The following is a 67215-nucleotide window of genomic DNA, read 5'->3' as shown; positions in this document are numbered from 1 at the left end:
AGCTTCTGTGGTGGCAACATCATCAATCACTACATGTGTGACATACCTCCTCTCCTGAAGCTCTCCTGCACAAGCACCTCCATCAATGAGCTGGTGGTTTTCATTGTGGTGGGTGTCAATGTAATAGTGCCTAGTCTTACCATCTTTATTTCTTACACCTTGATTTTGTCCAATATTTCTGGCATCCATTCCACAGAGGGCAGGTCCAAAGCATTCAGCACCTGCAGCTCTCATATTATTGCTGTTTCTCTTTTCTTTGGAGCAGCCGCATTCATGTACCTTACACCATCTCCTACTGGGTCTCTAGATCAAGATAAAGTATCCACAGTTTTTTATACCATTGTGGGACCAATGATAAATCCTTTAATCTACAGTTTGAGGAACAAAGATGTCCATATTGCACTGAGAAAGACTTTGAAGAAAAGGGTGCACTTCTAAATAGAAGCTGTATTTGTTAAATATGTCAAATCTTATGTTGGGCAAATGATATTTAAAACTATGGAGCAAGCTGGAGGTGTAGCACAGACATACAGTGCTTTCCAAGCAGGCATGAGGCCCAGGAATTGATCCCCAGCACTGAAAAACAGCCTCAGTTGCAGTTACAACCATCCAAGGAACTAAGGAAAGTATAGTAAGAAATCAAAATAAATGCAAGTGATTTAATATTACACAAAATTAAATTAATTGTAGAAATCATTTCAGAAGTGAAGACAATATATTCCAGAAGCTTAGTCTATCATCCTTTCAGAGAGTAGAGAGACCAGTTAATTCTGTCATTTTCCAGAAATTATTTATATGTACATATATATGTATATGTATGTAAATATATTTGTTACAGAGCTGAGAATTGAACCCCCACTTTTTGTGCAAGTTGAATTCCAGTGAGCCTTACCCCCAGACCTAGAAATTATAAAATTTTAAGTACAAAAAGTTGGACTATAATAAGCCAGAAATGGAAAAATTGTCAAGCTTTTTAAATTTAAGTCTTTTTGCTTTGTTGTCCAACAAACCTAGTCTGTTGTCCATGCTAGGCAAGAGGCTCTTCTGGTGAGCCATGCTCCCAGCACTTTTGTGAGATTTTTTGATAGGGTCTCATCTAGAATTCCTGCATAGATATGACATGGAGAATATGATTTTCAAAGTCTTAGAGTCAGTAACTCTAAGATAGATAAAACTCTATCAAGTGTTCTAGGAGATACGTTTTGGGAAATACCTTTGTTTCTATAAAGGGGAGAAAAACAGATCTCTGGTCAGTTCCCTTTAGCCTCAAGGGAATGTGGTATAGTGAGGCCAAAGATTTTCTTGTGATCCTACTTCCTAAGGACAGGAAATGAAGGAGCCACTCAGAGAAGCCAGAAAAAAGGACCCTCCACTGGATTCACCCCTAAGACTTCAGGGCAGAAATGTGGGTAGGAGGACACACTATTATCTTCTTTCACAAGCAGTTTGCTGCTGCAAATGTTCACCAACTCCCAGTAGAGGAATTTTTGTTCTTTATTCAAGTAAATTTTAATGAATTCTCAATTCATTAACAGGTCTTTCCCTTTAACATTTTCACTCTCATTTTGTCTCAGAGTTTTATATGGTACAGATGATGTAGTTTATTTAATTGGCAGGTATAAACTGAGAATATATGCTGTTTTAGACACAAAAGCATCCAGGATCTGTTTTAAATATAAAAAAAGACTGGTGAGGAAGAAAGAAAGTACCTGTGCTCTCAGAGTGCTCATTTTCTAGGGTGAGTGCACTTGAGATGCAGGTGGGCCGGAGGGAAAGGTAGCTGATAAGCAAAAATATTTACACACATGTGAATATATCAGAAAATGCTACACAAAGTCTCAAATTAAGATGATGGTACAGAAAGTCACTGTGTTTTACTTTGGAATGGGTGGTTATGAGGGGATTTTTCTGAGGAGGTGGCATATGAGCAGAGACAGCACTGACAGAGGAAGACAGTCACCTGTAGACCATTTTCCTCACAGGAAAGAGGTGGGTCACAGTCCCTGAGGCCATAAAAATCTTGATGATTATGAGGGACAGAAAACAGACCAGCATGTCTGTGGTGTAGTTGAGGTGTGTGTGGTACATAGTTAATTAGGAAATAGGTCGATGGATTAGGGGTTTGTGAGGGAAAAAAGTGGATGCTGTTAAAGCACAATAAAATTTATGTGTTATTAATCACACAAAAGAATTAGCTCTCTTTCTCCTCCTCTGTTTTGAAGCTTTGTCTATGTAGTTTCAACTGATCTGAAAAAATGTTAAGGGTTCCATGAATAATTTGTAGTGAAATTCATGAAGTGCTATACCTAGGATTTTCAAACTACTCATAAAACCCCTTGGGTCTTATTAGCAGGTGGCTCTTTTGGCAACAGTAGAAGCTATTTATCACCTTGTAGGGGGAATGTTATTTAACAACAAATTGCCAGGTTGTTCAGGAGGGAAGATGATTTTTTCCTAGTTTTGCTAACCTGAAAGATGAGTCAGAGGTTCTGGATGTCAAGTGAAACAGGAACAAGAATTCTGTGGAAGAGCCCTGGGTCCTGTTTTTTCCTCCTCTTGGTACAAATGTCACAAAGTGGAAGGATCACTGGAATTGGTACCATGTGATCTGATTTGGCTCCAGATTCTTGCAATTTTTGTGTTTATGTTCTCTCAGTCTTGGTGTCTGCATGGAGAACATTTCAAAGTTTGTGGTGCAGCTGAAATGAAGTGGCACATATTTAAAAAGTGCTGTCTATGGTCAGTGTAATGATATTCAAGGGTCAGATCATATTCAGGGATACTAAGATGCAAATGTATTTTCACATAACTTCCTTAAAATCAACATGCATATTACACTCAAAGACATCTCACTGTTGGCGTGCTGGCAGTTCTGAGTGTTTTGTATATACATGTATATTTTCTTTAAATATGAGTTTAATTTTATTTTTTTATAGGTACAACTTCAATTAAAGGTATTATATTATGCTAAAGTTATCACACACACATAAGACTATGGAGAAATGAAAATTTCTAATAATTAAGGAAATAACTTTTTTTCCTTCTCTTCTTTCTTGCACACTGGGCTTAAGACTCAGGGCTTTTTCAGGCTAGGCAAGCTCTCTACTTCTGCGTTTTAATCCCAGCTGGAAATATACCTTAATAAAAGAATAATAACAGTTTTATTTATTCATCAATTCATTCATTCATTGTGAAACAATTCTTGAAAAAGCAAAATATTGGCAATTTGCTAAATGTATGTCATCATTTCAGAGACATGTGAAAAAATGCCTTGCATTATTAAGAGTCATATAATCGGAAGCAGGATAACACAGGACTATCTATAAATGTTAAAAAGAAGTATCTTTATTAAATATGAAATGGACATTCTAAGTAGCACGTGCCTTCATGCCAATGTATGTTTGACAACCTCTTACTCTCAGAAAATCAAAACATGATATCACGTCCATCAAGTTTTGATGCTGATATTTCAGTGAAATTCCACATTATCTTGACCTTGTTTAGTGAACACTGGTTGTCACTGGCTTACTTGTGTTCCTGCAAAATGAGGTGTTGGTGTTCATTCCTCTAGTACACTATTCTTTGTTGATACTTACATAACTGGGTCTTTAATGTGATTATTTAAATGAACCTTTTGGGTGCACCCTAATCTTATCTGACTGGTGTCCTTATACGAAGAGGAAATTTGGATGCATGGACACCAAGAAAATGCACATACACAGCAGAAAAATCTGGTGAGGACACAGGAAAAGGGCAGACATCTTGAAGCCAAGCAGCGAAACCTCAGAAGATAACAAATCTGCTGATAACCAGGCTGAGAACTTTTAGCCTCCAGAGCTGTGAATAAATAAGTTTCTGCCTTTTAAGTTACCCTGTCTGTGGTATTTTGTTATGGTAGACCTAGCAAACTAATACAAGAGTAAAATATAACTTTCTCCTTTAAAAAGTATACTGAGAAAAACAAAACAGTGAAACAAGGAAAAAGATAAAACAGACCAAAACATTGAAAGTACTAGATTTTATGCAAAGAACGAGAATTCTCATTCTCCTCCTCCTCCTCCTCCTCCTCCTCCTCCTCCTCCTCCTCCTCCTCCTCCTCCTCCTCCTCCTCCTTCTTCTTCTTCTTTAATTGAGCTTCTGGGGAGTCAAAGATAGTCACTTTAGATTCCATTCATGGTCACTAAATACATTACCCTAAGAGGCAAGTTGATGCAAACCAAGTGTGATAATAGTTAATTTGAGCTACAAAGTGTCTTGCCACACAAGGCAACACCGATTCTAGTTGCCTAAAATAAATTCTCCCAAAACGAAATCCAAAGAATCTACATTTTAATATATTAAAAAAATAAAACAGACAATAAAATTACAGCAAACTGGTTGTTACAATTGCATTGATGTACATAAATAGCATAGGATAAGGATTGGTCATTTATCAATTATGCTATTCATTTCAGGTAAGAATTGCCATAAGCTGGAAATGTTTTATTAGGATTACTTATTATCTTCATGGCATCAGGATGTCTGTAGAAATATGCTTTGCAAGGTTATGATGACCTCAGTCACCGTGGTCTCATGACTTGTGTTTCCCTGGAGGTAAAGAGTTTTGTGACGCCATCCTTTTGACATTAGTGTCCTTGCTCAATGTATTCGATGGTACTAATCGAATCAAGTAATTAGTATTTCCATCACTTTAAATATTTACCATTTTTCATTGTTAGGTACCTTTAAATTCTCTCTTTTAGTAAGAAAGAGAATTTTTTTTTTCAGGAGTCAAGTCTTCCTACCTGAGGGGAATTTATCCCCTTGGAAGATCAGGTCAATTAGAAAATCCTCAAACTCCTTAAAATAAAAGAATCCTGACACTTTTACTGAGGTTTTAATCTACACACAGTTTTTTTTAAAGATATGAATTATTTTGAGTTTTTTTTATAACTTATATATTAAATGTGAGAAAAAGACTAAGAAATGCTGCTCAGTATACTAATATCCCATGTGGAAGTGCATGATAAGCTCCCCAGGTGACCTTGCTGGCCTAGTGTGGCATGGGCAGCAGTGCACCTCAGTTCAGCTCCCTGCTTGGCCTCACTGATGTGCCACTGGCAGGGAAAGTGGAGTACCGTCGAGCATCGCCCTGTTCAACTTTGTTGCTCATGGGTGAGGGAGGAAGTTTGGATTTTTCTTGGCCCCAGTGAGGGCAATGGATTTCCACCTACTGCCTCCAGACACGGGGCAAAGCTCAGCCTCCACATGGCCCTGCTGATATCACCCATGAGGGAATCAGAGAACCCCCTGCTACCGTGAAGCAGGAAGTAGAACTTTAGCTCTCCACTTAGCCTGATGACATGGGGGAGAGGCAGCATTTTCTTTAGTTTTGGCTGTTGTAAGTAGGTATTATATTAAAAAATATATTTTATATTTGTTTCTGACTGCTGCCAGCATGTGTGGTGAGTAGGGGATTATGTACAAAACTCAGGCTAAGTTAAATTAATGTGTAATTTATCCTGTGGATGTTTCTATCTCCAGGGAGCATCTATGGAGCCTCCTGGTCTCCCAGGAATGTGTGGATGACAGGTTCTTTCCACTCTGTGCTGTGCATTCCTGCAGGGTCTAGAGCATACTTGCTCTAAGCATAACTACAACTGCAAGCTAGTGGAGTCACTGACCATCTCTCCTTGCCTGTCACTAAGAGTAACACACAGCTACAGTACATGAGGTGTGTGTTGCATCTGCTCAGTGTTGGGGTCAGACTTCTGTGCAGGATGGTTGCTAATCCTTATCTGCACCCACCTTTGCATGATTTTTGCATCAACCACATTGATGGGGGGAGAGAGAGAGAGAGAGGTGATTGATTAGAGGGTTATGCAAAAATGCAAAGGTTCCCATTGTTTTTACACATATTTCGTACTGAAATTCCTTTTCTTTAGTGATTTGCTTATGACAGATAATTATGTTGTGTACTTTCACAAAAAGTAATGGTGGTACATATTCTGTGTTCACCATGTCTTTGACAGATTGTGAGACCTATGCAAATCTGAAGGTGACAGTCTTTAATCTTGGGGGGAAAAGAAAGAGACTCACTTGACTTAAGAACATCTGAGGGGAATCAGACTCCACTGTGATCTTTCACCCCTTCCCTGAAACATTTTCCACAACAAAACCAGATTTAGTTTTGTGTCAAGACAGATACTTAGTGTGTGTCTGTGTTTGTGTGTGTGTGTGTGTTTCAGGGGTGGGTACTGGGGCTTGAACCCAGGAGTGCTCTACTACTAAGCCACATCTATGGCCCTTTTTACTCTTTATTTTGAGACAGGGTCTCACTAAATTGCCCAGGATTACCTTGAATTTGCCATCTTCCTGCTTGAGACTCCCAAGTAACTCAGATTACAGGTATGCACTAGCATGGCCATCTAGTTTTAATTCTGATATATCTTGAATATTATACAATTATTTTGTTTTAAAAAACCCCTTATTTATATTTATTGTACTTAATCGAATGAATTAATAATTGATCCAGAGTGAGATTGTAGAGCAGATTAATAAAGTGGTGGTTTCTGAACTCCTAATAAAGAAAGCTGTGACCATCAGAAAGCAGCACACATTCAAAAATAGCAAGTTCCATTGGATTAACTTCATCTACTTGTTAGTGTTACTATCAGGGATGTGCACCTGGTTAAGGCATTAGTTAAAGTATTATTGTTATTATTAGTAGTAAGAGTATTTTGGTACTGAGCATTGAACCTAGGGGTGCTTTACCACTGAGATACATCCCCAGTCCTTTTTATTTTTTAAGATTTGAAAAAGGGTCTCCATAAGTTGCTGAGGCTGTCCTTAAATTTTCCATCCTCCTGCATCAGCCTCTGAAGTAGCTTAGATTACATGCATAAGCCACTGTATCCAGTTTCTAGTATACTTTAAATTGCTAAAGAAGGCTGAATAAACTTGGTTTGTCAAAAATGGAATACTACCCAATAGTTAAAGGAAAAATTGTTGATACGCCAACAATTTGGATGGACCTAGAAAGAGTTATGGTTAGAAAAAAAAACTCAGAGGTGACACATTGTGTAGGTTTATACATCATTTACAGAATGAAAGAGATGGAGAACAAGTTTGTTGTTGCCAGGGGACAGAGATGAAAATGGGAGGGTTTGGGTGGAACAATACAAAGGTAGTGCCAGGAAGTTCAATTATTGTGGTGGAACATTTATGAATCTTGGTCATGGTGATGTTTGCTCTAAGTACATAGGACTGAATCACATAGAAAAGTAGGTTCCATATATGCATACAAGTGCAGGTTGAGTTTCTGAAAGCCAAATGAGTTATGCGGGGTAATTACCATTATTATGCAAATGTCACTTTCTTAATTTTGTTTTTGTTCTTCAGTGGTGGAAAATATCAATATGGGAAGAATTTGGGTGACGAATTCAAGGGAACTTAGTATCACTTTTGCAATTTTCTGTGAATTTATAGCTATTTTAAAATAAAAATCTTAAAAAGTAGATACTCTCTCACAAGCACAAGCACATATTCATGTATACAGAGAAATTCTAAAGTCATATTTTCTTGAAATGTCAGCCAATGAATAGTGATTTTTTTCTTATTTTGTTTTGTTTTGATTTTTGCAGTGCTGTCAGCCTCATGAATGCTAGGCATGCACTCTACCGCTGAGCTACATCCCAGCCCACAGATTTGATTGCAATCTGTTAAACACAAAGACTTATTGCATCGGAATACTCAAGATAATTACATTTTCATGAAATAAAGGATCACTCTTACATTACATAACTTTTTTCTTAAAATACCTGAAATCAAAGTACATTTTTTCTTTGTATCTCTAAAATATGTATAGTTACTAATCACTTAAAAAGATTCAAATTATTAAAAATGAGCAAAAAAATTTACAAAATTCTACATACTTTTTACTAAAATTGATGTATTACCTAGGATTATAATCAGTGAATATTAATTATATTTACATCTTTATGAATGAGACCAGAGGCTTCTATAATATGCCTGGGGACTGTAGAATCCTTAGTGGGTAGTTCACATCTACTCTCATGAATTAGGGTGTAAACAGAGACACCATTAGTTCCTCCCCTCCTAGTTCATCACCAAGAGGAGGTCCCAGGAGACACTCCAGGAATTCTAATCAAGTCCATAGATTAATAAGCCTTAGCAATGGCCATGTATATGACATAGTGGCCTTGGTGTCAAGTCTATGGCTTACCTTCACATCCTCTGGACAAATTTATAGCTAGAAATTTGATTTTACTTCAGAATTAGTCCCAGAACACTCAGATTAGGAGATCTGTTCTCTGACAGTTTTGCCAGTCAAGTAGGAAGGATCTGTGACTGCATCTGATCGGCTCTGATAACCTGGAAGCTAGTTCCTCCTCCAGAACAGTGGAGGTGAAACATGAATAAATAACTTCCATTGAGTTCTCTGAGTGGCGGGTGGGTGAGTTAACTTGGTCTCTGTCTCTCTCACTCTCCATGTGTGAAAAAATGTGAAGAACTATGCTTTTAAATAACAGCTCAGCAGCTCAGAGCTCTGACTCTAGTTCCTTTTCTTGTCTCATCTTAACCTCTAGGTTGGCTTCTGCCTCAATCGGGCCAGAAGACAGACCAGCAGCTCCAGGTGATACACAAGAAACATAGCAATACCACAGGGAGGAGACATTTGTCTTTTTAAAAAGTGTTAATGTGTGCTAAGCATTTAAGAGTTTAAGCGTCTTAAGAGTAGAGTTTGACATTTTTTTCAAATTTTACAATTAATATAACAAGCATCTGAATATTTTCTTTTATGCCATCATAAAAATACCATTGAAAGCATATTTACCATTCTTTCTTCTTCCTCTAACTAGGGAGGAATAGAGGAAAATGTGTAGAAACACCCAGATTTATGGTTAAATATAAACCTTACTTATGAAAGAACTCCTCATCTTTTATCAATTTTTTACTTTATATATCCTTGTAATAAGATACATGTAATCTATTCAGATAGGAGGGACTCCCTTCTAGGAAGAATATTGGTATGGTCTCTGCCTTCGAGGAATCATATCTTTTTTTTTACTAGTCATTGCAAGGGAACTGAGATGTCTAGTAGAATAAAGGAAATATAAGTAGTAAGTAAAAATTGAAGGGCCAGATGAAGTAGAGGTAGAGCTGACACAGGCGTCTCCACTACCTAAGCTCCTTAGCAAGCTGTAGTTCCATCAGTCTAACTCTTTATTATTTAGTAAGGACAGGAGCCATAGTTTGCCACATTTCACTCATAGACAAAAGACAGAAGGGGAACATGTAGCAGTAAGCATTTGGATGCTACAAACAAAGGAGAACTTTCTTCAGGTTAGCTACAAGTCTCCCTTATTGTAAATATGAGTTTAGAAACAAAGAGCTGTGTCCTCTATTAATGAAGATTTGTTGTGTTCTCCCAGACTCTCAACAAAGAGAATGCTGACCCGAAATGACTCCCTGGTGACTGAGTTTGTTCTGGCTGGATTAACAGATCTTCAGGAGCTTCAGCTTCCCCTCTTTCACCTGTTCCTAATGATCTACATTGTCACCATCCTGGGCAACTTTGGCTTGCTCACACTTATTGGTCTCAACTCTCACTTGCACACCCCTATGTACTACTTCCTCTTCAACCTGTCCTTCATTGATCTCTGTTACTCTTCGGTTTTCAGCCCCAAAATGTTGATGAACTTTGTCTCCAAGAGGAATGCCATCTCCTATGTGGGGTGCATGACTCAGCTGTTCTTCTTTCTCTTTTTTGTCATCTCCGAGTGCTACATGTTGACCTCAATGGCCTATGATCGTTATGTGGCCATCTGTAACCCATTGCTGTATAGGGTCACCATGTCCCAGCAGGTCTGTTCTGCATTGTCTCTTGGTGCCTATGTGATGGGATTTGTTGGAGCCACTGCCCACATGGGCTGCATGCTTAGACTGACCTTCTGCAATGCCAGTGTCATCAACCATTACTTGTGTGACATACTCCCCCTCCTCCAACTTTCTTGCACCAGCACCTATGTCAATGAAGTAGTCGTTCTTGTTGTGGTGGGCATTAATATCACAGTCCCCAGCTTTACCATATTGACTTCTTACATTTTCATTCTTACCAGCATTCTTCACATCAAATCCACTCATGGAAGATCAAAAGCCTTCAGTACCTGCAGCTCTCACATCATTGCTATTTCTCTCTTTTTTGGATCAGCTGCATTCATGTATCTTAAATATTCTTCTGGGTCTATGGACCAGGGAAAAATATTTTCTGTTTTCTACACTAATGTGGTTCCCATGCTCAATCCTCTCATATACAGTTTGAGGAACAAGGATGTCAAAATTGCACTGAGGAATGCTGGGATTAAAATTCAGAGCAGAGGCTTATTATTCTAATTAGAAGCAATAATCATGTCCATAAATTGAAAGGCATTAAGTTTTTATTGGTGACTTCTGTTGATAGTCTTATGCGTGGTTCAGTAGAGTTGTCTTACCACCTCTCTTACAGCTAATCTAATCTCATTTTTCTTTATCTCTGGCACTTTTCACAATTTTCAAAATAACTAAAGGCATGGTCTTAAAGCAACATATGCACTGAAGTTTTTCATTATTCTTTTATACCCTTTCTGTCTCCTGAGCTATTCCTTATCTTGGAAAAATATGGTGAATTTTTGTATCACAAAATGCTCAGAAACATGGCTTCCTGTCTCAACAATTGTGGGAGGCCATCCTCGCATGTGATTTGAGTTACCTCCCTGGCCGGGTGAGAGGCGCTTAGATGCAACTGTGTCAGAGCCTTTCTCACCCTGTCCCAGGTACAAGGGTTTGTCCGTGTGGAGGCGTGCCTGGCCACTGACCTGAAGACTCAATAGCTGGCTCTGACCTTGGGATGCTGCCCCCCTGGACCTTCATTGGATGGGATTTTCCCTTGAATTTTTTGTTCCCCAGCTCACTCCCTGACGTGCTCTCCCTCTCTTGCTAGTCTCTTCTGTAAACCTCATCACAGCATTAGGTGGCTGGAGAGGGAACCTAGGAGAAGCCGTCTCCGGAGCTGGGAATTAAAGGTAATGAGAGTATGTCTCTTTAATTTTAAAACTCACTAGTAAATTTCTATGCTTCGAACCTTCTTTTAGGAAGCTCACGGCCTGGTCGCGAGGCAGAAACAATGAAGTGCCAAATTTTTCAGAGTCTTTTTCATTATTATGAATATTGTTACTGCTATAGGTAACATGATTTGATAAATGTCTTCATTATGCGCTGTGTAAAGTTTAAAGCAGAATAAGATCCCTTTGATTTTGGCTGTTTCTATTTTTCTCACCCTCCTTCCTTAATCCTTCTGATTTTTTCATTGTCTTTGATAAATGGCACAAAATTTGTAGCATATGCTATCTGCTTCTGAGAACCTTTAGCAGTTCAATGCATTAAATATTGAAAAGTTAATGTTTAACTTCAGGTTTTGTTGCCTGAAACAGCTATAACAGAGGATCAGAGCGAAATAATAAAAGTGTGTTTCTGTGTCCCAACAATGGGGTATGTTGGATCACCTCATAAAATTTATATTAATACCACATGAAATAGTAAATGCATTGAAAGAGAGCTTGTGGTTCTTATTGTAAATGTTTTTTTTTTCACTTGGTGGGAACAGAATAGACATTAAGTTAATAAAAGTATTTTAGCCATAGTTTACTTATGCAGTGAGTTTTATCATGAAAATTAATTGTATGTGAATGATAATAATCCATATTTCTACAAATATTTCTTTAGCTTATTTAAACTTTTTATCATGAATAAGACATATGGCACTTTTAACATGGAATCCATTATATAGTTTCTCTATTCCTGAAATGCTTTTTCCATCTGTATATTCAGAATGTGTGATATACTTTATATTAAGAAATAGCTGTTAACGGAAATGTCTTATTTAGATAATAAATTTACTATTTAATTAATTATTAATAAAATGTAATGAATGATGATATTAATAAATTAAAAACACTTTAGTGTTTCTTTTTTGGAAGTGAACTGTCATTGCCTTAAATAATTCTAAAAGAAGGCATGCAAATGGCCTGCACGTGCACATATGCTTAACTTGCAGCACCTGGTTAGTTGTGTAGACAGTATCTGGATAGCGTTCTCTAACCCACCATGCAATCTGCCCTTACTGCGTTGCCTAGGCATTGCCAGTAGAGTGTCTAGAGCACTTGTCAGGCCTCACATCTGGTCTCCTCCGTTGGGAACATCTATTACAGAATGCCAAGCATCAAATCTAGGTCACCTTCAAACCTACTTCAATCCAAGCAGTAATCCTGTGGAGTTCCTCTTATATTCTAGTATCTAGTTCTCCTTTCTTTTCTATTTTTCTCACTAGACCTGGGAATGGTAGTGTTTTTCCTCTAATCTATAAATCTTTATATTTTTACATTGTTAACATTTTGTTCTTTGTCCCTTGTAATATTGGCACAACTAATACTCTGTCTTAATATCCTCTGTTGAAATTGCATAACATTCTATTTATTCTCATTTTATTATTTGATTGAATTATTTCTGATACAGGGAACACACTTTATTCAATTTTGATAAACAATGTCCTCATGAGACATGATATAATCAAGTCTGATTGACACAGGCCAAATCCATGACAAGGATTCGTTTAAAATAGTCATTTGGGGCTGGGGTTGTAGCTCAGTGGAAGAGCTCTTGCCTAGTCATTGTGAGTCACTAGGTTCAATCCTCAGCACCACATAAAAATAAATCAATACAAAAAAGTATTGTGTCCATCTTAACTAAAAATTGAAAAAGAAAAGAAATAGTCATTTTTCTGTATTCTTTACAGCCACCTAGGGATTCTGTTATTCCTCTCTTTACTACCTGGGAGAGATCATCTGATATTAAAACCAAGCAGAACCAAGCAGAATAAATAGTGGAAAGAGAGACCTTCCCGTCTTCAACAAATCAATTATGTCCTTGAAATAGAACATGAACATGATGATGATGGATGATCTCAAGATTTTTTGTGATGATCTCAGGTTTTGTATCATGGTTAGAAGATAATCTTTCAGTAGGGGAGGGAGTCAGAAGCTCTTGAAAATTTTATTTAAGAAGATAAAATTGAATACCCATGACTGAATGTACTAAGGAAAGATTTACAAAAAATTGGGAAGTTGGAAATACATCAGAACAATACAGGGAACAGTATGAAAACCAACAAGAAAGGGGGTTATGGAAATGAAAAAATGAAAGAATACAATTAGTTGTGGACATCTTTTTAAATAGTCTTCATAATAACAGAAATATTGACATAACTCAATTTATAATGATAATCATATAGTTAGTTATTAAATTGGGAACAGGAAGAACAAGGGTGTGTATATGCAGTGGTGGTGGTGAATAGTTACAAATGTCAAATGAGAATCTGCAATAGGTGTCCAGGCTAAAAAACTTTTAGAGTAAGGAACAAATCTTTACTCCTCACACTTCAGATAGAGCCCTAATATCCAGAGTATATAAAGAACTCAAAAAATTAAGCAATAAGAGAACAGATAACCCAATCAACAAATGGGCCAAGGACCTGAACAGACACTTCTCAGAGGAGGACATACAATCAATCAACAAGTACATGAAAAAATGCTCACCATCTCTAGCAGTCAGAGAAATGCAAATCAAAACCACCCTAAGATACCATCTCACTCCAGTAAGATTGGCAGCCATTATGAAGTCAAACAACAACAAATCCTGGCGAGGATGTGGGGAAAAGGGTACTCTTGTACATTGCTGGTGGGACTGCAAATTGGTGCAGCCAATTTGGAAAGCAGTATGGAGATTCCTGGGAAAGCTGGGAATGGAACCACCATTTGACCCAGCTATTGCCCTTCTCAGACTATTCCCAGAAGACCTTAAAAGAGTGTACTACAGGGACACAGCCACATCAATGTTTATAGCAGCACAATTCACAATAGCTAGTCTGAGGAGCCAACCTAGATGTCCTTCAATGGATGAATGGATTAAAAAATGTGGCATTTATACACAATGGAATACTACTCAACACTAAAAAAATAATAAGATCATGGCATTTGCAGGGAAATGGATGGCATTAGAGCAGATTATGCTAAGTGAAGCTAGCCAATCCCTAAAATCAAATGCCAAATGTCTTATTTGATATAAGGAGAGCAACTAAAAACAGAGCAGGGAGGAAGAGCATGAGAAAAAGATTAACATTAAACAGGGATGAGAGGTGGGAGGGAAAGGGAGAGAGAAGGGAAATTGCATGGAAATGGAAGGTGACCCTCATTGTTATACAAAATTACATATAAGAGGATGTGAGGGGAAAGGGAAAAAAATCAAGGGAGAGAAATGAATTACAGTAGATGGGGTAGAGAGAGAAGATGGGAGGGGAGGGGAGGGGGGATAGTAGAGGATAGGAAAGATAGCAGAATACAACAGTCACTAATATGGCATCATGTAAAAACGTGGATGTGTAACGGATGTGATTCTGCAATCTGTATTTGGGGTAAAAATGGGAGTTCATAACCCACTTGAATCAAATGTATGAAATATGATATGTCAAGAGCTTTGTAATGTTTTGAACAACCAATAAAAAAAAGAGAAAAAATCATTTGACAAGGGAAACTTCAGAAACTAGGACCCATAAACCAGGGAAACCTCTCCATTCTTATGGCTGGGTTTGGTGCAGAAAGGAAAGTTCTATAGAAATGTTATTGGACAAAAGTGCAGGAGCTAATGTAATATCTGAAAGGGGAAAACCAGCAAGTACTGTCTTCTGATTCTTCCTAAAGTCTCTGTGTGGTATTCCTTCTTCCTGGGATAGTCAGAACCCCTTCTAGGGTGAGGCTCTTATGATCATGTCTCATACAAGAAACATCTGAGAATTTCTTCATGACCAGCTATTACTCAGAAAGTAAGGGGGAAGTATTCTATGATTTAGGACTGACTTTGAGGAAAAATGGTTCCATTTTTCTATAACCCTCCTTGAGGAAGGGAAATTTTTTTAATGGCCTGCACTGTGGGAGAAGGAGAATAGGAGGGAGAAGCACATCACAAGTTCAGAAAAAGACTTTGTTCTGAGTCCTTCCAATGTCCTTCAGTTAAAGTACTCAGCATGCCAATGTGCCATATATTGGCACACCTTTTTCTAAGCAGCAGTACATCCCAAGGAATCTATCACTGGAGAAATTACTGTTGGTCACAAGTGGTGAGTAGGTTTGGGTAGGGAGGACAGTACAAGCATTTAAAGGGCAGGGACTAGGGATGCCGTACATTCTATATTACCCAGGATAGCCCTACAACAAGACTCAGCTCACCCAAATTTTAATGGTGCCAAAGTGGAGAATCTGTGATTCATATGAAGAAGCAAATTGAAGAAGGGAAGGGGTACTAATTTCTATCAGGCTGTTTTTACCTGGCAGGCACAGTTTTAATACTTTATGTGAATCATCTTACTTAATTCCCACAACATGATGGAATTGCATTTTTAATGTGATTCCAATTTTATAATAATAATTATTATATTTTGTTATGTGGCTCAAGTTGAGGTCCTTCTGTATCTTAGGCAAAAAGCTATTCAAGAGACATACACCTAGCTATTTTTGATGACATTCCTTTCATAGAGGTAAACACACACACACACACACACAAATGTAAAACCTTGGTGCTGCAGAACATGCCTATAATTACAGCTCCTCAAAAGTCACAAGGGAAACTTAGTGAAACCCTGTCTCAGCACCAAAATGAGGACCCACACGGGAGTCTAGGCCCAGGTTAGGCCCAGGACAGCCCTGATGACCAGCAGACCTACCCAGGATCCCAGGATTGCCCCTGCTGAACAGTGCAGGGGGCCCAGGCCCAGGTCAGGACCAGAACCACTACACTGACTCACCTGGGAGCCCAGGCCTAGCCTACCTCTATCTTGACACTGAAGCCATCATCATAGCTCTGTCCAAGCAGTAGCCTTCACCTTGCAACAACAGACAGAGCCTGGAGGCAGCTGTTTCTATGAACAGGCAACCCAAACCCATTTTAAGTCCTGCCCTTTCAGCCCTATCTCTGAAAGTGGTTGCATCCATCTTGGGACACCCTCACTGCTATCTTGAGTTACTGCTGCTATTGCTGCCACCACTTTTAGTTGCAGTAGCATCCAAAGTGAGACACCAGTGGGGACTGGAAGCCCAACACCAAGGTGAGGTACAGGTAATCTTCAGGGGCATTACAAGATTATAGGGTAGAAACTATAATACCTTAGATATGAACTGCAAGAAAGGAAGACACATAAACAACATGAAAAAACAAGGGAAGAAAGTGCCCCAAACAAACCAAGATGCTACAATACTAGAATTCATGCACAGCACAGTTGATGAAATGTCAGAGAAGGAGTTCAGAATATACATAATTAGAATGATCTGTGAACTAAATAATGACCTAAATGAGCAAATGCAGGCAAAAATTGATCACTCCAACAAAGAGATAAGGGAACAAGTACAGGTAGCAAAATATCACTTCAAGAAAAAGATAGAGATTCTGAAAAAAAAAATCCTTGAAATAAAGGAAATCCTTGAAATGAAGGAAATGATAAACCAAATAAATAAAAAACTCAATAGAAAGCATTACCAACAGCATAGATCACTTAGAAGACAGAATATCAGGTAAGGAAGACAAAATATACAATCTTGAAAATAAAGTTGACCAAATAGTGATGGTAAGAAACCATAAATAGAACATCCAGTAATTATGGGATAGCATCAAAAGACCAAATCTAAGATTTATTGGGATAGAGGAGGGCACAAGGATTCAAACCAAAGGAATGCACAATCTCTTCAATGAAATAATATCAGAAAATTTCCCAAACATACAGAATGAATTGGAAGATCAAATACAAGAGGCTTACAGGACACCAAATGTACAAAATTACAACAGATCTACACCAAGGCACATTATAATGAAAATGCCTAGCATACAGAATAAGGACAGAATCTTAAAGGCCACAAGAGAGAGGAATCAGATCACATAAAGGGGGAGACCAATTTGGATCTCAGCAGATTTTTCAATCCAGACCCTCAAAGCCAGGAGACCCTGGAACAACATATACCAAGCTCTGAAAGAAAATGGATGCCAACCAAGAATATTATAGCCAGCAAAATTAAGCTTCAGATTTGATGATGAAATAAAAACTTTTCATAATAAAAAAGTTAAGAATTTACAGTGAGAAAGCCTGCATTACAGAGCATTCTCAGCAAAATGTTGCATGAGGAGGAAATGAAAAACAACAATGAAAATCAGCAAAGGGATGAACTACACTAAAGGAAAGGCCAATGAAAGGAGCAAATTTTTGCCACACACACGTCAGATAGAGCAGTAATCTCCGGGATATATAAAGAACTTAAAACTTAACACCCCCAAAACAAATAATGCAATCAATAAATGGGCTAAGGAGCTGAACAGACACTTCTCAGAAGAAGATACACATTTAATCAACAAATATATGAAAATTGTCCAACATCTCTAGTCATTAGGGAAATGAAAATCAAAACTATTCTAAGATTTCATCTCACACCAGTCAGAATGGCAATTATCAAGAATATAAGCAACAATAAGTGTTGGTAAGGATTTGTAGGGGGAAAAGGCACATGCATACATTGCTGGTGGGACTGCAAATTGGTGCAACCAAGCTGGAAAATAGTATGGAGATTTCTTAAAAAACTTGGAATGAAACCACCATTTGACCCAGCTATCCCACTCCTTGGTCTATACTTAAAGGAGTTAAAATCAGCATGCTATAGTAACACAGCCACATCAATGTTTATAACAGCTCAATTCACAATAGCTAGATTGTGGAAGCAATCCAGAGGTCCTTCAATAGATGAATGGATAAAAAAAGACTGTGGTATACATACATAATGGAATATACTCAGCATTTAAAGAGAATAAAATTATGGCATTTGCAGGTAAGTGGATGGAGTTGGAGAATATCATGCTAAGCAAAGTAAGTCAATCCCCAAAAAACCAAAGGCCAAATGTTCTCTCTGATAAGTGGATGCTTATCCATAATGGGGGGCGTGGGAAAAATGGAGGAAAATTCATTGGGCAAAGGGGAAGTAGAGGGGGTAGGGGAGTGGGGGCAGGAAAGATGGTTGAATGAGATGGACATTATTACCCTAGGTACATATATAACTGCACATACTGTGCGACTTTACATTGTGTATAACCAGAGAAATGAAAAGTTGTGCTACAATTGTGTACAATGAATCAAATTGCATTCTGCTGTAATATATATCTAATTAGAACAAACAAACAAAAAAGCAAGTAAATAAATAAAAATGAAAAAGGGGTATGGGGGCTGTCTGGCACAGTTACTCATGCTTGTAATCCCAATGATTTGAGAGGCTGAGGCAGGAGATTCACAAGTTCAAGGCCAGCCTCAGCAATTTAGTGAGATCCTCAGCAACTTAACCAGACTCTTGTCTCAAGATAAAAATTAAAGAGGGCTGGTGGGTTTAGCTCAGTGGTGCAGTGCCTCTGGGTTCAATCTCTAGTAACTGAAATACAAATATGTAAATGAAAAATGTTCACTGAAGTGATGATACATGCTCACAGTCTAACAGGAACATGAACAAGCTGGATTTAAACTCATACTGTCTTGAGTCTTCAATTCTTGCAATCTCTTTGCTGCAATTCTGTTTGATCGAATTAAACATACAATTTAATGTTTCTTAATGAAATCCAGGGGGTTGTTAGGAACATGCTAGGAAAGGAAAGTGACTCTGCCCTGGACTTCCCTCTGAGGGCATTAGGAGAAGATCAACAATAGGGGCTTTGTAATTCCTTTGTAATTCACTCTGGTGATCAGGAATTTCTGGTGGGAAATTATACACTGAGTAGAAGATTAAATCCCCAAAGGTCCAATGCTAGGTCTATTATACAAGATGTAAACATGGACTCAGTAATTTCAACTCTCAAGGGGGCTCATCCAACTTGAGAACAAATTAAAAAGGAGAACATAATTTTCATATCTAAGTGGCATGAAATATTCTCATTTACATTTTGGAGGCTCACGTAAAGTTATTGTTTTCCTTCGTCCAAACGAAGAGAACTTTCAGGAGATATTTTTCAAATAGAAATCCAGGCACATTCTTGAGAGTTTCTCTTCTAGCATGTGAGAGACAGATCTGACTTGATTGCTATTACCTCCCTTATCATGAGAAACTTTGTCTCATAGAACACTGGGGTGAAGGTCCTTGATGTCCAGCAGGAGTGAGACCTCCAGGGGAACTGGGTGAGCATTGAATCATTTTTGTCTTGATAATTTCTTTTTTAAGCCCAAAGTTATATAAACCATGGGTGTGGAGACCACCACTTATTTGTTATTCATTTCGGTCCTAATCTTTAGTGAAGACTGAGGAGAAGGGAGGAAATAATGTTCAAGACACTGGGAGGTCAACTATTCTCCTTGAATAGGGACATCTTGTGGGAGAAGCAGGAGGGAAATGGCTACTTCTCGAGGATCATCATAGGAAGTCTTGCTCTTTGGAGGCCTTTTTGTGTGTCTTTGGACAATCTTGAGCTTGGAAACCAGCAGCTCCTGGGGTCAAAGACTTGGGGTTCATTCTTAATGTCATCTTCTATTCCTGCTTCTATAGATCCTACCTCTGAAGTCAGTGGCTTTAGAGAATGACTCCTCTGTGTCAGAGTTTATTCTTATGACTCCACAGACCAACCTGAGCTGCAGCTGCCCCTGTTTTTCTTGTTCTTGGTGAACTATGCAGTCACTGTGGTGGGAAATTTAAGTTTAATCAACCTAATTTGCCTGAATTCACACCTTCACACACCCCTGTACTTTTTCCTCTTCAATCTTTCCTTCACTGATTTCTGTTTTGCATCTGTATTTATTCCCAAAATATTGATGTTTTTTTCCCCCGAGAAGAACATCATCTCCTTTACAGGATGCATGATTCACATATTTTTCTTCTGCTTTTTGATCAACTCAGAGTGTTATTTGCTAACAGCTGTGGATATGATTGCTATGTGGCCTTCTGTAAGCCTCTGCTATACAGAGACATCATGTCACCTACGGTCTGTTCTCTGAAGATGTTGGGTTTTTACTTAATGGGGTTTGCAGGTGCCATGGTCCACAAAGGATGTATAGTCAGACTCAGGGTTTGTGATTTTAACATTATTAACTACTACCTTTGTGAGATCTTCCCCCTCCTTCAACGTTCTGCAGCCGCACCCACATCAATGAGCTTGTGAATTCTGTTTTTGAGGGGTCAGTGTCATTGTATCTAGCCCCATTATCTTAATTTCTTATGCTTTGATTCTCTATAATACCATTCATATGTCCTCAGCTTAGGGTTCATCCAAGGCCAAGAGTACCTGTGGTTCTCACATAGTAACTGCCTATTTTATGGATTTGGGCTGTTCACTCATATTAAACCATCATCTCCTGGGTCTGTGGATGAAGGGAATTTTTTCTTTCTTTTTTAAATTAATTAAAAAAAAAAAATAAATGACAGGGCTGGGGATGTGGCTCAAGCGGTAGCGCGCTCGCCTGGCATGCGTGCGGCCCGGGTTCGATCCTCAGCACCACATACAAACAAAGATGTGTGTCCACCAAAAACAAAAAAATAAATATTAAAAAATTCTCTATCTCTCTCTCTCTTAAATAAATAAATAAATGACAGTGGAATGCATTACAATTCTTATTACACATATACAGCACAATTTTTGATATCTCTGGTTGTATACAAAGTATGCTGACACCAATTCATGTCTTCATACATGTACTTTGGATAATGATGTCCACTACATTCCACCACCCTTGCTAACCCCCTGCCCCCTCCCTTTCCCTTCCACCTCTCTGCCCTATCTAGAGTTTGTCTGTTCCTCCCATACTTCCCCTCCATACCCCACTATGAATCAGCCTCCTTATATCAGAGAAAACATTTGACATTTGTTTTTTTGGGGGGATTGGCTAATTTCACTTAGCATTATCTTCTCTAACTTCATCCATTTACCTACAAATGCCATGATTTTATTCTCTTTTATTGCTGAATAAAACTCCATTGTGTATATATGCCACATTTTTTTCATCCATTCATCTACTGAAGGGCATCTAGGTTGGTTCCACAGTTTAGCTATTGTGAATTGTGCTGCTATACATTGATGTGCCTGTGTCTCTGAGTATAATGATTTAAAGTCCTTTGGGTATAGACCGAGGAGAGGGATAGCTGGATCAAACGGCCGCTCCATTCCCAGATTTCCAAGGAGTCTCCATACTGCTTTCCATATTGGTTGCACCAATTTGCAATCTCACCAGCAATTTGTGAGTGATTTATTTCATTTGTTGCATATGAATTTCCAGTTTTCCCAGCATCATTTGTTGAAGAGGCTATCTTTTCTCCAGTGCATGTTTTTGGCACCTTTGTCTAATATAAGATAATTGTAATTTTGGGGGTTAGTCTCTGTGTCCTCTATTCTGTACCATTGGTCTACCAGTCTGTTTTGGTGCCAATACCATGCTGTTTTTGTTACTATTGCTCTGCAGCATAGTTTAAGATCTGGTATAGTGATGCCACCTGCTTCACTCTTCCTGCTAAGGATTGCTTAACTATTCTGGGTCTCTTATTTTTCCAGATGTATTTCATGATTACTTTTTCTATTTCTATTAGGAATGTCATTGGGATTTTGATTGGAATTGCATTAAATCTGTATAGTGCTTTTGGTAGTATGATCATTTTGATAATTTTAATTCTGCCTATCCAAAAGCAAGGTAGATTTTTCCATCTAAAAAGGTCTTCTTTGATTTCTTTCTTTAGGATTCTGTAGTTTTTGTTGTATAGATCTTTTACCTCTTTCATTAAGTTGATTCCCAAGTATTTTATTTTTTGAGGCTATTGTAAATGGGGTGGTTTTTCTCATTTCCTTCCCAGAGGATTTGTCACTGATATACATAAATGCTTTTGATTTATGGGTGTTGATTTTATAACCTGTTACTTTGCTAAATTTATTTACCAATTCTAGAAGTTTTCTGATGGAGCTTTTTGAGTCTTCTAGGTATAGAATCATATCATCAGCAAACAGTTCTAATTTAAGTTCACCTTTTCCTATACATATCCCTTTGATTTCTTCTGTCTGTCTAATTGCTCTGGCCAGTGTTTCAAGAACTATGTTGAATAGAAGTGGTGAAAGAGGGCATCCCTGTCTTGTTCCAGTTTTTTAGAGGGAATACCTTTAATTTTTCTCCATTTAGAATGATGTTGGCCTGGGGCTTAGCGTAGACAGCCTTGACAATATTGAAATATGTTCCTGTTATCCCTAGTTTTTCTGTATTTTGTCAAATGCTTTTTCTGCATCTATTGAGATGATCATGTGATTCTTATCTTTTAGTCTATTGATGTGCCTGGTTTTGGGATCAGGGTGGCCTTATAGAATGAGTTTGGAAGTGCTGATCATTGGCCTCATAGAATGAGTTTGGAAGTGCTGCCTATTTTTCTACTTCCTGAAATAAACTGAAGAGTATTAGTATTATTTCTTCTTTAAAGGTCTTGTAGAACTCAGCTGTGTATCCATTCGGTCCTGGGCTTTTCTTGGTTGGTAAGCTTCTGATGGCGTCTTCTATTTTATCACTTGATATTGGTCTGTTTAAATTGTGTATATCATTCTGATTCAATCTGGGTGAATTGTATGACTTAAGAAATTTGTCAATGCTTTTAATGTCTCTCTTTTATTGGAGTAAATTTTCAAAATAATTTCTCATTTTCCTTTATATTTCTATAGTGTCCGTTGTGATATTACTTTTTTCATCATGTATGCTGGTAATTTGAGTTTTCTCTCTCTTTCTCTTCATTAGCATAGCTAAGGTCAATTTTATTTATTTTTTTAAAGAACAACTTTTTGTTTTATCAATTTTTTCAATTGTTTCTTTTGTTTTGATTTCATTGATTTCAGCTCTAATTTTAATTATTTCTTGCCTTTTACTGCTTTTCCTGCTAATTTGTTCTCCTTTTTCTAGGGCTTTGAGATGTAATGTGAGGTCATTTATTTCTTGGCCTTTCTTCTTTTAAGGAATGAACTTCATGCAATGAACTTTACTTTTAGTACTGATTTCATAGTGTCTCAGAGATTTTGATATATTGTGTCTATGTTCCTATTTAACTCTAAGAATTTTTAAATCTCCTCCTTGATGCCTTCTGCAACCCATTACTGTTCATTCAGTAGCATATTGTTTGGTCTCCAGGTGTTGGAAAAATTTTATTTTTTGTTTTGTTGTTTATTTTCAATTTCATTCCATTATGATCTGATAAAATGCATAGTAGTATCCCTACTTTTTTGTGGCATAGTATATGGTCTATTTAAGAGAAGGATCTCTGCGCTGCTGAGAAGAAAGTGTATCTGCCTGATGCAGGTTGATATATTCTATACATATCAGTTAAGTCTAAGTTATTGACTGTATTATTGAGTACTATATTTTCTTTATTCAACTTTAGTTTGGAGGATCTATCCAGTGGTGAGAGAGAGGTGTTAAAGTCACCCAAGATTATTATGTTGTGGTCAACTTAACTCTTGGACTTGAGAAGAATTTGTTTGAAATATATAGCTGCACCATTGTTTGAGGCACATATATTTATGATTGTTATGTCTTGTTGGTGTATGATTCCCTTGGGCAGTATGTAATGTTCATCTTTATCCCTTTTGATTAACTTTGGCTTGAAGTCTACTTTATTTGATATGAGGATGGAAACCCCTGCTTGCTTCTGCAGTCCATGTGAGTGGCATGATTTTTCCTAACCTTTCACCTTCAGTCTGTGTATGTCTTTTTCTATTAGATGAGTCTCCTGGAGGTAGCATATTGTTGGGTCTTTTTTAAAAAATCCAGTCTTATAGCCTATGTCAGAAACTAAGGCATCCCCAGTGGTTCTTCTCTGTTTGGATTCTCTTCAGGGTTCTCTTCAGAGCAAATTTGACTTCCTTGTTCTGAGGCTATAAATGAGGGAATTTAACAAGGGAACCCCCAAAATGAAAAACACTGAGAAATATTTCCCCTTGTCCACAGACCCAGAAGATGATGGTTTGACATACATGAGCAGTGCAGACCCATAGATGAAACCAACAGTTACTATGTGAGAACCACAGGTGCTCATGGCCTTGGATAACCCCTTAGCTGAGGACATATGAATGATGTTATAAAGAATCAAAGTATATGAGATTAAGATAATGAAGCTATGTATCCTCCAAAGCATCACTTCACCTAAATGAGAATCTATTTTCTGCCCCTTGGTTCTGGGAAACTTTATTAGTAGCACAGAGAATTCTGCTGTCCTTTGTGATTTCCTCAGTTGGATGAGCCACTTGAGAGAAGAAATTACTGAGATTCTATTTACACCCTGAATAACAGAACATTGGATATTTTGAGAATCAAAGTTCTACTCAACTTATAATTTCCTACCAGAAATTCCTGATATCTAGGGCAAAGTACTGGGTGACTCCAAGAGGCCCTCTCCTTGTCATACCTTGCTCAGCTCTTCAAGAAGAAGGTCCAAGGCATAGTACTTGCTATTTCTATTCCTTTCTACAAGCCTCTGGGATTGTGTTAATAACCATTGGGTAATAACTTTAACACTCAACATGCTTGGGCAATTCACCTTAATAAAGAGATGTTGCAGCAGAGGCTGAAAGAATAAAAGTAGGCTTTCAAGTCTGCATGAGTTTAAATAGACTTTTCAACTCAATGACTCTAAAAATTTTCACAAGTGATAAAACTTCACTGATTCTTGTTTATATTTGTTTCTACATATACATGTGCATATCTACAAAATGAGGCTCATAAATGACCTATCTAATTGAGTTGTGGGAATTAAGTTACATGACCATATCAGACCCATGTCTACATGTAAAAAATGACTGATAGATGATATTACTTTTAATCCCTTCCCTTGTTCTACATAAATATTCATTATAAATTAGGGTTTCTCAACCCTGACACTGTTGACTGATGAGGTGGGTTTTTGTTGTGGGGCTAATTTTGTATAGTGTAGAATGCACAGAATTCCTGGCTACTGCCCATTAGATGATAGTACTATCCTGTCCAAACTCCCACATAAAAACTCTTTAAAGAAATAACTAGTTGTGATCATCAAAATTTTCCAAAGACATTGTGAAATGACCCCTTGATAATTTTGGAACTCAGAGAATTATTTCCAATATACAGCACTTTGGCATATTGGGTATTTGAACTGAAGGACATTGGAAGGGCTCAGAAAGAAGTCTCTTCCTGACTGTCTCCCATCTTTCTTCCTTCTGTTCCCCTTGATTCCCCAAAACAGACCACAGAAACTAAGAATTCCTCTTCTTAAATGCATGCCATTGAAACGAGGTCCCCTCTTTCTCAAAGCCAATCATGAGACTTAGAAACATATTAAAACCTTTTCTCATCCTTCTGTATAAAAGCTGGACACAAAGAAATCCCCTGATCTTTCTGGTCAGATAGTAGATCATAAGACTTTCATTCTAAAAGACATTCTCTCTCTCATAGCCAAGAGGAAGGAATGCCACATAGTGAAGCAAAGAAGAAACGGCACAGACAAGATGTGTGAGTTTCCTTTTTCAACCCAGTATATTAGATGGTATATTTTTGTCCAATCTCATTCATTTTACATGATTGCCCATTTAAAAAAATTATGTATTCTAATTTGTTATACATGACAGCAGAATGCATTTCAATTCATTGTACACATATAGAACACAATTTTTCATGTCTCTGGTTGTTTATAAAATAGAGTCACACCATTCGTGTATTCATACAGATAATTATCTCCATCTCATTCCACCATCTTTCTTACCCTCACACCCACTCCCTTCCTCTCCTTCCCCTTTGCTCTATCTAAAGTTTGTCTATTCTTAACATGCTCCCCTGACATCGCCATTATGAATCACCATCCACGTATCAGAGAGAATATTCAGCCTTTAGTTTTGGTGGATTGGCTTATTCACTTAGCATTATATTCTCCAACTCCATCCATTTACCTGCAAATTCTATGGTTTTATTCTCTTTTAATGCTGAGTAATATTCCATTGTGTATATATACTACAGTTTCTTTATCCATTCATCTGCTGAAGGACATCTAGGTTGATTCTACAATTTAGCTATTGTATATTGTGCTGCTATAAACATTGATGTGGTTGTGTCCCTGTAGCATGCTGTTTTTAAATCTTTTGCATATAAACCAAGGAGTGGGATAGCTGGGTCAAATGGTGGCTCCATTCAAAAATTTCTAAGGAATCTCCATACTGCTTTCCAGAGTGGTTGCACCAATTTGCAATCCCACCAGCAATGTAAGAGTGTGCCTTTTTTCTCCACATCCTCTCCAACACTTACTGTTCTTTGTATTCTTGATAGCTGCTATTCTGACTGGAGTGAGATGAAATTTTAGAGTAGTTTTGATTTGCATTTCTCTAATTGCTAGAGATGTTGAACATTTTTTTTTCATATATTTGTTGATTAATTATATATCATCTTCTGAGAAGTGTCTGTTCAGGTCCTTGGCCCATTTATCAATTGGGTTATTTTTTTGGGGGGTGATGAGTTTTTGAGTTCTTTATATACTCTAGAGATTAGTGCTCTATCTGATGGGTGAGGGGTACAAATTTGCTCCCACTTCTGTACACTCTCTATTTACCTCACAGATTGTTTCTTTTGCTGAGAAGAAACTTTAGTTTGAATCCATCCCATTTATTGATTCTTGATTTTAATTTTTGCACTATAGGAGTCTTATTAAGGAACTCAGGACCTAATTTGATATGAGGGAGATTTGGGCCTACTTTTTCTTCTCTTCAGTGCAGGGTCTATGGTTTAATTCCTAGGTCCTTGATCCACTTTGAGTTGAGTTTTGTGCATAATGAGAGATAGGGGCTTAATTTTATTTTGTTGTATATGGATTTCCAGTTTTCCCAGCACCATTTGTTTAAAAGGATTTCTTTTCTCCAATATATGTTTTTGGCACCTTTGTCTAATATAGGATAACTGTATTTATGTGGGTTTGTCTATGTGACCTCTATTTTGCACTATTGGTTTACAAGTCTATACTATGCCATTTTTGTTTCTATAGATTTGCAGTGTAATTTAAGTTCTGGTATAGTGTTGCCACCTGCTTCACTCTTTTTGCTAAGAATTGCTTTAGCTATTCTGGGTCTCAGGTTTCCAGATAAATTTCCTGACTACTTTTTCTATTTCTATGAGAAATGTCATTGGGATTTTGATTGGAATTGCATTAAATCTGTATAGTGTTTTGGTAGTATGGTTACTGCCCATTTTCCCTCAAACATAACTATAAAAATAGAACTTTTCCCTGTTCTTTGGGCAATGGCTGTTGGTCCTGTATTTGACTAAATAAATTTGTTAATATTTTCTTTTGTTAATATGTATTTTATTGTAAGAGTGTTGGTCATGACCTCTATGATGAGAAAGAAAACAATCACACTTTTCCATCCCTACAATGACAAATTTCCCTTTTTGAGAATCACTAGTCTATCTGTACAGTCTGGATGCCTGCTATATCTACCTTACACATAGTTCTTTTCAATACCTACTTATGTGCCTTTAGCTCATTTTATCCAAGCTGATTATTCAAAGAAAATCTTCTAAAATTCCTGAAGAATATAATCCTAGGCTTCAACATTGTGCGACCTGAGTGAAGGAAAAAGACTAATGGTTCTAATATTCATGAGTCAAAACTTCTACCTTCTTGCTTTGTTTTAAATATAATAAATAATTTTTACATGAATATATGGTCTTCTGGTAGAGAAACTCTGTTTTACTTCTTTAATTAATAAAATTTAGTCTTTTACTGAATGTAAATAAAGGTAGACATTGGCTACATGAGGAGGTTAAGGGATCTGATGATATAATTTCTTCTAAAAAAAAGAATTTCCCACCTTCATTTCTTTCAAAGATACCTCATGCCAGGGAGTTCTGAGAATATGATCGAGGGTACAGTGTAAATCAGAAGTTTCCTTGGTTTTCCATTTCTATCTTAGCATCAGGAGTTGTGAGAATGCCAAACCAAATATTGTTCACTCATTTACTTTATAACTTCTTGAATTTGGAAATTGTGAATCTCTATGGATTTTTTTTTGTTATTATTGTTGTTCTTTGTTTTTTACTTGTGAGTTACTGACATTTTTAATCACTTTTTGCCATGTTAATGAATTTGAAGGGGAATAAAGACAACATGTCTACATTAATTACTCCACCTTTAATCAGAGTCCTTTGGCTATATCACCAGGACAACTTTGAGCACAAGAAACACACTATAACCTGGACACCAATGCTTAAATCTCCCATGTCTCAAACACCTCTGATCTACTCAGAGCAGAAGGTACATGTGGCCTAAAACCCATAGTCTCTTTTGATTTCAGAGTTTTAATTCTTTATTTTATCCAATAACTTTTTTTTTCGTTGTTTTGATCAGGAAGTCACTGTGAAAACAAACTGAGTGACACATAAGCCTTGCCCTGGGGCCCCTCAATCTGACAAGAAAGATGGTCATGGTGCTAAACTCTTTATATACCATCCTTCATCTCGTGCTTACAGTTACCCTCTGAGTCAACCATCCCTGTCTCACACATAAGGAACCCAGAGATGGGAGGTATTAACTCATTGTTCCAAGTTATATTTAGACCCAAATATCTAAAATTGTTTTCTTTAACCACTATACTATGCAGTACTGTGTTATACAGCACAGAAAAAACAAGTTTGTACCATGTGCATTCAGGGATCTTTCAATTTAAATAATGAATCTAAGTCAAACTTGCTTATACAAAGCAGCCTATGCCAAAAAGGTGTGGGCAACTGATAAATCAAGGATGTAAATGGCAGGGTAGAGTCATGTCATCAGCCTGGCTCTCTCTTCACACTTTTTTCCTGTTTGGTCCTGCTTGGTTTTAATTTCAGTTGAGCTTTACCATGTGGTAAAAAGAGAACCAATAAATCCCTACATGTAATTGTAACTTCAGGGGAAAAAAGGAGTGGGGAGAGAGAGAGGGAGAGAGAAATGACTTTAAAAATATTTTTTTTGGCAGAAACAAACTATTATCAATTTACTATGTTTAATGACTCCTTGTCATCATGGTTTTGGCATGAACTAATTGGACAGGATTATATTATGTGATGTGGGAAGACAGTCTATTTGTATAAAGTATGTTTCCTGTATCAGACAAGGTCAAGTTAAAAAAAGAAGCAAGTTATACATTTCCAAACAAAGGAAATTACAATACAGAGATAGTTATATAAATATTGCAAGGAAAAAAGAAAGAGGTTAATAATGAGAAAATGCAAATATATTTAATCTAGAGAAAAATAGCTATTATTCCAGGACTGGTGCAAATAGAAAAGAAAGCATGATCAGATTCTAGAATCTAAGAAAAGAAGTTTGATAGATTGGTTCTTGAACTACTGAAGGCTGGAGGTGTGCTAGAGCTGGTGCTTGAACTACTGAAGGAGAGGCACCACCCAGAGGTTGCTGAGATGACCACGGATACTGGCATAAAAAGACACAGAGAGATGGAATGGAAATTAATCCAGAAATCAATCCATATTCATATAGTCAACTGAGTTTTGACAAAGTCACCAGGAACATATAGAGGAGAAAAGACAGTCTCTTCAACAAATGGTGCTGGCAAAATTGGATATACTTATGCAAAAGAATGAAAATAGATTCTTTTCTCACATCATGCACAAAAACAAACTCAAAGACCTAACTACAAAACCTGAAAATAGAAAATTACTGCAAGAAAATATAAGGAGAATCCTTCAAGAATTTTGTGTATGCATTGATATTTTTATACAAAAGATACAAAGTAACAAAAGTGAAAAATAGACAAATGAGGAATATTACCAAACTAAGAAGCTTCTACACAGCAAGGGAAATAACCAACAGAATTAAGAAACAATCTACAGAATGGAAGAAAAAATGTTGCAAGAATGAGATCTCAAAATTCTTTAGCCCAGGGCAAATAGAAGCCATAAGATATCGTCACCTAGGTCATACTAGCATAGCACAATAGGTCTGAGGACTCCCTGATCCATAAAGATAATAAGTAACCTCAGGACAGATGTTTCTTCTTATCTCAATTCTTACCCAGAACATATAACATATATTACCAGTTATCAATAAATGCCCTGAGTTATTATTGGTGACTGATGCAATTGCAACAACAAATTTGCTGTAACCTGCTTCTTCTTCATTTTGTTGTTGTTGTTGTTTTAATCTGTAAAACAACAAATTTGGTGACACAAACAAATGCCCAAAGTGACTGTCCTTGCTTCCCAAGAACTCTCTCTGGACTTAGCTGTTGGATTGAACCCACTGTGTTCTCTAGCTCCAGTGGCTCAATACAGGACCGCGGGTAGAAGACTTCTCTTGGGACACAAAGTCTCCCAGATCCTTATTTAAAATATTAAATTATCAATTATTGAACATAAGTTTAATCTTTATATTCTTTAATATTTTGTTTATATGATTTTTAATTGTGAAGTATATTGGGTGCATTTCCACATTCAAGATTTATGTAATGAAAAAGCACATCTTTCTAGAAATTATAAATTTGTGTTCATCTACAAGGCATTGATTCATAATTTCTAAGGATTTTATGTGTTAAATAAAACTAAAACTAAGAAGGGAAATAATTCCTTTTTGAGTAAATGGAGATGTATTTGATCAAATTATATGTATGAAGATTTATTTTTTAAAGAATTAAAATAAAATTTAAAAAAGCAATTTTTGTTTGAGAAAGAATCTGTTTTAGTCAAAATGATTAGAGAAAGAAAGATAGAATAAAATGAAGTTTAAGCAAATTGTAGTTAGAGCAAGTTGTAAGTATTTTTTTTTTTTGTCAATAGACCTTTATTTTATTTACTTTTATGTGGTGCTGAGGATCAAACCCAGTGCCTCACACGTGCTAGGCAAGTGTTCTACCACTGAGCCACAACTCCAGCTCCAAGTTGTAGGTTTTTGGAAGCTGAATCTTATGAAAGCAATTTTATGTGTCATCAAGTTGGCCAAAAATCATACGGCATTATATATATAGATTAAGTTTTGTATCAAAAATATACTAATATAAATCTAAAATATAATCTTCTGTATTAAAAATGATGAGGGTTTCCAAGTGTATTTATTTATCCATAATAGAAAATACTGAATTCTTTTTCATTTTTTAGGTAACTTACCTAGGACAGAAAGATTCTTTGTTTTAGCAAGATAATTTTTGTGCCATCTTTTATTAAGTTCTGATTCCTTAAGAAAAGTGAATTTTTTCAATCTTGAAAGAAGTGTTTTTGTAAAACTGAATAATCTAATTTGCTCTTACAATTTTTTTCATTTTGACTAAATAGATAACCAAGATCATTCTAGAATAAGTATCCTAATCTTCTTGATATTTTTAACATGCTTCCAAAAATTAAATTCTAAAATTAAGTTCTTTGACCTAGAACTAGATTTGGGTTGTCCAAAGGCCTATGGAACTATGAAGAAATATTAGACTTATGCTTATATAATTTATTATAAATATGTGTCCCAAAAATGTATGAGATTCCTAAAAATCAGATGCAACTTGATGTGGTGAGCTAGCCACGGTCTGTGTGTGAGCTATGAGTATTTGAGCTCATGAGGGGACTGGACTGACGTTGCTGCTCTGACTGGACTGTGTGACATATGTGTCCTTTTCCCTCGCTCTGTCTTAGATCCCATATAGCACCTGAGATGGGTGTGGCCTTCTAAGATTTCAGTCAATCTGCTGACTGCAAGACATCACCAAGCAATCTCCTGAAACCCAATCCCTTCCCTTATTTGGGTGGAACTCTCTCAAATGTCTTCCCCTCAATAAATAGGATGGTTTCAGGTGTGCTCCCTCTCTCTCTCTTTATTTTTTGTATGCTTCTCTTTCATCCCTTTTGGGAGCTGGGGCAGCAAAGTTGTCACTGAACCCCAAGAAAAAGGTACTTTCTGTGTCTCTGTGTCTGTGTGATTATTTAGTGCCAGCCCAATTCACCTGGAGTGACCCTGACTGATTTTGTCTCGTGTTGTGGCATCTTGATATGTTATCAGTCATATTTCTAGTGATAAAACTATTGGATTCTACAGGAATAACTAAATTTCAATGTCAATTTTGAATAGTCATCAGATATCAACCATGGGTATTTTAAATTTTGCCCATAGATAAGTTGCTTTACCTAAATTAACATGAATTTCAGAACTGACTATCTGGAAACCATGTCTTTAAGAAGTTTCATGGAATAATTCTGCAAATCCATGTTTCTGATAACTTTAAAATCATGCCATTGGACTGTAAAAGGATATTCAGAACTCTGATGAAAATAACCTGGCTTTGTGAAATTGTTCACCTAAATCAGGAGAACAAGAATTACTCAAAAAGAGACAAGAGAGTTTATGAACTGAAAGAATTGGAGGCATAGTGGTGGGGTACCCGCAGTCTTGTGATCTTTTGTTTATAATTGTATTCATTAACTCAAATTCACAAACGTGAAATTGGACTATGCTCTCCACTATTATTGAAAAAATTTAAAAAAGACTACTTTCCCTCACTCTTTAAATTCCTGAGAAGGATATTTATTCAAATCAAGCCTAATTTTCAGCAAGTCCTAAGAGTAACACCAGTGCCTCCCTTAAACTCAGTACACATCTCTCACCATACCACGTGGTACTATAACAGTATTCCAGGTTAAGGGTACTCTTGTGATCAGTATTTCAAACTGTTATTTTCAAATTTGTTCTTCTGGAAATATAGTTCAGTGTGAAGTACCCCTGTGTTCAATCCCCAATGCAGAAATGAAATAGAAAATGAAATGAAATGCAATAACAAAATTATACCCACTGCTCTTTTCACCATATCCTTGAATGTATTTGATAACTACATACTTCAATGCTGCATTAAGTTTATAGTGAAGTTACAGTTATAAAAACTATATAACTAAACTCATGTATATATACATATATTTGTATATGTACATATATACATAAAATAATATATTTATGTGTGTATATATATATATATATATATATATATACTTAAAAGAATCTTAAATGACAATGAACTACCTCCCTGCACAATGCTCCCTACACACTTGCAGTGAGAGTAACATTGATACATATGATCACGTTTGCCAGACACAAGCAATGACAGCTAAATCAGCCTTGCCAGCAAATCAGTAACAATGAGATGTCCTTGAGTATAAGGTACAATATTGATTTTGGGTAAGTTATGTGAAAAGACAGGTGCTTCTTAGAATCACTTCAGTATAATTTTTAGAACACTAAGCACTTTGTAATGATGTAACATTTTATTTAATCTCACCACAGCACTTTTAATACTAGCCATGAAGAAAGTAAAACTGAGAGAACAGAGAGCACAACACTTGCGGAATCTGGAACCAAGAGCAGATCCTGTAGTATCCATTCCAGTGTTCTTTCCATGTTGGGCCATTTGTACTGAGGATGAAAGCCCCAAATCAGGGGAGCTTCACCTTCTATTTTTGTTTCAGTTGAGATGCTGTAGCTTCTGATGCGTCTTCTGGTATGTGTAGAAAATTAGCAAAAGAAACCATTATCTCTCCTGCAGGACATGAGAGTTTGATGTTAGACTATATTATTTCATGGATTTCACTACAAATCACTGACAGAACTGTTAACTTATTTTCAGGGTGGTTATAAAATGAACAAAAACAGGCCTTCCAAATAGAGGAGGAAGAGAAAGCTAAATCTTTTGTGTGGTTAATATCACATGGATTTTTTGTGCTTTCAAAACACCCACTCTTCCCTTATGAGATGCTAATACTTCAACCTCCTCTCCTAATTCTTTGCCCACATAATACATATATATCCTATTGTTTACCCCTCTCCCATTACACCCCTGACACCCCAACCTCTTTCCTATTGCTCATACTTAGATGTCAGTGCCGCTTCGATTTTATATCAACTCTTCCCTCTTCCTGGAATGTCCATGTGGCTGTCTTCCTTTTGTCCCTGAGATCTTAGCTCCCATGCTCCTTCCTTAGTAGAGCCCGTCCTGACCCCACCCATTAAAGTAAATACACAGATATTCTCTTTATTATCAGCTTAACTGAAAACTTTCTATAGTTTTTTCTGATATATTCATGCACACCCCCCCAACCCCCCACACACAATTTTCTGTCTTCTTCACCACTATATTTTTCTCACTAACAACAAATTCTTGATATTTTGATGTCTAAAATAGAATAGAAGCTGTTTACGTTTGCCAATTATTAAATAAGCTACATTTATATCATGTAAACTCAGAAGACAAAAGAGAGTGAAATGTTAATAGGAAAGATCTCACTGCTAATGAATAAAGACTGTAAATATTATTCAAGGAAAAGTCAAAAATATCTCAATGGTAAGATCTAGAAGTGTCCTAGTTAAAATCTCACAATCTTACCATTTGAGAGAATAACTGTGTACTTACTTCAGAAGGGAAGAGAATAACTGTATACCTATTTTAATAGGTGATCAATATGGACTCTACTAAGGAGGTCACATGTGAACTGAGATCTCAGTGACAAGAGCCACAGGGACATTCCAGGCAGAAGGAACAGATGGTACAATAACTGACAGACAGTGATATCTGAGAAGAAGGAACAGAAAGGAAGTTGGGAGAAACAGAAAGGAACAGGGAGAGAGGTGTTAGGAGATGTACACATTATGTGGGAAAAGAATTAGGAAAGGAGGTTGACGTGTTAGGATCTCGTAAGGGAAAGGAATGGGTGAACAATAAAATTCCTTGTGATATTAACCACACAAAAGATTTAGCTTTCTTCTTCCTCCTCTATTTTGAAGGCCTATGTTCATTTTACACCCACCCTGGAAATAGGTTAATGATTCCCTGAGTGATTTATAGTGAAATCCACGAAGCAGCTGATTATTGATAAACATTTGCAGTAAACTTCTTCCCAGTGAAGAAATAGCATGTCCTCCTACACACAATCCTCTCATGGACTCCATGAGGTCAAACACAATGGAAGTCCCTTTATCCTGGTGGCTCTAAATGGTGATTTAAGAACTAAGATCACAAGAACATCTTTGACTTCCCCTTACCTAATTCCTCTCAGAATGAAGCAAAAAGAGAAAATGTCCTGAAAAGAGCACCCCCCAAGGATTCCCTCAATTGTGGAAACAAAGGAATCTCCAAAATAAAAGCCACTTAATTACCCAAAGTGAAAGAATAAATGACTGCCTCCAAGTCCACAAAAGTCAAATATTTCCATGACACAATTGTCAAGAATTCCAGATGTGTCCTAGTCAGATCTCATCATCTTATCATTTCTTAATTTATTATCATGAAACCTTATTCTACTTAACACTTTATAGTTTCTGAGAATACCCTAGAGAATGTAAGACAGACTTACTCTCCCTTCTCACAGAAAGAATGAAGAAACTGACCATTCTTTTCCTTATGTTGCCTTAGCCAATGAACTGATTTGTATAGTTAACAATTATCTATATTATTACATTATTTACATTTTATTTCCATTTCCTATTATTCACTCCATGATTCATATCTCATTTGCCCTAATGAAGATCTGGCATCTATACCAAACACAGTTTCTGTTTAGGAAAGCATCCTTTTCTTCAAAGTCTTTCTCAGTGCAATATGGACATCTTTGTTCCTCAAACTGTAGATGAAAGGGTTCATTATGGGTCCCACAAAGGTATAAAAAACTGTGGAGACTTTATCTTGATCCAGAGACCCAGTAGGAGATGGTGTAAGGTACATGAATGCTGATGCTCCAAAGAAAAGAGAAACAGCAATAATATGACAGCTGCAGGTGCTGAATGCTTTGGACCTACCCTCTGTGGAACGGATGCCGGAAATGTTGGACAGGATCAAGGTGTAAGAAATGAAGATGATAATGCTAGGCCCTAGAACATTGACACCCACCACAATGAAAACCACCAGCTCATTGATGGAGGTGCTTGTGCAGGAGAGCTTCAGGAGAGGAGGTATGTCACACATGTAGTGATTGATGATGTTGCTGTCACAGAAACTGAGTCTCATCATGCATACAGTGTGGGCCATGGCACCCATAAGCCCCATGACATACACACCCACCATCAGCAAGAGACAGACCTGATGGGACATGGTGATCCTTTAAAGCAGGGGCTTACAAATGGCCACATATTTATCATAGGCCATTGATGTCAAAATACAGCACTCATCAATTACAAAAAAAAAAAAAAAAAAAAAAAAAAGCAAAGAAAAAGAGCTGAGCCATGCACTCTGCATAAGAGATGATGTTCTGATTTATAAAGCTCATCAGCATTCGGGGGGGTAAAGACGGATGAGTAGCAGAGATCAATGAAGGAAAGGTTGAAGAGGAAGTAGTACATGGAAGTGTGCAGGTGAGGATTCAGAACAATCAGAACAATCAAGCCCAGGTTCCCCACTACAGAGACCACGTAGGTTCCTAAGAAGAGGAGGAAGAGAGGCAGCTGGAGCTCTGGCTGCTGTGTTAAACCCAGCAGGATAAACTGGGTCACTGAGGAGCCATTGCCTGAGGCCATTCCTTCCTGGACTGAGTCTGTGAGAAAAGGAGAAATAGTAATATTAAAAGGAGAAGCCAGCTCTCTCCACCCAGCCCCAACACAGTGAGATGGAGATCCAGAATAGAAGATGAATTAAATCCTTCCTTCATCCTTCTCTGTCTTTTCTCCATTTTATAAGTTTTAGAGAATCTGTAAAGTTTTTTAAGGCAGTTTCTGAAGGGAAAATGGTCAAGAAGGCAATGACTACTTCATCTCAGCTAAACTTCTGCCTTTATAATCCACCTCCCACCTCTACCTCAAAGTCAATGGTGGGCTCAGCAGAGAGGAGATGAGACTTTTCAAACATTCACCAGCTTCCAGAGATGAGGTCTAGAAGAATAGCATGATGGGTACAATTCAGATCTCAACCCTCTGCGTCAGGTCTTCAGGAGAGCCTCTTGATAACACTTCTGCTCCATTCTTATGAATGGCAGGTAGCTCTGATGAATTTACAAACCAGAAAATACACATTTTTTTGGTATTGCTTTTGTTTGTTATAAATTATGAATAGAGAGAGCCAGAGCACAAAACTCCATACCCCAAACTCTGAAACACCCTAAGGTACAGATCATGATTTCTGATGGTGGCTTTACCTAATGTCTTCTTTATCCTATGAGGTTACTAGGTAAATAGCATCATCTACTGATGCCAAAGTATCCCAAGGGGTTTTTGTGAGTTTGGAAATCCTAGGGACCTGATTGAAAATCAGAAGACCAGTGTTTCTCCAGTGTTTTCTCTACAGATGAGTTTTCAGAACTAAAAGAAATTATCTACCAAACAATAACTCATTGGTAGGATACCATTTTGCATATATTTTGATTCCCCACCAAATGGGACACATCCCTAGAAAAGAAATACAAAAAAACTTTTCCATATCCAAATAGAATTTTCCCTTCACCTATCACTAGATGAAACACCATACATTCATTTTTTTACTTGTTGAGTCTTCCCCCAATACATGCACCTATATATGTTAGAGTCTAATCTCCCGAATGGCAGGGATTTTGTCTATTTACTTCAGTGCTATTTCTATATCACCTAGAACAATACCTGGCACATCAGTAAATGCTCTATGTGTAGAATTAAAGAAAGAATTAATGAAGATCTCTTTATTATTCTTGGAACTTGAACTGGATACAACACAGATATTTTGTCCCATTGGCAAAGGGTTATACAGAGCCAATGCTTTTAGTTTTAGATTAGAATGCAGAGCAGAAACAAATATCAGTAAGATGTTTACATAAAGACCAGTGTTGGACTCACAAAAGTCATCTAGGGGCACTCTGGATCCAAGTTACTGAGTTCAGTAAAAGACTGCAGTCTCCAGCTCCCTGAATGTCACCCTGATGACTTGCACAGCCTCTCCTTGAGCTCCCAACATCTCTCTTACAGTACTGCAGCATAGTCTCAGATCAGAACCTGGATCAGTGTAGTGTAGGAAGCTCCTGCATAACCAAATGAAGGATTATTCCCTACGGGAGGCCACTTAGGTCTTTATTTATTTATTTTTGGCAAAGAACATAAGTAACCACAGCCCTGACTTATAAGGATTAATGTGGTGGCACCTGTAGGAATGACTAGTATTAGAAAGACGAAGGTTAGATAAGCTGCAGAGGCCATTATAGCAGTCAATGGATGATTTACAAAGAAGAAGAGAAGAAAGGAGAAGGAGGAAGAGGAGGAGAAAAGAAAGAAGCCAGGCAAGGTGTCACATGCCCATAATGCCAGTGACTCAGAAGGCTGAGGAAGTTCTCAAACTCAACTTATGAGACTGTCTCAAAATAAAAAATAAAGGTGGGCAGGAGATGTGGTTCAGTGGTAGATTATTGCTGGTTCAATCTCCAGCATTAAGGAAGCAAAAATAAAAACAAAAGGCATCATACAACCCTTTGTGTTTTTATTAATTAATTAATTTTAATTAGGTATGTATGACAGCAGAATTAATTTGATTCATTGTTCACAATTGCAATACAACTTTTCATTTCTCTGGTTGCTCATGATGTAGTATCAAACCATATGTGCAGTCATACATGTACATAGGGTAATGATGTCCATCTCAATCCACCATTGTTCCTGCCCCCACCCCCCCACCCATTGCCCAATCAAAGTTACTTAATTTTTCTGGTGAATACCCTCGCCCCCCATTATGGATCAGTATCCAATTATCAGAAAGAACATTCAGCCTTTGGTTTTGGGGGATTGGCTTACTTCACTTAGCATGATATTCTTCAACTCCATCCATTTACCTGCAAATGCCATGATTTCATTCTCTTTTAATCTTGAGTAATATTTCATTGTGTATATATACCAGTTTCTTTATCCATTCATCTACTGAAGAACATCTAGGTTGTTTCCACAGTTTAGCTGTTGTGAATTGAGCTGCTATAAACATTGATGTGGCTACATTACGATAGTATGCTGATTTTAAGCCCTTTGGGTATAAACCAAGGAGTGGGATAGCTTCATTCCAAGTTTTCTAAGGAATCTCCATACTGCTTTCCAGAGTGGTTGCACCAATTCCATATCCACCAGGAGTGTAACTTTTCCCCCATATCCTCATCAACACTTATTGTTGTCTATATTTCAAGTAATTGCCATTCTGACTGGCATGAGATGAAAGTCTTAAGAGTAGTTTTGATTTGCATTTGTATAATTACTAGAAATGTTGGACATTTTTTCATATATTTGTTAATCGAATGTATATCTTCTGAGAAGTGCCTGTTTAGCTCCTTAGCCCGTGTGTTGATTGGATTGTTTGTTTTTTTTTTTTTTTGGTGTTAAGTTTTTTGAGTTCTTCATATATCCTGGAGATTACTGCTCTATCTGATGTGCACATGGCAAAAATTTGCTCCCCAAATGTGGGCTCTCCGTTCACCTCAGTGATTGTTTATTTTCTGAGAAGAAATTTTTTAGTTTGAGTCCATCCCTATGGGGACAAGTAAATGGAGTACTGCGTACATGGCATGTTAAGGACATCTGAGGGGCAGGCCACTCCCCTCAAGCTAGGCATGTGAGCTACAGGCCACTTACCCTGTAGGCATAGCCCTGGGCATGAGGCCATGTGTTCAGTCCCAGTGCTTCCTCCATGGCCCACTCCTCGATTGGTTACTTCAAGAACAGTTAGCAAGAAATTGTATTTGTGGCTGCCTGTAATCTGCGTAACTACTGCCTGAGTATATATATATGGTAACTGCAATAAAATCAGACCTGCTCCCTGTGTGGTCTCTGTAGGTCTTGAATAGTGAGTGACTCTGCAGCCACACTCTCCTCTACCCTGTTTCATGGACTGCGTCACTGGACAAGAGAGAGCCCCCACACATCCCATTTATTAATTCTTAATTTTATTTCTTGCACTTTAGCAATCTTGTTAAGGAAGTCGGGGCCTAATTTAGAGTACTATTGTAATTCCAAGAAACAAACAGGAGACATTGTAAGAGAAGATTCAGCAGGACGTCTCACAAAGAGGATTGACATAGACAATAAAATTTCCCAACATATTGCTCTAGGTGTTTGGGTAAATTAGAGTCTTAATACCGAGAGAACTCACAAAGATAGGAAATATTGCTATAATTACACATTCAGTTTTGAACAAATGGCATCCTAGTACAAGTATGAAGGAGGATATATATATATATATATATATATATATATATATATATATATATATGGCTAAATGAAGCTCAGGAGAAAGATTAGAACATGAAAAGTGTTGTGGGTCATTTCCAATTAAGTCATGGATGGTACACTCAGTGAGGAAGTAAACTAAGAAACACCAAAAGCAAGGGGGGAAAATTGGAGCTCCCCTGATTATTTTACATTTATAAATTACACTTTATATTTTCCTAAAGATGATATAAAACCCAACTATTGCTGAAAAATGAGTCTCCATTATTATTCTCAGACTACCCAAAATAACTGAGGGAACAAAAATTCCTTGGGGGAAACTTGAAACATTCCACATGGCAGACATTCCTTCAGTAACAACCTTGAAGAGGACCTTGGTGATTCATTAAAATGTGTATTTTCTATGGAAATGCTAAGAAATCTTATTTAGGAGATGCAAGAATATGAAATGCTCCAAGTACACATTTTAGAAAATCACATTGTGAGAAGAGTTTTAAATCAGGCTGTAATTAGAGCTTAAGATGAAGGTCATTCTTTAGATTTTAATACCTCTAGGGTACCTATGGACAAACATTGAATGAATGTAGAGATTCTAAGCTTCTCCTTGTATTGAAAAATTTATTCCTTCCTTTCTTCCATTTGCATAATGGTTACATCAGACTGATTCAGTTATAATGAAGTACATCCAGTGGTCATCCTTCTCACTGAGATGTGCCACAATATCTTTGTTCATTCCTCTTTTCAAACCCAATATGTTCAGTTTCTCAAAGTCAGTGGGAGTTTAACTTTAAAAGCTTGATATTATGCTCCATTTTCATGAAGGTGCAGAAAAGAAAAACATACTTTTAGAACATAGAAGAGGAAAACTTTATTTTGGCTCACAATTTCATAGGTCTCAGTCCATGTGTGGCCCACTCCATTGCTTTGGACCTGAGGTGAGGCAGAACATCACGTCAAAAGGACGTGGCAGAGGAAAGAAGCTCAAGACATGGCAACCGAGAAGCAGACAGAGAGCTCTGCTCACCAGGGACAAAATATAAGCTCCATCAGCATGCTCCCAGTGACCTATTTCCCCTTGGCACATCCTACTTGCCTACAGTTAACACAGCAAATCCATTTCAGTCGTTTAATCCATTCATTAAATCATACCTTTTGTGATCTAATCATTTCACCTCTGAATATTCTTGTACTGTCTTACACATGAGCTCTTAGAGAATGCCTCATATCTAAACCATAACATATCTAAAAACATGTCTGAGTGTTAAATCTTTCCATTAAATTCTTTTTTCTCTTTTTGCAATCCTGAGCATTGAACCCTGGTGCTATACCACTAAGCAACATCCCCAGCCCCTTTTACTTTTTATTTTGAGATGGGTCTGACTAAGTTGCTTAGGCTAGCCTTGAACTTTCAGTTCTTCTGCCTCAGTCTACCATGTGGCTTGGATTACTGGTTACAAGTTATGTGCCACCTCACCTGGCTAAATAATTTTTAAGACCATTTGAAAATTTGAAATTGAATTATATTTAAATAATGTAAGAGTTCTTCTTTCACTGACTTATTTAACTTTGAACAAATATTTAGAATCACTTTCACTTTTTTCCAAGTATTTCAAAATAACTAAAGGTCTCTAATTAGTAGAAGGTTTGTGGATAGTTATAGTAAACATTTTGCAACTATATTAGATGCCATTAGACTTCTGTCAGCTAATAATAGCTAGAAATGGGCAGAAGTTATGTGCCCTTGAGATATGGAAGTTTGGGCTTCTTTCTGAAGAAGTGATTGTCATGGATTCGCCTCCTGGCCTCCAGCTACCATGCAGGACAGGTCCTGAGGTTTAGCACTGTGCTCCTTGGACACCTGAATCATAAACTCCAACAGCAGCCCAAAGACCTCTTGCCAACTGTAGGCTCTGTCTCCTCGGCCTATGTCGCGACCCCTTGCCCGCAAGGAAGACGCAACTCAGGAATCTTCTTTCAGCAGTTTATTCAGGCCCTTGATATTTCTTCTTCTCCTCTAGGATGCCCCTCCCAGCCTTAATAAAGCATCTCAAGCCCCAATGCAAAGCTGCCACGTGGAGTTTTCTCATAGGGTGATAAGGGATTACGTGCCAACTCTCCAAAAAAGGAGTTGTTTATCACAGGCCACAGTGGAAGCCGGCGCCATCTTCTAATGGCGGCCACGGTCTGTAGGAACGGCTCACCACAGTTCCCCCTTCTGTTTTATAAAACAATGCAGGCGAAAGTAGAGGTCCTATCCCACTGTGCAGAAGTGGCTGCAATGTATGGTTCAGTCCTAAGGAGGCGCCTTCCCCAGACCTGATCCCATATCAGCGGACGCCTTTTTTTGTAGGGCGGGGCGTGGACGTCAAACCCGCATGCAATAGGACATGCTTTCCTTGAGGTCCGTTGAGGGATCACTCAAGTGCAGTGCCTTGCCTCGCATCCTGCATCGTGACGACGATGAGAAGTAGGATAACACAGGTAGCCTGGTAATGATGACAAAATTTAAGTTGGCAACACAATCCCTAAGCCCCAGAGGAAGGTAAAGAGTCTGTAGCCGAGAAGAAAGACCAGTCCTGAAACCCATCTGCGTGCAATGGTAACAAGACCTGCAGAGTGCAAGGGCTATTCAGTACCGGGAGAGCATAAAGAAGAGGACATGCCAATCCCAGTGCAATGTGAAACTAACTTGGGGTGCAATGGCCATGCCCAGAAATCACTGTTTAAGATGTGCAAGCCAGATTTGTGGAGAAATGCCATTCTCTAAGGCCGCAAGAGCTTGTATGATCATAGCTTTCTCTTGCGCATGGCGAGATTTAAGGCGACAGAGAAGCCACAAACAAAGTACAACACCGAAGCAACACATTGCCCCCAAAATGCCCATTCCCACCCATTCCTTAAAAAAGGAAAAGGCAGAGGACAGCCAACTGGTGAATTGACCCAAAGTCACTGGTTCGACACGGGTACTATTCAAAACAGCAATCTGCGTTAGTTGAGACTGGATCAAGTTTTCTGCTTCCAAGGACCAGGTTCCGGATAGATATTCCCCGATGATGCGGGAGGCATTTCTGGAATCATTAAATCTGACAGAGGTTATACATAAATGCACACGTTGATCAACACAACCCAAATGTACTAGATCAGACAACTCCTCAACTTGAGCTTGAAGCAGATCTATCCTTTGATTAGCAGCCAAAATCCCAGATAAAATGTGTTGATTAATTTTACTTTGGGATTCAAGTATGGTGGATGTTTGTTGAATAACCTGATTAATAGTGGCAGCAGTTTGTACCTGGCTGGCCATGGCTACTCCAACTGTAACTGCTGCAGCAGCAGATACCGCCACAGCTGTCACTATAGCTGCCGTAATTCCAAAATCTCTACGGGTTCTAATCAATTCAACAATAGGAAAGGATTCTGGATCTGCAGTAACCGGGATCGGGACAAAGGTTGGAATTTTCATAATCACTGCCATAGTCCAGGAGCCATTCCAACACTCAGACAAGTAGCAAGTAACATTAGAACAATTAAGCATCCCCTGTAATGTAACATTAGCCAAAAGAAACAGGAACGGAGATTGGAGACAGACTGCTGCGGAGGGTAATGTAGCATTAGATAATTGTGAATTATTTGCAAAAATTTTAAGCCTCCTACCTCGCTCCGAGTCTTGGGTAGTGCCAGAAACATTAAACAGCCAACTTTGGACTCCTAATATTTCCCTGGGGAAACACAAGCGCGGACTAGACTAGCCCAATCTGAAGGAGTCATGCAAAATCTAGTAAGTCCCTCCACCTGAGTGAGAGTGAAAGCGGCATCTATGCCATAAGTGCGGACGGATTCTGCCAAGGTTTTAACTATCTTAAAGTCTAAAGGCTCATGATATCTTCCCCTGTTATTGTCCTGAAACACCGGGTAAGCAAGTCCCATATCTGTATTAACTGTCCTCCAAACTTGCGCATGAAAAGACCTCCCGGAACTTTGGCTCCCCCCCACATACGGGGGTGGGACAGCTGGCACCATATCTTTTTCTAGATATTTTACCTCCTCCTCCTCAGAGTTTTGTTGACTGATATTAGATCCCTCTCCCTTCTTGCAGTAGGCTTGCATGCCTTGTGTCTCCCTTTTCTTCTTTTTTACTTTTATCTTGTGTAGTTGTTGCAACAATATATCAAGGTCCTCAGAACACTCTGAGCCGCTTGTGTCCTCAGATGTTTTGAATTCGGTCAAGTCTGGATAGAGCCTTCTCCTATTTTTATCTTCAGGCTCTTTTGCCTTCTCACTACTGTTACTTTTGATACTCTCTGCCACTTCACTATGTGATCCTTCAGATTTTTCCTCATGTAGTTGTTCAAGAACGGCCTGACCCTCACTCACAGCTTCTTGGCATTTACCATCTGTAAGGCAACTACAGACCATTTTCCAAAGGGGTATCACCCCACCCTCTAATATGCCCTGCTCAGATGCAAAGTCAAGATCTTTGCCTAATTTATCCCAACGAGGTACAGTAAGGCTGCCCGAAAATGCAAACCGCGGTGCAGCGATATCTATCTTCTGTAAAAATCTCTGTAAAGTACTATGTTTCACTTCCAGGCCCTTGGAACGCAACAGGCCATCTAGGGCCAGGAGAAGCGGACTTGAAGATGCGGCACCCATGACACAACAACAAAAGAAGCACAAAAAACAAAAGCGAAAGTAGAAGCAAAAGTACACAGTGCAGCTGCAATAAAATGTAATGCTCTCTCTTTCTTTACAGAGGAGCTGCCCCGCTTTGGTCGCGGATCCCACTTACTTGGGACTAACCCCGCTTTGGTCGCGGATCCCACTTACCTGGGACTAACCGGTGCACCACCCCTGACTGCTGAAAGTTCTGGTTCCCGGGTGTCGGCACCACTTGTCGCGACCCCTTGCCCGCAAGGAAGACGCAACTCAGGAATCTTCTTTCAGCAGTTTATTCAGGCCCTTGATATTTCTTCTTCTCCTCTCGGATGCCCCTCCCAGCCTTAATAAAGCATCTCAAGCCCCAATGCAAAGCTGCCACGTGGAGCTTTCTCATAGGGTGATAAGGGATTACGTGCCAACTCTCCAAAAAAGGAGTTGTTTATCACAGGCCACAGTGGAAGCCGGCGCCATCTTCTAATGGCGGCCACGGTCTATAGGAATGGCTCACCACAGGCCTATGACTGTTGCAGCACCACTTTGGCTACGAGAATGGAGCAAGGATGCCATTTTATCTCATTGTTCTTACACCTACTAAAGACATGATGCACTGTCACATTAGACCTACTCACTCTCGACTTCCTAAGAGCCCCATTTGGGGCTACAAACTTGACAGAACTGAGTCAGGTTATTTGTTGGTTCATTGTCTACCATGCTATGCTTCAGAATACAATATAGTGCTCAGACTAGCTGCCCAGGGCTTATAGACAGGGATGGTGTACATTTCATTCTGTCTATAAAAACATAAAAAGTTGTTACTAATAAGCTTTTTGTTTCACAAATCATTGTTATGAATGTAGATAAAAAGTAGAATTGGATACTAAGCATTCAGAATCTGTTTGCAGAGTATTTTTTAAATTAAAATAGTGAAATTATTATAATAAATATAAATAACAAACTCTGCTCTCATTGCAATAATTTTAATCATACTGAAGTTCTTAAAAGAGACCTCATTTTCTTTAATGGGCATTCTTTTATAACAAGGATTTTAGAATTTTTCAAAAATTATAATATCTTCATATAAATATAAAAATTACAGCGAAAATGAACCATTTACCGTGACAAGGATATAGTCACTGAGGAGCATCTGCTCTAAACTGATTCAAGAAATTTATTCATTTTATCTTCAATTTATCTTCTTTCAACATAAGAAATCTTAAAATTTTATAGAGGAAAGATTTCTATTATTTTTATTATGAATAACTATTTTAGTTACTCCGAATGTTAGCATAATATCCAAAAGATTTTCAGTACAATGGAAATATTGACAGGTCTCACCAAAACAGGCTTGACCTAAACTCCTATCCCAGAAAAATAATCATTATCATTAAAAGATCAAAATGAAATGTTCCTTCACACCTTACCCTTCTTAACCCACTTTAAACACTTTAAAAGCAGACTTCTGTAGGTACCTGTACATTTTTCTAGTTGAACATCAAAGTCTTGTCGATCATCTCTCTGGTATTGGCATCTTGGCTCAGGACATCATTTTCATACAACCTCTGCTTTTTGGCTCATTCTGAAGCAACTCTCTAGAAGTTATCTCTGGTCTTTCACAATTTTCCATTTTTCCTTCTATTTCTTCAGAAGATGTGCAATGAGTTTAAAAACTGGACTCTAGTTCTGAGGCCTTAAATAACATAGCATTCTCTCATATAGAGAGCAGGAACATCCCCTTGGAAGAAGATGCCAAGAAATAAGACATGTGAGGTATTTATTATGGTAAACACCTGTGAAGGATAAAATGGAAGAGAACAGAACCTATTGATGAGCACCTCAGACCAGGGTGAAAGTGTCACCTTAGAAAGGACAAAGAAATGGAAGGATTGAGTAGAAAAGATCATACTGCAATACAGTACTAAAAGGTCATGGTGAGGATGATAGGAAGTCTGCAAGCAAAGATTCCTATCAAAAGAGACCTGTGTTAGGCAGAAATCAGCCAGCCCAGGCACTTCCCACTCACCTTGCTGGACCATTGTGTGAGTCTTCTCAGAATAAGCATGGCCTCTGCTTATTTATCCCAAAGGAGTATTAGCTACAGATTTCTCAGCCACCTATGTTCCTCACCGCTGTTTCTCTTGACAGGAGCTAAGGAGGATTTTATAAAGCTGACATTTCACCACCAAAAAGATAATTAAAATGCAAAATTTCTATGATTTATTTTTGTTGCTATCGTTTATTACATTTTATAGTCATTAATAATAATTGTAAATTTATGATTTTTGTTAACCAAACAACACTCTTCCAAGGAACATTTCTTAACATGTGTATAGTAACAATCTAAATATGAAGATGACAAAAGTGTTAGAGGAATACAGAAATGATATGAAACAGCCCTTATGTTAAAGGTGTTTTATGTCTTATTCATGTACAAAGTTTAAGTAAGCTCACAAAATGTTAATAAGAATATAGTTTATTTATACTAACATATATTTATTTTTCCTAATGACACTCATTGGATAAGTAAAACACTGGCTAACATAGTTCTATTAACTTAATGTACAGTACATTTGTGTTAGTGATCAAAAGAAAAAAAAGAATTATTATGAGAATGGTATGCTTCTTATGAAAATGTCAGAAGCCATTTTAGATTGTAATGGATGCAGGATAAATAATATGAAATACCATACCCCTTACTGGAAATATGGTATACACACATATCATGTCTCTAATCATCTTCTGATAATGCCGCCTTTGTCAGTAATAAAAGTGTAGGTGTATATACACCCTTCAACAATAAATGAATGATATAGGTTCTCACAAAAGAGTGTCATGTGATACAAGTTTTGCCATTTCATTCACAAGGGTAACAAAAAGCAAGAATAATGAGGAAAGGAAATCCAAAAATTCCTTCTATTTTATCTTATTGTATCAAGCTTTACGGAGATGAAAACTGAAGACTTTTCACCATATCCTCATGCCTATCACAATATTGATAACAATGAAAATTCTTCAAGCACTTTTAACAATTTTTAAAAATAATTAATTGCTGAGAGCCATCCATGGGCTGTGTGTGGACTAATCTGCATTGCAGCCTAGTGAATAGGAGAATCTGGTATTTGGGAACTTCCAGTGGAAATTTCCTCTGGATAAGACCTCCCAGATGTATTCTGAGTTCTATTCAAGTTCTGCCTGGTTCCCATACAGCTTTGGAGATGGGATGACTTGCTACAACCACCCAGCCACACAGCCTTTCAGAGATGGATGTGTCCTGCCAAGATGTCAATCAATCTGCTGACTGCAAGACACCACAAAGCAAGACTCCACCCCTGAAACCTTATCCCAAAAAATATTTGTCATTTCTATATGTCATTTGTCATATTTCTATATTTAGGTGAGAACACCATAATTTTAAACTTTTGTAACTTATGAAATTTTCTATACATTTTCATATTAAGAAGAGCCCTGGAAATAATCCAGGAAGGGAAGAAATAATGGTGTCTGTATTTAATCCTAATGAAAAACACCAGGGTGTATATTGCTTTGCAAACGTGTTATTAATTACGGGAAGGCATCAAGTGCATCATTAGGGGGTTCTTCTTCCTGCTAAGGAGGATGTAAGCCACCTATGAAATTAAAATCTAGAACAATAGTGAAGAACAAAGACACAGAGTCAGAAAACATAGTTTTAAAGGATGAAATACCTGAAATATTGAGCCCACACAGGAGCTGGAGCTAGACAATTAGAAAATGGCTCCAGGGTTTATTTAAGGCAGATATAAGGATATAAGGATTCAGATATGGAATCTTGCTTCATGGTGTCTTGCAGTCAGCAGGTTGATTGACATCTTGGCAGGTCACACCCATCTCTGATAGGCTGTGTGGCTAGGTGGTTGTAGCAAGTCATCCCATCTCCAATGCTGTGTGGGACCAGGCAGAGCTTCAGTAGAACTCACAATGTGTCTGGGTGGTCTTATCCAGAGGAAATTTCCACTGGAAGTTCCCAAATACCAGATTCTCCTATTCACTAGACTGCAATGCGGATGTAGTCCACACACAGCCCACGGATGGCTCCTTACAATTAATTATTTTTTAAAAATTGCTAAAACTGTTTGAGAGAGAGAAGCAAAACAATGAGATTTTTAAGAGGAATGTCAAAACAACAGTACTAGCCACAAAAAACACTATCTGCAGAAATCACATGAGCAAAATCTCTTCATGAAAAACACCAGTAGAAGTTTTAAGATCCTTCAATTTTTCTATACAATTAGTTCTTCTATTTAAAATTTGTCTCTCTTTTTAATTTAGTCATGACTTCCCTAAGTGCAACTTTGACATCCTTGTTCCTCAAACTGTAGATCAAAGGGTTGAGCATGGGACCCACATTAGTATAGAAAACAGAAGAAATTTTTCCCTGATCCATAGATCCAGGAGAAGAATATTTAAGATACATGAATGCAGCTGATCCAAAAAAGAGAGAAATAGCAATGATGTGAGAGCTGCAGGTACTGAAGGCTTTTGATCTTCCATGAGTGGATTTGATGTGAAGAATGCTGGTAAGAATGAAAATGTAAGAAGTCAATATGGTAAAGCTGGGGACTGTGATATTAATGCCCACCACAACAAGAACGACTACTTCATTGACATAGGTGCTGGTGCAAGAAAGTTGGAGGAGGGGGAGTATGTCACACAAGTAATGGTTGATGACACTGGCATTGCAGAAGGTCAGTCTAAGCATGCAGCCCATGTGGGCAGTGGCTCCAACAAATCCCATCACATAGGCACCAAGAGACAATGCAGAACAGACCTGCTGGGACATGGTGACCCTATACAGCAATGGGTTACAGATGGCCACATAACGATCATAGGCCATTGAGGTCAACATGTAGCACTCGGAGATGACAAAAAAGAGAAAGAAGAACAGCTGAGTCATGCACCCCACATAGGAGATGGCATTCCTCTTGGAGACAAAGTTCATCAACATTTTGGGGCTGAAAACCGAAGAGTAACAGAGATCAATGAAGGACAGGTTGAAGAGGAAGTAGTACATAGGGGTGTGCAAGTGAGAGTTGAGACCAATAAGTGTGAGCAAGCCAAAGTTGCCCAGGATGGTGACAATGTAGATCATTAGGAACAGGTGAAAGAGGGGAAGCTGAAGCTCCTGAAGATCTGTTAATCCAGCCAGAACAAACTCAGTCACCAGGGAGTCATTTCGGGTCAGCATTCTCTTTGTTGAGAGTCTGGGAGAACACAACAAATCTTCATTAATAGAGGACCCATGTATCTGCTTTTGTCATTGATGGGGAGGGTACTGGCAGATTTCCTGTAAATTATCCCTTGCTTCATGTCATCTGAATGAACCCTCCTTTTCAACATTTCAATCACTCTCTCTTTTTTCTGTATTTACTGAAAGTGAAAAAATAATTGCTCCTGTCCTGAGTAGTAGAGAGGTGGAACCGCTGTGACGCAAACCCACCTGCCGATGAGCTATGTAGTGGAGATATCTCTCTCCAAACTCCCTCTACTTCATCTGTTCCCTCAATTCCTTGCCCCTGGTCATATTTCCATTACTCTACTAGACACCTCAGTTCTCCTGTGCTAACTAAGGGAGGAATTATTTTAGGGAAGAGAATATATCAATATTATTCTTCCTAGAAAGGAGTATCCCCTAGTCTGTAGAGATCCCATATACCATACTACAAGAATCCATGAAGTCAACAATTGATAACAGGTATGGAGAAGATCCTTGGCAGCTTAAGATTCAGAATGATATATACCTCAGTGTTGGTACACATATTTTTCTACTGCATCTTGGCTACACAGAGGCCAGAAAGAAAGATGACAAATGTGTTTTCAAAGATCAAATATGAGGAGATAAAGCAGAATCATAATTTATATGAATGCTGATTATATTAGTTAAGTTTGAAAAATTTGCCCAACTGTGTTCTTACAACATTAAACTCTGTATGTATGGCACCCAGCAATATTTGTAAAAGGCTTTATGTTGGTGTGTTCCTGTTATACTCCTGAAACTGCTGCTGTATCTGTCCTACTACAAAACCGAGAGAGAAGCCAACACAGCAAGATCTAGATGAGAAAAATGCAAGCAGTAGATTCAGGGCTCCATGCTGCTAAATTTTTTGTTATTCAATGTAATAATTCTACTCATTCTTTACTCACATGGAGAGTGAGAGAGAGAGATCAGATGAACTCACCCTCCTTCTACTTAAAGAACTCAAGTGATCACCCTTTATACATATTTCACCTCTACTGACCTGGAGCAGGAACTGGCTTCCAGGTATCTGAGCTGATCACTTGCTTTGCAAGATTCTTCCTCCTTACTGAAAAAGGTATCAGAACACAGATTTCACAATCTGAGTGTTCCAAGACTCATTCTGAAATGTAGATGAAACTTCTAGTTAAAAATTTTCTGAATGGTATAAAGAAAAGCCATGGGCTTGACATTAGAGCCAACACAACACAGAACATATTGCATTTGATAAGGACTTATAGTTCTTTGGGGCCTGATTAGAAATTCAGGAATGTGTGGTCCCTTAGGATGAGATCACCCCATGGTGATAAATAAGGAAGAAAAGAAACATTGGTGTTTGGGTTACATACTAGTTTACGACAGTAGACATGATCCTCCCCTCAAGGGCTCTTGAATCCTAAGGGCACACAGTAAAGGAGCCTCTGCTGTTATTTATGAAGATGTAAATATAATTAAAATCATTAAATTTTTCACTAATCATGAATCTAGGGGGTATAATAGTTTTACTAAATCTTTATGTATAATTTAGCTAAGTTTATTTGTTATGCTCATTTAAAAAAAATTTAGTCCCTTAAATAATCAGTAATAAAGTGTGCATATTTTATAGGAAAAAAGTACTCATTGATCATAGGTATTTTAATAATAATATTATCCAAAATAAGAATATTTTTTTCATGATAATTTAATTATTTTAGAAAGTTCTAACTCAATATATTTTTGTCAATAATTTAAAATCAAATAGGTGCAAAAATCACTATTCATGGGCTACCGTTTTAAGAAAACATTAGAGTTTCCTGTATATATGGACATGTGCTTGTGCATGTAACAGGGCATCAAATTTTTAACTTTTTATCTTAAAATGCTTATAATTCATCGGAACTTGCTAAAGTGATACTTAATTTTTGTGATACTCCTCACTCAAATTCACCCATAAAGAATCTTCCAAAGTGTAGGACTTCCCAATTTTATTACCCCTCTGACCTAGGACTCCAGCAACACTTTGACTGTTTGGAGCTCTTTTAGTTTGTTCCTGTGCCTCCTTAGGATGCCCCACCCCCCACTGAGTGTGTGTGAGTGTGTGTGTGTGTGTGTGTGTGTGTGCGTGTGTGTGTCTGTGTGTTGGAAGTTGTTGTATAGGGCTTTATTTTGTTTTACTTTGGTGGGAATAGAATCCAAGACTTCACGTGTTGGCAAATACCTTAGTAGTGAGCTATACGCCAAAACTCGTAGTTTTGAGCACCTCTTTACTTTCTGACATTATAAGAGGCTGACTCTCCATCCTATAATCATCCATTTCTATAAAAAGCCTGATTGCTTTTATTGAATAATGATGTTATTAGGAAAAAAAAGCTGGTGCTGGGGTTGTGGCTCAGTGGCAGAGCACTTGCCTGGCATGTGTGGGGCACTGGGTTCAGTCCTCAGCACCACATAAAAATAAATAAAAGGGAGGTATTGTGTCCATCTACAACTAAAAATATATTTAAAAAAAAATAAATACAACGAGCTGATTTCTATGTGTGCTCATTGTTATCAGGGCTTCATTTCTTTTAGGGTCCCTTAGTTGAAAGAATGAAAAAAATACTGGCATACTAACTCACGCATAAACACATACCTATAAATGTTTCCATATGAAACTATCTGTATAATAAGATAAATTAGAGTTTTACTAATGTCTTCGATAGTAATCTGTTATCACATAGATCATTCTAGCCCTTCTTCTTGGGTATCTTTAAATTCCAACTCCAAGAGTTAAAATTGGCTCCCACTTCATCATCTATTTATGTAGCTGTTCACTTCCACTATACAGGTACAGCTGTCTCAGAATTGCTAACCTGTGCTCAACAAGAACAATTTCATTACCAATAGGCTTGTATAATTCATAGGAACTTGCTAAAGTGATACTCAATTTTTGTTATACTCCTCACTCAACTTGTATAAAGTGACTTTTTCCTTTAGCTTTACATACTCCATTCATTTTCCACATTATTTAAGTCAGCGTCTATTCCCCTACTGTCCTCAGTGAAGTTGTTTCATGAATTTGTAATACAATTAGATTATCTTTTCATAATCTGCATTTCTTTTTGAGATGCCTTGAATTTTGAATTTCATATATTCATGTTCACTCTTTGTGCTATGAAGTTATACAGTTTTGGAAAAATGCATTTTGTTGTGCAGCCATCATGACAGTATCATTCAGAAGAATTCTGACATAAAAATTCCATGTTTCTCTATTTTTCCCTTCCTGTTCCCTCCAAAGCCCTAGCAACCATTCATATTTCACTGTTTTTACAGATTTTTTTTTGTTCCTACCAGGCCATATAATTTGTGCCTGGCATCTAGCTTTTTCAGACTGGCTTTTTCAGTTAGCAATGTGCAATTAAGACACCTGCATACCTTTTGGGAATTCAGGGAGATCATTTGTTTCAATTCTCTTGTAAGGACATTCTGCAATTTGTTTCTCTATTTCCATTTGAAGAACATCTTTGATACTTTTAGTTTGGGGCAAACATAAAGTTATTATAAACATTCACATTAGGTTTCTGTGAGAAGGATATTTTCAAATCAATTAAGTTAATATCCTGAAGAAGATGGATCGTACAATAATACTGTTTAACTTTATAAGAAATTGCTAGAGTCTCCTCCAAAGTGAATGCACCATTTTGCATTCCTATTAGCTATCATCAGAAATAAATGAGAGTGCTTATTATCATATATCCTGTCAAAATTTGGAATTGTCAGTTTTTCAAATTTTAATCATTCTAAAGAGTTGTGTACTAGTATCTGTTTTCTATTTGTATACTAGTGTACTTTTAATAATCATTTTAGTGCATTGCATAATTGCAGGATTTTATCATAAGTGCTTATGATGTAGTTTTATCTATTTCAACTCCTGGTTCTAGAAGACTAATGGTGTCAATTTTCATGAGGCAAAACCTCTACTTTTTGCCTTGTTGTCAACATAGTGAACTCTATCACACATGCACATGCTGCAGTCCGGCTGCAGCAAAATAACCCGGGGGTGACGAACAACTTGTGTACGTTGATACAGCAGGAGTAGGAGCCGTTTATTGCAGGACAGGAGCAGTATTTATACATTCCACACAGCTTATCTTAATTAGCATAAACTAGATACATCAGTCAACCAATAAGGAATCTCCACACTTAATGGCTTGTTTTTGTTACTTCTCAAACCACTCCCTCTGGCATTTTGCCAGGCACCATCCAGACTTGTTTACGAACTCTAACATTCCCCTGGCAAAATGCCAGGTGTTATTTTTGACTTGTTTACAGACTCTAACATGCACATATAGTGGTATGATTTAGAAACCCTGCTTCACTTTCTTTAATAAATAACCTTCTAGTTCTTTACTGAGCATAAGCAAAGATTGGCATCTGCTGCATGGAGAGGTAAAGACATCTGAAGATCTAACACGTCCCTAAACATCTTTTAAGTTTTTCAATTATTCACTTCTAAGATTCGTGATGCCACGGAATCTGAGCTTATCAGAGAGGGTACAGTGTAAATGAGTAGTTGTTGGTTTCCTCAGTTCTGTGTTAGTGTTAGAAGTCATAATAATGACAAAGAAAGTAATGCTCACTCAATTTCTCTCTAAATTCTAACATTTGTAGGTGGTTGTATTTCTCCAGGCTTTTTACTTCTTCTTTTGTTTTGTACTTATGAGTCAATGCTTAATTTCTATGGTTTTATTAATTCATTATAATTATACATAAATTAATGCTCATTTTGACATAATCATACGTGCATGAAATATAATTTCCTCTACTTCCCAGTACTTCCTCTTTCTCTAATCTCCTCCCCATCCCAAACCCACCCCAACCCTTATTCCCTTTGCTCTACTCTACTGGTCTTCCTTCTATTTCTTTGTAGAGTTTTTAAAATGAATGCTTTATAGATATAAATAAAAGTAAAATTCACTGTAGTATATTCAAAATAGCATCATTTGTTCAGTTTAATTCTACCATTCCTTTAATTTTCTGCTTTCCTCCCTTCACTCAATCCCCTTCCTTTACTCCACTGATGTCGCTTTTGTTTTAATGTGATTCTGCTCCATCCCCACCCTTTTATTCTTTATTTTATCTAACATCCACAGAAGAGAAAAAACATTTGGTCCTTGACTTTCTAAATCTACCTTATTTCACTTATGATGTTTTATAGTTCCATCCATTTATGAGAAAATGCAGTAATTACATTCTTCTTTATGGCTGAGTGAAACTGCATTGTGTATATACCACATTTTCATTATCCATTCATCTTTGGGTAGGCACCTGGACTGGTGGGCACTGGACAATCAGTGCGAAATTGTGAAAGAATAAATGACATAAATTTTTATTTTCATGAGCAAATGAAATTATATATGTGGTTCAATAGGATGTTATGACACAGATATACATTGTGAGGTGTGAGTCACAAATTAACATATCTATCATTTCACATCTCCATTGTGATTTGTGGTAAGAACACTTAAAATCTATTATTTTAGCAATTTTAAGTATAGAATACATGGTTATTGACTATAATCAACATACTGTGTGTGCAATAGACTAAAATTTATTCCTCCAAACTGAAACTTTGTCCCCTTTACCCAACATCTCCCCTTTCCTCTTCTGCTAAGCATCATCCTGCTCTCTATTCTATGAGGTCAACAGGCACAAAATTAGAAGTTCTGTGTGCTGAGGCGTAATCTATAATAGTGATCCCATTGTTCTTGCTCCTGCCAAAGTCACGGTGAACAATCATTTCAAATGCTCTTACTCTTGACCTCCAAGACTCCCATTTTGGATCACAGTCTTCTAGAACAACCAGAAAGAAATCCCAGCTATCTGAGGTCCAACTCAACTGGCCTGGGCATAGTACAATTTGAAACTTTGAAATTTAATTATAGTTAAATAATGTAAGAACTCTTCTCTCTTATTGACACATTTAGCTTTGGACAAATACTTGGAATCAGTTTCATTTTTTACTTCAAGTGTTTCAAGCAAACAAAAAAGAACCTTGAATTTGCAGCAGTCTTCTGCATTGTTAATGTAATCACACTGCAACTATCTTACTCTGCAAGACTCAGCTAGAAATGGGCAGAAGCATGTATACTGGGGAGACAGAGGTTAGGGGTTTTGCCTGGAGAAGTGATTGTCAGTATCCTCCACCAGCAACCCAAAGGCTTCTTGCCCAAAATGGACTCTGTTCCTCTCCCTGTCACTACCGTAGCTCCTGTCCATGTGGTGGGGCACCTCTTCAGTTGGGTTATTACAGTGAAACACAGAATCCGGTTTATCCCATTGCTCTTGCTCCTGCCAAAGTCATGGTGAACAATCACTTCAAATGCTCTTACTCTTGACCTCCAAGACTCCCATTTTGGACCACAGTCTTTTAGAACAACCAGAAAGAAACCCCAGCTATCTGAGGTCCAACTCAACTGGCCTGGGCATAGTACCTTCTCCTGTGCCCACTCACCATTCTGTCTGCCTTGCAGTGCTTAGAACACCCTGTTCTGCTCTTTACTCATGAAAGACAGGAAAGAACTGTTTGAGAAGTACCTAAAAATGTTGGTAACATATCAGATAAATGACCTGATGACATTTCAATGACTTTGAGTGATTGAATAAACTAGGTGGGAAATGGGTACTATTCTATGTGGACTGACATATGAAGTTTCTGAGATTTCTTATTTCATTTATTCACTGAAAGTTAAATCTCAAGATATTGCTCTTTTAAATTATTTTTTACCTATCTAGTTAAATCACTATGATAGAATAAATCTTTTATGTTAAAAAATACTTAAAGGTTCTTAATATATGTTAATATGGGCTAAGGACATTTTTAAAAATATTTAAATAGTGTGGATTGGGAACTATCAAACACAAAAAAGATAAGAAAGTTATAATCCATACTTTTAACAAATGACACATTCACTTCCAAATACTCATAAGTGTCAAATATATTTAAATGCTTTAAAATTATTTTTGCTTCTCATTTACCTATATGACTTTTAAACATTCTGCACTCAAATTTAAGTAATTTTAAATAAATTAATTAAAATTCTTTGATTAAAATGTTTAAGTATATTCAAGAAATATCATTAAATGTGTATTTGATTTATAAATTAAATCAATTAAATTTGCAATGAATGCCAGTAATTCAGCCAATACAATAACCCTGTAGACTTTATAAAACTCAGCCACAATATTGGATGCTTCATTCTCTATCAGAATGTGCTGTTGACAACAATGCAATATTAACAAAGACCACAAGTTTTGTGCTATCCCTGTGACTTGTATTTTACATTTTTTGTTGAGTACTTAAGATTCATAGACGTGGATGTTTTACATATCATCCTCTGTCTTCTGTATCTTTATTCAAATATGTGCTTCAGAGAAATTTTGAAAACAGTTTTAAGAACTCTGTCTAAACATACCTATAGTGAGCACAAACAGAAAAGTGGAAGTTGATAGGAAGCATTCAGACTATGCTAGAGGAAGTAAATTTTAAATGTATTATAATAAAAAATAAATTTAATTCATAACTGGCATTATTTTCTTCTGAAACTACTCATATAAATCAATGTTTTAGAACTTTTCAAACATCATTATCTTTATATAAATATGAAAACTACAGTGATGCTGGAGTGGTGTCCTGTGACTTGGATCTTTCCACTGAAGGGCACCTGCCCTGAAACAATTCAGGGTAATAATGAACATCAGACAACATTTTTGTGCAAGAACATTTCTATGCCACCGACACAATAAGAACATTTTGTAGATCATAGTTTTCTATTATTTTTATATTAATAATCCACTTTGTCTTCAAACAATCCTGTACTATCTAGTAGATTTGAAAAGTGCATATACTACTTCTGCAAATCAGTGAAAAAATGAATTCTTGAATTTCTGAATCTGACTTATTACACTTAACATTAGAGTCTCCAATTACAAATGTTTTCGCTGATATACAGGAAGTAGTCTAAAATTGCAGTGGAAAAGAGAGAAAGAGAAAATAAATGGGGTGGGGAGATTCCATTAAATTGAAAGAAGGATCAGGGGCGTAGAAGAAGGGGATTAAGCGGGAGGGTGAGGGACAGGATAAGTGAAAAACCGTGGAAAGAATCTGACCTAACTTGACTACATACATATATGAATATACTACAGTGACTCTCACCATTATGGGTACTAATTTTTTAATGTAAATAAATAGAAATATCAGTAGAGTAAAGGGAAGAGGAAGAGGGTAAGTGTAAGTACTGGGGACTTAATTGAAGCAAAATATAGTAAATGCATTTATAGTCAGGTCAAAATAAATCCTAGTATTATGTAGGTTTGTTATAAACCAATAAAGAGGTACATGTAGTGCTAATGAAATATGACCTCTTTAAAATGAGACTTCCACAACAAATGTGGATTTTTCTACAATGGCATCAAAGCCTTGCATAAGAACTCTGGGCTGCTGGCATCTTGGCTCAGAGTTTTGTTCCTATATAATACACAATTCTGGGCTCATTCTGAATAACTTTCTAGAAGTTCTGTCTGTTCTTTTAAAATTCTTTCTTTCCATTTCTTCTCAGGATGCATAATGGGATAAAAACGGAGCTCTGTATAGTTAGTTTCTGGCTCTGAACAAGTCACATAAAGATTTTATAATCCTTAGAATCCGATGAGGAGACTTATGTTTAATAGAGTAGAGACAAAAACCCATATATGAGGACTTTATTTGTTGTTTTTCCTTTTTTGTTGGGGGATGCAAGGGACCAGATTCCGGATCATATACAAGCATCCCTCTACTACTAAATTAAGTAATCAGTTTTGTTTGTTTGTTTGTTTTTAAAACAGAAAATTGAACTCCTTCTTATGTAACAGGAAAATTAGTTTAACATCATGATGATGCTATCATCTGTAGAGAGAAATATCATTATAAAAATTTTAAAACAATGATGAAAATATAGATTAGATGCAAACTGGTGAAAATTTCAGGTCCATGTCTGACAAAATATCAGTTGACCAATGCATTGTCAATATTGGTGAGATCTAAGAAACCTGGAAAGAGGGTTGGAATCATCCATCCTCAAATACTAACAAGAATAGACCCTAAGTCGATTTCCATTTTCAGAAGTACACATTTCCATTATAGATGTGAGCCTAAATATATAGAAGAGAATCATTCCTTAAATAGCCTGAATAACTTTTGGAATTTTCTCTTTACATGTCTACAACTTATGATCCTTCTTTTTTAAGGCATTTGTTATTCAATAAAACATTGAAACACAAAATAGATCTACAATATTGTCTCAGGAAAAGATTAAAGAAATAAATTTATTAAAAAGCATTCAACTCACCAGAATCTTTGGATAGATAAGATATACAAAAACATACTAGATAGTTTTATATACAGATAGAAAAGACTTCAGTCCAGTGCCTCCATGTGGTACAGGGAATAAAGACAAATCTGGTGTCTTCTTGGGACTAAAAACAAGTCTCAACTCCAAGAATAAGTCCACATAGTCACATTGCATAGAGCAAAAACAAAAAATTACAGTGAAAATACAGCTCAAACTGTAGAATAAAAGATAAGGGAGATGAGGAGGTAGAATGGAAGGATTAAGATTAAGAGTGGGAATTACAGAAAAAGACCCAGCAATGGGAACAGGGAACAAGGCTGGAGAGTTCAATTTGTGATTCTCTTCAAAGTTCTCTTCAGAGCAAGTTTGACATCCTTGTTCCTGAGGCTATAAATGAGGGGATTAAGCATGGGAACCCCAAAATTGCAAAACACGGAGAAGAATTTCTCCTGGGTCACAGATCCTGGAGATGATGTTTTAACATGAGTGAGCAGCCCAAATCCATAGAACAGGCCAACAGTTACTATGTGATAACCACAGGTGCTCATGGCTTTGGACCAACCCTTAGCTGAGGACATATGAAGGATATTGTAAAGAATCAAAGCATAAGAGATTACGATAATGAGGCTGGATACAATGACAACTGTCCCCAAAACAACAGAGCTCACAAGCTCATTGACGTGGGTGCTGCTGCAGGACAGTTGAAGGAGGGGAAGAATGTCACACATGTAATGATTGATGACATTGGAGTCACAGAAGCTGAGCCTGATCATGCACCCTGTGTGGGCCATGGCACCTGCAAACCCCATCAAGTAAGAACCCAACATCAGCAGAGAACAGACCCTAGGGGACATGACCACCCTGTACAGCAGAGGCTGACAGATGGCCACATAGAGATCATAGGCCATGGCTGTCAGCACATAGTACTCTGCATTCACAAAAAAGCAGAAGAAAAATAACTGAGTCATGCATCCTGCAAAGGAGATGATGTTCCTCTCTGAAACAAAGCATAGGAGCATTTTAGGGGTACAGACAAATGAATAACAGAAATCAATGAAGGACAAGTTAAAGAGGAAAAAGTACATGGGGGTGTGAAGGTGCAAATTCAGGAAAATTAGAACAATTAAGCTCATGTTTCCCGGCCAAGAAAGGAGAACGCTCCAGTGGGACCAACACTGCTGCTGACAGGTAGTGGGTGGGACTCACAGTGACCTGGCAGCTAACTCTTGCAGGGGGAGGAGCCCAGTTAGCGTTGCCCACTGGAGTGAAAGTCCATCCCTGGTTCCTGGAGGGCACCCACCAAGGGACAAGACAGGAAGCCCAGGATAGGAGGTGCAACTTGGGGCAAAGGCCAGGGAGAAGCAGGTGCTCTGCAGTGGCCGGAAAGGTCCAGACGCTGAGGCCAAGGTGCTTCCTGTTACGTGCGAGCGTTTCTCTCTGTCTCTGCCAGGCACTCTCTGACCAGGGCCCGGGCATGGATGATGCCTCTTTTCAGGCGCTCCATGGCGCTCTTGTTCTTGTTCACCAAGAACAGGAAGAACAGGGGCAGCTGCAGCTCAGGTCTGTTTGTTAATCCTGTAAGGAAAAACTCTGCCACTGAGGAGTCATTTTCCATAGCCATTGCTTCTTAAGTGAGATCCTTAGAAGTCAGAGTGGAAGGCGATGTTGAAATGGACCTCAAATCTTTGACCCCAGAAGGCAAGCAGAAGCTGTTGGGTTCCAGGCTGAAGGTTGTCTACAGACATGCAGCAAGGCCTACAACGTGTATGACTTCCTGTGTTGCTACTTGAGGAGTTGCCATATCCTGCCTTCTTCCTCCACCCTTCATGTATGTCTCATCAAGGATGAGTGCTAGCTGACTTCCCAGTGTCTCTGAACATCATTTCTTCCCCATTCAGAAAAAAAAAACAAACATATAATATATATATATATATATATATATATATATATATATATGTGTGTGTGTGTGTGTGTGTGTGTGTGTGTGTGTGTTATATATATGAGCTGGGGATATAGTTCAGTGATAGAGCACCCCTGGAAGTAATCCCCAGTACCAAAAACAAAACAAAAACTGACCACCCAAACCAACAACAAAAAACCCCAACGAAACAATCCTAAAAATATTATAATTTTCCAAATGAATTTCATGATTGCTTTTTTTATTTCTATAAGGAATGATGTTGGGATTTTAATTGGAATTGCATTGAATCTGTATAGGGCTCTGGGGAATATGGCCATTTTGACAATATTAATTCTGCCTATCCAATAACACGAGAGATCTTTCCACCTTCTAAAGTCGTCTTCTATTTCTTTCTTAGTTCTGTAGTTTTCGTTGTAGAGGTCTTTCACCTCTTTTGTTAAATTGATTCCCAAGTATTTTTTTTGTGTGTGTGTAGCTATTGTGAATGGGGTACTTTTCCTAATTTCTCTTTCAGAGGATTCATCACTGATGTATAGAAATGCATTTGATTTATTTATTGATTTTTATATCCTGCTACTTTGTTGAATTCATTTATTCTAGAAGTTTTCTGGTGGAGTTTTTTGAACATGAAAGGGTGCTATACTTTGTCAAATGCTTTCTCTGCATCAATTGATATAATCCTATGATTCTTATCTTTAAGACTATTGATGTGATGGATTATATTTATTGATTTCCATATGTTGAACCAACCTTTGCTTTGTGGGTTTTTATTTTAGTTAACTCTATTCTTTCAGACCATCCTAACTTTGAACCACCAGAGCATTTTTAGCAAGATTAGCTCCACATACACTGTCTATAGGAGAAGCAAGCTCTAGCACTCCTAAATCATAAAAGCTGACCTGCGGAGAAGGACTGCAGCCACTGTGACTTTGGAAACTGGCAATTTAACTCACATTAGGGCTGGGCAAATGTCCCACTGACTCATTGGGGACTCTTTTTCAAGGGCATTTTTGTTACTTAAAACTTCCCTGACTGGTCAGCAGGATCCAACTTTGCCTAGCATAAAAATGAAGAGGCTTGTTTGCACCCTGCCTCCAAGACAATGCTGTCAGTGTACTCTGTCACCAGACACTTCAGGGTTCATAATTACTTTTGTTTGTTCTGAGTTAAATAGGACTTGTTATATTTTGCATAAAGAGGAAATTTTGTGAGAAACTCTGTGGAAACACATGAGATGGCTTTGACTTCATTGAGAATTCTGATACTTCCTAGAAATGAAGAACTTAATCTGAGTTAATTAATAAAGTACAGTGTCTATCGATATGGATTCCTTTTTTTTCCCCATCAGTTTTAGTCAGCTTTGTGTCACTGTGACCAAAAGACCTGACAAGAACAATTTAGAGGAGAAAAGTTTATTTTGGCTCATGTATTCAGAGGTTCAGTCCACAGTCAACCGACTACATAGTTCTAGGCCACAGGGCAAGCAAAGCATCATGGTAGAAGAGCACAACACAGGAAAGCAGCCAGGAAGAAAGAGCACTCTGCTCACCAGAGACAAGACAGAAACCCCAAAGGCATGCCCCCAGTGACTTACGGCTGCCAGTCCTACCCAACCTGCCTAAATTACCACCCAGTTAATCCATATCAGTGGATTAATCCACAATTAGATTATAGCTCCCATAACCTAATTATTTTGCCTCTGAATATTCCTGCATTATCTCACACATGATACTTGGGGGTCACCTAATATCTAAGCCATAACATCATCTGATATGGAAATAACAAATCCTGTATTTCTTCCCCTTAAGGTATTTTGACTATGAACTTTTGCATAAAGAGTTGCATGTACATAACAGATTTGGGAAGCATCTACATCTTGTTCTTGGATTTCATACATTTGACCTGGTTTGCTTTTCAGAGTTTCACAAATATATTAGGCTTATTCATATCTCTGGAACATTTACTCCTGCTGTTTTCTTTAGCTAAAATGCTTTTCTCACCTCTGTCTGGTAAGGGAGCAACTAATCTTTTTCAATCAACCTAAATGGCCACTTCCTCTAACAAACCTTTCCTTCTCTTTCCTCCTACCAGTGCTGAATTATTGTTTCATGATTCTTAGTCATTTTGCCTTCATCAGCCTCTTTCTCCATGAAAAGTAAAATTTATATTTCATAATTGAAATGATATAAATTTGAATATATTAATTGTATATTAAAACCTTTTTCTACCCAACAGTTGTTTCTCTTTATTTCAGAAGAAATCAAAATCTTTTTATAGGCTTCAAAAACATATCATGAATCTTGACATTGTGTCTGCTGTGAATAACAGAAAAGAGACTTCTGACCCCAAGATTTGGAACTGATGATTCTTTTGTGCTACCCTTATTCCTCTTATTTATTTTATGTTAGTGCCTATAAGATATTCTTGTATTTGTTTGTGTATTTGTTTTTCAGTCTTTTCTTGAGATATGTCAGCTCTTGGAATTCTGAGTATTTGCTAGCTCATTGCTTCTAATCAGGCTTATGGATTACCTGATACAAATTAGGGACGCATAAAGAATGAATGAATGATGTGGTTTGTTCTGGTATTTTGAATCTTGAGGTACCCAAAAACTCAAATTCATGAAAACACAGCAGAGCTGGGCTACACAGGAATCTCTATGACTCTCATGTATGATATTCTTCAAAAAGACTTCTGACAACTCCTGCTTCTGAGAGAGTCGAGGAGGATGTATTCTTCTCTATTTCTCTAAGTAGAACGAGAAACCTAGAACATTATATGAAAAAAAAAAACACATAAAAATAGTCCTAGAGGCAGAGAAAAACCAAACTGGTAAGGACCTCAGATAATAAGGAACAACACAGTAGTGAGTTCCAGGATTTTCTTTTTATTTTACATATCTCAGATTGAGGTCTGAAAAAACTGGCAACTGCAGACGTTATTAGCAACAGACAGGACAAAAGTCCAGCAAAAGCCTAACAAGCCAGAAAACTTCTAGATAATACCTTCTTGGCCCCAGCCAAACACCACCCCTGCCAGCAAAGTCTGGGTTGTGAGCCTAGACATCGACTCTTGCCAGACTATAAATAGAGTCCTCAGACTCCTGCTATGGCCATGGCAGAGAAAGTCAAGTGGGGAGCCAGGACTTCATTTAATACCGAGCAGTAGTGAGTGTCTCTCCCTGTCCCCCAGTGACAGGGGAGAGAATGTGGGTTATCACATTCTCTGCCATTCCAATTAGCAGTAATGAGGCACCCCTCCCCCCTCTTCATTGTGTTAGTATCCAAGGAAGCCCAAGTCAGGAGTTTTACCACCACTCACCAATAACAAGGCCACCTTCCCAAAGTGTCAGTAGAGGCCATATGAGAAGCAGTAAGCAGATATCTCTCCCTATCTCTAGAGTGATTTCAGTGGAGCCTAGTGGGAAGCCTGAACTTTCCCTCTGCCAGCTGTAACAAAGGACCCCTCCTCAACCAAGTATTAGAGGGACAAATGGAGATCTTGGATTTTCCTCTTCATATGCCAATACACAGAGTATTTCTGCTGCATCTGCTGGAGCTGTCAGAGGACATAATTTCTTTTTTTTTTTAAATTTCTTATTGTTGGTTATTCAAAACATTACATAGTTCTTGATATATCATATTTTGCCCTTTGATTCAAGTGGGTTATGAGCTCCCATTTATACCCCATACACAGATTGCAGAATCACATCAGTTACACATCCATTGATTTACATATTGCCATACTAGTGTCTGTTGTGTTCTGCTGCCTTTCCTATCCTCTACTATCCCCCCTCCCCTCCCCTCCCCTCCCCTCCCCTCCCCTCTTCTCTCTCTACCCCCTCTACTGTCATTCATTTGTCCCCCTTGTATTATTTTTCCCTTTCCCCTCACTTCCTCTTGTATGTACTTTTGTATAACCCTGAGGGTCTCCTTCCATTTCCATGCAATTTCCCTTCTCTCTCCCTTTCCCTCCCACCTCTCATCCCTGCTTAATGTTAATCTTCTTCTTATGCTCTTCGACCCTACTCTGTTCTTAGTTACTCTCCTTATATCAAAGAAGACATTTGACATTTGTTTTTTAGGGATTGGCTAGCTTCACTTAGCATAATCTGCTCTAATGCCATCCATTTCCCTGCAAATTCTATGATTTTGTCATTTTTTAATGCAGAGTAATACTCCATTGTGTATAAATGCCGCATTTTTTTATCCATTCGTCTATTGAAGGGCATCTAGGTTGGTTCCACAGTCTTGCTATTGTGAATTGAGCTGCTATGAACATCGATGTAGCAGTGTCCCTGTAGCATGCTCTTTTTAGGTCTTTAGGGAATAGACCGAGAAAGGGAATAGCTGGGTCAAATGGTGGCTCCATTCCCAGCTTTCCAAGAAATCTCCATACTGCTTTCCAAATTGGCTGCACCAATTTGCAGTCCCACCAACAATGTACAAGTGTACCCTTTTCCCCACATCCTCGCCAGCACTTGTTATTGTTTGACTTCATAATGGCTGCCAATCTTACTGGAGTGAGATGGTATCTTAGGGTGGTTTTGATTTGCATTTCTCTGACTGCTAGAGATGGTGAGCATTTTTTCATGTACTTGTTGATTGATTGTATGTCCTCCTCTGAGAAGTGTCTGTTCAGGTCCTTGGCCCATTTGTTGATTGGGTTGTTTGTTCTCTTATTGTCTAATTTTTTGAGTTCTTTGTATACTCTGGATATTAGGGCTCTATCTGAAGTGTGAGGAGTAAAGATTTGTTCCCAGGATGTAGGCTCCCTATTTACCTCTCTTATTGTTTCTTTTGCTGAGAAAAAACTTTTTAGTTTGAGTAAGTCCCATTTGTTGATTCTAGTTATTAACTTTTGTGCTATGGGTGTCCTATTGAGGAATTTGGAGCCCGACCCCACAGTATGTAGATCGTAGCCAACTTTTTCTTCTATCAGACGGCGTGTCTCTGATTTGATATCAAGCTCCTTGATCCATTTTGAATTAACTTTTGTGCATGGCGAGAGAAAGGGGTTCAGTTTCATTTTGTTGCATATGGATTTCCAGTTTTCCCAGCACCATTTGTTGAAGATGCTATCCTTCCTCCATTGCATGCTTTTAGCCCCTTTATCAAATATAAGATAGTTGTAGTTTTGTGGATTGGTTTCTGTGTCCTCTATTCTGTACCATTGGTCCACCCGCCTGTTTTGGTACCAGTACCATGCTGTTTTTGTTACTATTGCTCTGTAGTATAGTTTGAAGTCTGGTATCGCTATACCGCCTGATTCACACTTCCTGCTTAGCATTGTTTTTGCTATTCTGGGTCTTTTATTTTTCCATATGAATTTCATGATTGCTTTCTCTATTTCTACAAGAAATGCCGTTGGGATTTTGATTGGGATTACATTAAACCTATAGAGAACTTTTGGTAAGATCGCCATTTTGATGATGTTAGTTCTGCCTATCCATGAACAGGGTATATTTTTCCATCTTCTAAGATCTTCTTCTATTTCTCTCTTTAGGGTTCTGTAGTTTTCATTGTATAAGTCTTTCACCTCTTTTGTTAGGTTGATTCCCAAGTATTTTATTTTTTTTGAAGATATTGTGAATGGAGTGGTTGTCCTCATTTCCATTTCAGAGGATTTGTCGCTGATATACAGGAATGCCTTTGATTTATGCGTGTTGATTTTATATCCTGCCACTTTGCTGAATTCATTTATTAGCTCTAATAGTTTCTTTGTAGACCCTTTTGGGTCTGCTATGTATATAATCATGTCATCAGCAAATAGTGATAA

The 67215-nt window shown here is 37.7% G+C and overlaps 4 protein-coding genes and 2 pseudogenes across 4 annotated transcripts in view; 3 read left to right on the top strand and 3 right to left on the bottom strand.

The window, feature by feature from the left end:
• LOC114100692 (olfactory receptor 8B3-like) overlaps nt 1-438 on the top strand; it is a 939-nt gene extending 501 nt beyond the window's left edge. The window contains exon 1 of the mRNA XM_027945479.2: nt 1-438. This exon is cut by the window's left edge and continues 501 nt beyond it. Within this exon, the coding sequence (XP_027801280.2) occupies nt 1-438 (438 nt within the window).
• Nucleotides 439-9450: 9012 nt separating this feature from the next.
• On the top strand, nt 9451-11661 carry LOC114100678 (olfactory receptor 8B3). Its single transcript, XM_027945459.2, has 2 exons — nt 9451-10356; nt 11650-11661. Exons 1-2 carry the CDS (start codon nt 9451-9453, stop codon nt 11659-11661), a joined length of 918 nt encoding a protein of 305 aa, XP_027801260.2.
• Nucleotides 11662-16407: 4746 nt separating this feature from the next.
• On the top strand, nt 16408-20490 carry LOC114100640 (olfactory receptor 8C8-like; annotated as a pseudogene).
• Nucleotides 20491-35643: 15153 nt separating this feature from the next.
• Nucleotides 35644-36602, bottom strand: LOC114100705 (olfactory receptor 8B3-like; annotated as a pseudogene).
• Nucleotides 36603-49173: 12571 nt separating this feature from the next.
• LOC114100681 (olfactory receptor 8B3-like) lies at nt 49174-50130 on the bottom strand. The gene has a single exon (XM_027945463.1). The coding sequence runs from the start codon at nt 50119-50121 to the stop codon at nt 49174-49176; it is 948 nt and encodes a 315-aa protein (XP_027801264.1). The 5' UTR covers nt 50122-50130.
• A 9712-nt stretch (nt 50131-59842) lies between these two features.
• Nucleotides 59843-61137, bottom strand: LOC114100690 (olfactory receptor 8C8-like). The gene is made up of 2 exons (XM_027945474.2): nt 61042-61137; nt 59843-60691 (listed from the first exon to the last, which is right to left on the bottom strand). Exons 1-2 carry the CDS (start codon nt 61135-61137, stop codon nt 59843-59845), a joined length of 945 nt encoding a protein of 314 aa, XP_027801275.2.
• Between the last annotated feature and the right edge of the window lie 6078 nt (nt 61138-67215).

Source organism: Marmota flaviventris, chromosome 9 (assembly GCF_047511675.1).
Source record: "Marmota flaviventris isolate mMarFla1 chromosome 9, mMarFla1.hap1, whole genome shotgun sequence".
NCBI classification, from domain to species: domain Eukaryota; kingdom Metazoa; phylum Chordata; class Mammalia; order Rodentia; family Sciuridae; genus Marmota; species Marmota flaviventris.
This window is presented reverse-complemented; position numbering and strand designations above follow the sequence as displayed.

Coding starts and splice junctions, on each gene's coding strand:
- LOC114100678 (XM_027945459.2), top strand. CDS start 9,451: ATGCTGACCCGAAATGACTCCCTGGTGACTGAGTTTGTTCTGGCTGGA.
- LOC114100681 (XM_027945463.1), bottom strand. CDS start 50,121: ATGCTGACCCGAAATGACTCCCTGGTGACTGAGTTTGTTCTGGCTGGA.
- LOC114100690 (XM_027945474.2), bottom strand. CDS start 61,137: ATGGCTATGGAAAATGACTCCTCAGTGGCAGAGTTTTTCCTTACAGGA. Junction 60,692..61,041: donor CCCTGTTCTTCCTGTTCTTG/GTGAACAAGAAC, acceptor TGTCAGCAGCAG/TGTTGGTCCCACTGGAGCGT.